This window comes from Cibotium barometz, chromosome 13 (genome assembly GCF_041138505.1).
Source record: "Cibotium barometz isolate CiBa-2024 chromosome 13, ASM4113850v1, whole genome shotgun sequence".
In the NCBI taxonomy this organism is placed as follows: Eukaryota; Viridiplantae; Streptophyta; class Polypodiopsida; order Cyatheales; family Cibotiaceae; genus Cibotium; species Cibotium barometz.
This window is the reverse complement of record NC_141058.1, coordinates 52,463,885-52,535,973: the sequence shown is the minus strand read 5'-3', so window position 1 is coordinate 52,535,973 and position 72,089 is coordinate 52,463,885. Positions and strand designations below refer to the sequence as shown.

The 72,089-nt window shown below is 38.7% G+C and overlaps 6 protein-coding genes across 7 annotated transcripts in view; all 6 read left to right on the top strand.

The window, feature by feature from the left end:
• LOC147632821 (uncharacterized) overlaps window positions 1-95 on the top strand; it is a 12,985-nt gene extending 12,890 nt beyond the window's left edge. The window contains exon 2 of the mRNA XM_086807704.1: window positions 1-95. This exon is cut by the window's left edge and continues 2,356 nt beyond it. The gene's annotated coding sequence lies outside the window, so the exon portion shown is untranslated.
• The window catches only part of LOC147632820 (MACPF domain-containing protein At4g24290-like), a 17,069-nt gene extending 14,698 nt beyond the window's left edge, over window positions 1-2,371 (top strand). Inside the window, exons 3-7 of one of the 2 annotated variants that reach the window (XM_086807703.1) lie at window positions 104-269; window positions 405-488; window positions 704-887; window positions 1,011-1,180; window positions 1,304-2,371. In XM_086807703.1, coding sequence (XP_086663829.1) covers window positions 104-269; window positions 405-488; window positions 704-887; window positions 1,011-1,180; window positions 1,304-2,011 — 1,312 coding nt within the window. In that variant the 3' untranslated portion in view covers window positions 2,012-2,371. Of the gene's footprint in view, window positions 1-103; window positions 270-398; window positions 489-703; window positions 888-1,010; window positions 1,181-1,303 lie in introns of both variants that reach the window. The other variant, XM_086807702.1, reaches the window with a different exon arrangement.
• A 23,278-nt stretch (window positions 2,372-25,649) lies between these two features.
• LOC147632819 (uncharacterized) lies at window positions 25,650-26,293 on the top strand. The gene is made up of 2 exons (XM_086806932.1): window positions 25,650-25,833; window positions 25,933-26,293. Exons 1-2 carry the CDS (start codon window positions 25,776-25,778, stop codon window positions 26,280-26,282), a joined length of 408 nt encoding a protein of 135 aa, XP_086663058.1. The 5' UTR covers window positions 25,650-25,775; the 3' UTR covers window positions 26,283-26,293.
• Window positions 26,294-37,389: 11,096 nt separating this feature from the next.
• LOC147632818 (uncharacterized) lies at window positions 37,390-38,033 on the top strand. Its single transcript, XM_086806931.1, has 2 exons — window positions 37,390-37,573; window positions 37,673-38,033. The coding sequence occupies exons 1-2, from the start codon at window positions 37,516-37,518 to the stop codon at window positions 38,020-38,022; spliced, it is 408 nt and encodes a 135-aa protein (XP_086663057.1). The 5' UTR covers window positions 37,390-37,515; the 3' UTR covers window positions 38,023-38,033.
• Window positions 38,034-49,246: 11,213 nt separating this feature from the next.
• On the top strand, window positions 49,247-49,890 carry LOC147632817 (uncharacterized). Its single transcript, XM_086806930.1, has 2 exons — window positions 49,247-49,430; window positions 49,530-49,890. Exons 1-2 carry the CDS (start codon window positions 49,373-49,375, stop codon window positions 49,877-49,879), a joined length of 408 nt encoding a protein of 135 aa, XP_086663056.1. The 5' UTR covers window positions 49,247-49,372; the 3' UTR covers window positions 49,880-49,890.
• Window positions 49,891-71,018: 21,128 nt separating this feature from the next.
• LOC147632816 (jasmonoyl--L-amino acid synthetase JAR6-like) overlaps window positions 71,019-72,089 on the top strand; it is a 2,786-nt gene continuing 1,715 nt past the window's right edge. Inside the window, exons 1-3 of the mRNA XM_086806929.1 lie at window positions 71,019-71,453; window positions 71,610-71,711; window positions 71,952-72,089. The exon at window positions 71,952-72,089 is cut by the window's right edge and continues 746 nt beyond it. Of these exons, the coding sequence (XP_086663055.1) occupies window positions 71,155-71,453; window positions 71,610-71,711; window positions 71,952-72,089 (539 nt within the window). The 5' untranslated portion in view covers window positions 71,019-71,154. The remainder of the gene's footprint in view (window positions 71,454-71,609; window positions 71,712-71,951) is intronic.

The following is a 72,089-nucleotide window of genomic DNA, read 5'->3' as shown; positions in this document are numbered from 1 at the left end:
TCGATTTTCCCCTTCTTTTGCAACATGTCCACAGTTGATACTAGTGTGTGTAGGCACCTGTGATGCATGCACATTTATAAGAGACTAATTTGCTTTTTGGCAGGTTTATCTCCACATATGGAACACACATTGTAGTGAGAGTTAGTGTGGGAGGACGAGATGTGTTGTATTTGAAAGAGAATGCTTCCTCGATGATGTCATCAGCAGACGTGCATAAACTTCTGAAGGATTTCGGAGATCAGATGTTTGACAAGAAAGGTGGTCAGAAGGCAAGTTTTACTCAAGCCTTTCCTTTGGCCGTCTAATACTGGAAATTTTGTGATTGAGAAACTCTGTATATTACGGCTTTATACTCAGGTTAACCTTATCCAAAAGGGGCTTACACTGTTCTGCTGCAGATGCAGGATGGAAGTTATCTTAGTAGACGTAGCATTGCTCCGGATGAAACGATGCATATTAATGGCACCAAAGTTTTGTATAGCAACAAGGTATCACTCACGACCAGGAATGATTATGTGCAAAGCATTATAAACAGCCCTTACACAGTGGCTATTGTATCACGCTGCCCAGGAGGGGGCAGTGTGAGTTCACGCACACGCACACGCACACGCACACGCACGCACAAACCCGGACATTTACACATGCACACACACGCAGACACACAGATTCAACTCTTAAAAAAAAAGCCTTTTATCTGTGGCAGGATCTAACTATTATCACCAAAAAGCGTGGAGGACTCTTGTCTTCTAAAACACCAAGTGAATGGCAGGCAACAGTAATGTCTACTCCGGATGTCATTATGATGGCTTTTGTGCCAATCACTGCCTTTTTGACTGGGACTCCTGGAAGCGGATTCTTGAACCACGCTTTAAATCTCTACCTCAGATGTAAGCAGTCTACCTGAAAATTGAGTTACCTGTTTTGCTGTTAATCATACATCTGTATAAATTATGCCGTTGTGAAAAGATTTTGCTCCACTCTGTATATAACTACACCTTTCGGTTTTGCAGATAAGCCTCCGATTGATGACATCCAATGTTTTCTTGAGTTTCAAGTCCCTAGGCAGTGGGCGCCCGTGTACAGTGACTTGCCACTTGGACCTTGCCCACAGAGGGCAATCACACTACCGTCTTTGCAGTTCTGTCTGATGGGCCCTAGGCTGTATGTCAATACCGCTCAGGTTGGTGGGGTGAATCACTTCAACTGGTGCTTATTGAACGAAGTTAGGCTTTGAAATGGGGTATAGGAAGACCCCCTCCATTTTCTTGATTTTGCACTGAGCCATCGAGTTGTATTTTCACAGATCTCTGTGGGGAGGAAGCCTGTCACTGGATTACGCCTCTATCTGGAGGGCAGAAAGAACAACAAATTGGCGGTCCATCTCCAGCATCTCTCAAGTGTTCCACGAGTTTTGGAACCTTATTGGAATGCAGAGGTAGTTCATGAACAGTCAAACTGGCATGGCTCCGATAATGTAGACAGCAGTGAGTGGTTTGAGCATGTGCAGTGTAGAAGCTTCTCACACGTGTGCACGGCCCGCGTTAAGTACAATCCAGAGTGGACACGTGGCAAGCCGGGGGTTTATGTTGTCACTGGAGCCCAACTTGAAGTGAAGAGTTATGGCCTTAAGAATGTTCTGCATCTTCATCTCCAGTTTGCAAGGATTCCGGGGTGCACCATTCTCAAATCTCAGTGGTATCAGCCACGTAGTACCACTCTGTCTGAGAAGTCCAAATTCTTTTCGACGCTGAGCACTGCATTTACATCCCAAATGGTCAAGAAAACACTTAAGCCCAGTCCTCTGGTGCTCAATTCGGGTGTTTTTTTGGGCGAACCTCCCATACCTATTCAACAACCTAAGCTTCTAAAATTCGTGGACACAAGGGAGTTGACAAAGGGACCCCAAGATATGCCTGGTCATTGGTTAGTCATTGGTGCACAACTAGATGTGGATGGGGGCAAGATATCTCTGAACGCCAAGTATTCGCTTCTTAACTTCGATCTCAAATGAAATTTCAATTGGGCATTGCCTTGATCAGGCCATCAAAAAAGAATGATGCAATAGTCTCCCTACATGCGGTCATCTTGGGCTCTAGAGAAGAATACCTTTTGAGGTTGCCCTCCTCTCTTTGGCTGCACAAAGTAGGCAAGTAAAGCATAGTGGTGTCATGCTACAGTATGTACACATATATGCTCGTTTACAAGTATTTGTGAGGAGCTACCTCACCTGATTGTACACAGATATGCATATTTACAAGTATTTGTGAGAAGCTTTCCTACCCATTGGTGTAACACACATAGGGTGCATATTAATGCCTCATGCCCTTGTATCCAGGGTTTCTGTTTTAATCAATCACACAGTTTTATAGCATCTAATGGTCTTCCATTTGAAGACTTAACTCTTGACCTGAAATCACACCCCTTATTATATGATTTTTCTTAAATTTATTTACTTGTAAGAAATCTAGGGTTACTTTTGACTTGTGGACCCTCGTGTGGGTGAGTTCATCTTTTTTTCCCACACTCTGGATGTAACATCAAACATTCAAGGTGTAAGGTCTCCATGGACCATGCCCAAGGATCATTTGACCTAGAACCCAAACCCTACTGAGGTTTTATAGACCTGACAATAGAGTCCTCTATACTCACCCCCAAGCTTGAGGTTTGATTGATGCGAGCTTGCTTGGTACCGATGGCCTAGTGTCCCATACGAACCACCCACCTTGCATCTCCATGGCCATGAGGTCTTGCATGCCCCTGGTAGCCCTCCTGTCTACCACATGGATACCTCAATAACTCATAAATACTCCCAAGGTCACTTATATAGCAATAACTTGCCTATTATTGACCCTAGTTTTTTTTAAAAGCTGTCATGTTTTATTTATAAGCTTTTAGCCATTATTAGTCCTAGGCTATTTATTAAGCTCTTTAACCCATCTAGAGACCTCATCTTGCTAGCACCCTTAGTTCACGTGTGAAGCTTGTAGGTTCCCATGCCCTAACCCTAACTTGGGCTACTACACTTCCCTAGTCCTAACCCTAGACTTGTTAGGACGTAGCATACTTCCCTCCTCCTGTTCAATTCATGTCCTCGTGAATGGATAAGGAGACAAACCTATGTAAGTGAATTGCAGGGTTTGAAAATCCTTCCATAGCATCTACTGAAGTCTATTGTCTCTTATCTAGGCCAATGTAAGACACCTTTTGTAGCATCTACTCCAAGTCTATTGCCTCTTATCTAGGCCAATGTAAGACACCTTTTGTAGCATCTACTCCAAGTCTATTGCCTCTTAGCTAGGCCTTGGTAAGACTTCTTTTGTAGACCTTGCTACAAAGATCTGATTGCTTACCAACAATCCAACTCTCATCAAAGAGTTGAATCCTAAAAGGACATTTGGTCTTAAAGTGCAACAAGCTCTAACATAATAACTCTAGCAGAGATCCACAACACAAAACAACTGTAGTAACAAATGCTATCCTACATTATTTGTTGCCAGTTGGTAAACACAAGTCGACTTAATGCACAAACAAGTCCTAGTGCCATATAATATTCCAACCTTTGTCCAATCCTCATCTAAGATAGCACAGAGATTGTGTTTTCACACATAACCAATAGATATGTTTACTTTTAGGGCAAGCATAAAACTCCCCATTAATTTTTGCATATATTTCATGTCCTTGAACATCTTGGGTTACACCCCATTGAACAGGTGGAAAGTCCACACAACTCCAAAGTCTGTGAATCAAAATAACTCCGTGGAGTTCCATCCACCTTGGAGTATCAAACGGTCGAACTGTCGATTGGTCTAGACATTTGGATTACAGAGTCTTTCAATGTTTCCCTATCAAAGGAATTGGTATTTTCGAGGAGACGGTGGCTCTCATTTGGATTTGTGTGTTTTCTTCGTCACTCTAGGTCCTCCACTCCATAGAGTGGCACGATGATCTTCTCCTTCCCCTTGAGTACAACCCCAAGGACGGAATGGGACATGGAGTCAATGTTTGCCGTCATCCAAGGGCAGGCAATCAAGCTCTCTTATCATCTACATGATCTGCGCATCACCGACGTTCTTAGCTCGGATGGAGCTCGGAGGCTGAGGCCAGAGATATCAGGACGAGGAGGTTGTGTCCTTCAATTTGGAGGTGCTGCTCTTTGTGTTCCTTCATATCTCAATAGTAGTACCTCTTCTCCCTCCTACAAATACTTGCATTGCAATAGGTGGAGCCTATATTATGCTTATTCCCGAGCTCGGACAGAGTGGCATCACACGGAGGACAGGATCTGCACGCCCACGTGGCACGTCTTTGTCCTAGGATTGACTGTGATTAATCCCCGTCGAAACCCATGCCCAAGACTCTTGGAGGGTAGTTTCGATAGTTCGCTTCCCACAAAGCTTAGATATGTAGATTTCCTCATGGAACATCCAGGGTTTTGGGGAGCCTCAGTGTTTCCAGAGGCATGGCATCCTTAGAGGAGAGCTTCATAGAGCAGCAGTTGGGAAACCCCATTGATATTCTCTACCTCCAGGAGCATCATCCATCAAAGGGGTGTATCCACGTGAAAGATCCCTGTTCCCCTCCGCGCAACGAATTCAGGGGTGCTAGTAGCGGAAGTAGCACTTCTTGCGCGGGGCATGGTCCCTCACTCGGGGCCTCGCCCAACGGATATCCAGACAAGAGACTAATCCCTCGGTTCTTCCAAAACCAAACCCGAAAAAACTTCCCTCGCCCGGAAAGCATGGGTGATTCCTCTAGGATATTTTTACTCTAACGTAGTCAAGAGCCTTAACTAACTGAACTGATCTGACCGAACCCGTAAGTATCATAGTCAGATCAACGAAAAGACTTGCACTTGGATCATAGAGACCAACGCTTTTTTCTTCATTGAGAGGCACAACCGTTGATTCTTTTCCATAGAACAATTTTTATCCGAGATTTACTTTATCTATCGTACCATAACAGAATTGAGTCTCATTTTAGGGATCCATTAGTCCAGCCTAACCCCATCCAGTTCCGTGGGTTAGCCAACCGCCCAACCACTGTAGTGATGGGATCCATTTAAGAATTTGGTTAGGTTTTGTCCCGGGTACTAGGGAAAAGAGTTCCCAGGCCCCCTAGCCGGATATTCATGCAAACTTAAAACTAGTCACACCACTTACACACCCAATATGAAATTATCTTTTTCACAGATTTAACTGTCTTTAAAACGATCTTTTAATGAAACTATAGTATCATTGATCATAATCTTCCAAAATATCCGGTTGAATCCTAATTTCTAATTTTTTCTTCATCGGTGTACTTATGACATCATTGACAACCAGAACGCTCACCACCTGTCCACTCAGGGGCCTTTTCAATAGTTCTTAGCTCATAGTACCCGGTAATACATTCACTTATAAAAATCAAAATGGAATCTCCGTCGAAGATCAGCAAGATTAACCAACAGATCCATATAAAAGAGCCATGGACTCATCCGTTGAGGACCAGCAAGGTCAGTAAAGCAGATTCATGCCCGAATTCAGAAAACAACTCTTACTCCTTGTTCCAATATCTTCCACGATGTACGTCTCGGTATCTTCGGTGACTCAGAGCCCGAGCACCGTATGGTCAGCACCCTCTAGGATCCTTCGTCGCAGGTCACCTAGCGCTTCACTCATAGGCCGCTTCCTTAGTCCCTTATCCACCGTACACCAGAAGCTCCAACTTTATCAGATAGGTCTCCACGACCTCATTCACAAGACGGTCAAAATGCTTCCCCAGTATTTTTGACATAAAACAGTCATTTAAAAACAGGTCATAAATACAGTTTCTATAACGAACTCTCGTCTTTCCACATTGTTCCACATTAATCCTCATTTATTTCATATGTATTCTCATTCTCATCACATCATATTCATTCACATCACATATCACATCTATCCCAATTTACATCACATCTCTTTCATTCACATCCCGATTCACATGACATCACATCTCATTCATTCACATCCCGATTCACATCACATCACATCTATTCACGTTCATCACATTCATTTACATCACATCCATTTACATCCATCACATCACATTCATTCATATCCATCACATTCATTCATTCATATCCACCACATTTATTCTCATAACCATCCCATCACATGCATTCTATCCACATTATATCACATCGCTTCTATCCACATCATATCTCATTCATACACATCTCATCTCATTCATCCATATCCATCCAATCGTTCACATGTACGACTACTCACATCTATCCATACATTCATATCTATTACTTCACATCCACATATATTCATGTCACATCACATTCTTTCACATACACATCCACATCCATTCTTTCACATACACATCCACATCCATTCTTCACATACATCCATTCTTCACATACATATCCACATCCATTCTTCACATATACATCCACATCCATATCCATTCTTCACATACATATCCACATCCACATCCATTCTTCACATGCACATTCACATCCATTTTCATCACATACACATCCACATCCACATCTATCCATTCATTCATATCTATCTGATTTGCATCACATCTCATCACATCTATTCACATCACATTACATCCATCCATTCATTCACATCTATCTGATTCACATCGCATCTCATCACATCTATTCACATCACATCTCATGCATAAAGGAAATTTTTTATTACAAAAGTGTTATTCTCATTAAATTTTATTTTTATGCATAGAAAGATGCAAAAAGGATTTTTTTTAGTACAAAAGTGTTATTCTTACTAAATTTGATTTTTAAGTATAGAAAGATGCATAAAGGAAATTTTTTTATTATAAAAGTATTATTTTTATAAAAATTAGTTTTTATGCATAAAGAAATTCTTTTTATTTTAAAAGTGTTATTTCTATTAAATTTGATTTTATGCATAAATAGATACATAAAAAGATTTTTTTAATAAAAGAGTCCCACTGAAGTTGATTTTTATGCATAAATTGATGCATAAAGAATTTTTATATCAAAATTAGAATTCTCTTAAATTCTATGTTTAAATTCTATGAGTATTTGATAAATGAATAATTAAATACTCTAAGAGAGAAATTTCTATCATTTTATATTCACACGGATTGTAAAAAGAGAATTCAAATCTATCAAGATTGAAATATTCAGATAAATGATTAATCTATTCCTCATTGGAATTCATAACTAATTTAGAAATCAGTTAAGTGAATATTCAAAGAAAGAAATTCAGTAAAATAGTAACTGAATTATCAAACCTTTTCGAGAAAGATAGATCAAGAAAAATCTTATCCGACTCGAACCTTGAATCAGACTATGACCAAGACCAAACTCTTTTGTCAGTTTTGAGGAAAGAAGGTGTGACCAATTTAGAAAAATACACTCAAAACTCCAGCCAAATCTGAAACTAAGTTTGAGACCCTTCGAATTGATATGTGGATCAAAGTTATAGAATTCGAGGAATTCTGGTATGAAATTCAGAACTCCGATCAAGAAGTTTTGAGGATATTGATTCAAGAAATACTCCTTGTATTCAAAAGAAAATCAATCTGAAAATTTACACTTTTGTAAATTTTTTTTTGTAATAAAAAAATTTCCTTTATACATATTTCTATGCATAAAAATCAATTTTAATGAGAATAACACTTTTGTAATAAAAAAAATTTCTTTATGCATCTTTCTAAGCATAAAAATTCAATTTAATGAGAATAACACTTTTGTAATAAAAAAATTTCTTTATGCATCTTTCTATGCATAAAAATCAAATTTAATTAGAATAACACTTTTGTAATAAAAAAAATCCTTTATGCATCTTTCTATGCATAAAAATCAAATTTAATGAGAATAACACTTTTGTAATAAAAAAAATCCTTTATGTATCTTTCTATGCATAAAATTTAAATTTAATGAGAATACCACTTTTGTAATAAAAAAATTCTTTTATGCATCTTTCTATGCATAAAAATCAAATTTAATGAGAATAACACTTTTGTAATAAAAAAATTCCTTTATGCATAGAAATCAAATTTAATGAGAATAACACTTTTGTAATTAAAAAAATTCCTTTATGCATCTTTCTATGCATAAAAATCAAATTTAATGAGAATAACACTTTTGTAATGAAAAAATTCCTTTATGCATCCTTCCATGCATAGAAATCAAATTTAATGAGAATAACACTTTTGTAATAAAAAAATTTCTTTATGCATCCTTCTATGCATAAAAATCAAATTTAATTAGAATGACACTTTTGTAATAAAAAAAATTCCTCTATGCATCTTTCTATGCATAAAAATCAAATTTAATAATTAATATCAGTGATATCCATGCATATTCATAGGTGAATATGTACATGGAGTAATTAGAATATTTCTTTTAGATGCAAAAATTTAATAATTAATATCAGTGATATCCCTGCATATTCATAGGTGAATATGTACATGGAGTAATTAGAATATTTCTTTTAGATGTAAAAATGGTGGGAATTACTCTTTTGAAATAACATAAAAATAAACTTTCTTTTCCACAAAATTCTGGAAAATTTTACCATAATCTCCTTTATATGGCTGACCATTTCTCATTTTTAATATTCTTTATTTACCTTAAATTAACCCAAATTAGATTTATAGAACTCTTATCTACATAATTTTCTAAATTCAAGAGAGAACAATAAAAAGAGTTTAATTAATCATTTAGTTAATATTTCTAGAATTGAGAAAGGTTGGAATGTAAAGAGGAGAAGGGGGTGGCCTTTAAACAAGTAAGAAAATTAGCTTACATGAAGCTTGTAAGCTCTTCTTTGGCTTGAGGGATTGAGGGTTCTACTCTTGTTTGAAGCAAGAGTGGCCACCAATTCACTTTGGAGAGGATGAGGCCAAAAATAATTAAATTATTAAAAAATTCAATGTAGATGGCTTAGGACGACAGGAGCAGAGTAACAGTGCATAAACACCATTAAGCTTTTACAAAGGGGGAGGCTTCTATTTATAGGAAAAATTGAGCCTCTAATCAAGCAAACAGATTCTAGAAATTTCTAGTTCAGTTTGGTCAATTTTTGACCATTTTTGGGTCAGTTCAGCTTGCTTTTTGGATCTAGTTTTGAAATAGGAGAGAGGAGAGATGAAAATATCTCATTTCATTGATTAAAAATTGGGGGTAATGATGAGAAAAAGGCCCCTACTTCATGAGGGGAGATCCCCACACGAGGTGTCAAAATTTAATTTTTTAATTCTTTTCTTTGGTCCTTAGTCCACTCTTCATCTTATGTGAGCATTTACTCATTTTTGGGGAGTTTTTCTTTTATTCTTCAATTTATCTCCTCCCTACATTTGGATTAATCTTATTTGAACCTTAATTGGACCATAATCTATTTTTTTTTTGAAAATTTGGACCCTTAGGTTAATTTCTTTATACCCATTCTTAATTAATTCCAATTGCACATTGGAAAGTTCTTTTTGAATTTCTGTTTCAGGGAAAATTATTTTAGACACTAGGAGGATTTTTATATCCAAAAATATCTCAATTTTGAATTACCTCCCTCTAGACATTTTCTCTCTCCAAGCCAAAATAGGGTAAAATAGGATCTTTCTTTTATTTTAGAGAGGGGAATAATTATAAGATCAGAAGGGGAGGTTCTTACGCCTCCACACCTCAAAAGCTGGAGGGAAGAATCTTACACCACACGAGAAGATTCTATCGGGCTCACATTTTTTGGTCTCTCTCTTTCGGCCCCTCTGAGACGCAAGGGGAGTTTGCATTGCTATTAGCAAGTAGCTCTTACCGGTAGTAGTTGTCTAATGCATCATTTTGACACAAGTCGGGCTTAGTGGGTGACCATGTCGAGAAAGAAAACCAAGAAAATTGGCAAAGGGGATAGCCAGTTAGTTATTAAGAGTGGTTTGGAAGATGGCACGATCACACATACATCAACCTCTTTGTCAGAAGAGGAACATCTGCTACATTCAGCCACTTAAGCGAGGGAACCAATTGACACTAACCAGTTCCCTAAAAAGCTTACCGAATACCCTAATCCCATTGCGAAAAAGAAAAGGCTCTTGGCAGCCCAAGAATTGGTTAGGGACTGTCAAGCTCAGATAGAAGATGAGCCTCCAACTACATAGAGCCATGCCCTTTGGTCTTCAACATGAGACCAACCGAAGAGGCCTAGGTATATAATAGAGAGCTCCTTGACTACTCACATCTATCCATACATTCATATCTATCACTTCACATCCACATATATTCATGTCACATCACATTCTTTCACAAACACAGCCACATCCATTCTTTGCATACACATCCACATCCAATTTCATCACATACACATCTACATCCATTCTTCACATACACATCTACATCCATTCTTCACATACACATCCACATCCAATTTCATCACATACACATCCACATCCATTCTTCACATACACATTCACATCCATTTTCATCACATACACATCTACATCCATCCATTCATTCACATCTGTCTGATTCACATCACATCTCATCACATCTATTCACATCACAACTCATCACATCTATTCACATCACATCTCATCACATCTATTCACATCACATTACATCCATCCATTCATTCACATCTATCTGATTCGCATCGCATCTCATCACATCTATTCACATCACATCTCATTTCTATGCAAGTTTTTAATTTGATTTTCTTTTGAATACAAAGAGTATTTCTTGAATCAGTATCCCCAAAACTTCTTGATCAGAATTCTGAATTTCATACCAGAATTCCTCGAATTCTATAACCTTGATCCACATATCAATTTGAAGGGTCTCAAACTTAGTTTCAGATTTGGCGGGAGTGTTGAGTGTATTTTACTAAATTGGTCACACCTTCTTTCCTCAAAACTGACGAAAGAGTTTGGTCTTGGTCATAGTCTGATTCATTTTATCTCCTCCCTACATTTGGATTAATCTTATTGGTCCATAGGAACCTTAATTGAACCATAATCCAATTTTTTTGAAAATCTGGACCCTTAGGCTAACGTCCTTTATACCTATTTTTAATTAATTCCAATTGCACATTGGAAAGTTCTTTTTGAATTTCTGTTTCAGGGGAAACCATTTTAGACACTAGGAGGATTTTTATATCCAAAAATATCTCAATTTTGAATTACCTCCCTCTAGACATTTTCTCTCTCCATGCCAAAATAGGGTAAAATAGGACCTTTCTTTTATTTCAGAGAGGGGAATAATTTTAAGATCAGAAGGGGAGGTTCTTACACCTGCACACCTCAAAAGATGGAGGGAGGAATCTTACATTGAGAATGGCACCACTCTGCCATTCATCCTTGAATGTAAGGGAGAACGGCAGTGGTTTCAATCTTCCCTTATGAAGGTGATAGGAGGCCTTGAGAATGGCACCATTGCCATTCTTCCTAGAATGTAAGGGAGATGGTAGTGGTGCTATTCTCCCCATCATAATGATGATTGCAGGCCTTGAGAACGGCATCACTCCCATTCTTTCTTGAATGTAAAGGAGAATGGCAGTGGTGCCATTCTACCCTTCAAGGTGATGAGAGTCCCTTGAGGATGGCACCACTGCCATTCTTCAAAGAATATAATGGAGAATGGAAGTGGTCCCATTGTCCCCTTCAAGGTGATGGGATGGGAGGCCCTAAGAATGGCAGTGGTGCCATTCTCCCCTTCAATCTCAAAATAATGGTATGTCTTGAGAATGACACCACTACCATGCTTCCTTGAATGTAAGGGAGAATGGCAGTGGTGCCATTCCCCCCTTTAAGAAGATGGGAGGCCTTGATAATGGCATGAGTGCCATTATTCCTTGATCGTAAGGGAGAATGGAAATGCTACCATTATCCCCCTCACGGTAATGGATTTGAAGGCCTTGAGAATGCCAGTCATGCCATTCTCCCCTAAGAATGATAGTGGTGCCATTCTCCCCTAAGAATGACAGTGGTGACATTCTCCCCTTCAATCAAATTCATGGAATGCCCTGAGAATGAATCCACTCCCATTTTTCCCCCTTCAAGGTGATGCGACGCCTTGAGAATGGCACCAGTGCCATTCTTTGCTATTAGTGGTGGAATTCTCCCCTTCAAGGTCATGGGATGCCTTCATATAATGACACCAGTGCCATTCTCCCCTTCAAGGTTATGGGAGGCCTTAAGAATGGCAACCACCATTCTCCCCTTCAAGGTTATGGGAGGCCTTAAGAATGGCAACCACCATTGCCATTATTCCTTGAACGCAAGGGATAATGATAGTGGTGCCATTCTACCCTCAAGATGATGTGATTGGAGGCCTTGAGAATAGTTGTGGTGCCATTCTCCCCTTGCAAATGACGGAAGGCCCTGAGAATGGTAGTGGTGCCATTCTCCCTTTGAATCAAGGTGATGGGAGGCCTTAAGAATGGCGTCATTTCCATTCTTCCTGGAATGTAAGGGAGAATTGCAGTGGTGCCATTCGCCCCTTTCAAGGTAATGGGAGGCCTTAAGAATGGAACCACTATCATTCTTCCTTTAATGTAAGGGACATAGGCAGTGGTGCCATTATCCCTATCAAGGTGATGGGATGGAAGGTCTTGAGAATGGCACGGTGCCATTCTCCCCTTGAGAATGGCACCACTTCCATTATTCCTTGAATGCAAGTGAGAATGGCAATGGTGCCATTCCCACCTTCAAGGTGATGGGATGCCTTGTGAATGGCACCACTACCATTCTTCCTTGAATGTAAGGGATTCCATTCTCCCCTTAGAGTGATGGGAGCCCTTCATAATGGCACCACTCCCATTTCTCTTTCAATGTAAGGTGGAATGGTAGTGGTGTTGGAAGTCAAGCTCCAGCTCCACCCTGCGTGTGTCGTCTTTATGTTGTGTGATCATGACAGACACCAGCTAGGTACAACTGGACATGTGTGTTGTACTAAATAAGTCGGTAGAGTTGACTTGACCTAACCACAGTTAGATATTGGTTAGTGTAAACCCTAAGTGTAAGTCTCTTTTCTACTAGTCAGTGTGATGAATAATGAAAAGTAGAAGATGAGCCTGTAGGCTCTTGGTTCTACTCCATTCTCTGTCTATCTCTCCCTCTCTTCCAATATGGTATCAGAGCGCAGTTAGGTGGGCTCTCTGGAGCAGGAGGCACTTAAGAGACAACTCTGAAGACTGAAGAACAAAAGCATCGTTGAAGTGCAAGCTGACTGTCATTGTGTCTTGGAAGGTATGTATTGAATCATAGAGCTTGCCATTGCTCAAGCCTTGTTTGTGGCTTGTCTGGGAGGATACTAAGGCTTCATTGAGCACATTAGAGTGCTTGGTTGTCATCATTTGGAGCAACACGTGCTACTGTGACACCCTGTTTACTTGCGTGGACTGCGCGCCTGGATCTTGCTGAAGCTCCATTGATGGAAAGGACAACACATTGGCTGCATACTAGGTGAGCAAATGCTTGGCTATACCTTGTGGAAAGTGTTTGATGTACGCATCGCCCACAATTGGAGCACCTAATAGGGTTTGTGTGGCCCCTTCCATGCTTTTTACGCGACCACCATTGTGACGTTTGACTGTCCTCATGGCTGCTTTAGCGAACTTGAGATCTAGCTGAAAACCTATGTGTAGGAGTTTTGACACTTGTACTTGCTATCCATGCACTGATTTGTGCCCGTATGGTTATGTTTGGACTGCTACATGTACTAGCAGATGTCTATGAAGGTTTGGGACATGTATGACATGTATACGACTCAGTTTTGGTACTGAATAAGTTGGTGGTCCACTGACAGTTTACAGTTTAGAGACTGCATGTATGTACTCTGAGAGTAAGGTTGCAGGAGATAAAGCTGAAGCAACTACATAGAATATGTATTGACCATTGTACACCTACAGGTGGGACTACTTATTTATGGAGCTGCTGAAGGGCTCAAATACCTTGGTTTTGACAGTGAACTTGTTGCAAAAAAATTGTCATAAACAGTTAAGGACTGCACTTGGTCAGTCATACTTATTGGCTTGCAGGAAGTCAGCAGTCATAGTCTACTGAACCATGGCTAATGCACAGGGCACCGACAATATTACCCAGATCATTGGAGAGAAGTTGGATAACAAGAATTTTGCCTTGTGGAAATTCAGAATGAAAAACTTTTTGGTTGGCAGAGGATATTGGGACCTATGTACAGGTGATGAAGCTGAACCTGAATTGCCTGAACGACCGACACATGATCAGAAAAGAGCTTATAAGCAGTGGACAGAGAGAGCATGCAAAGTGCTACACTGGTTTTCTTTATGTATATTTGATGCTATGGCAATACAGATCACTGGATGTGAGTCCCCAAAGGATGCTTGGGACATACTCATGAAGAACTATGGAAATGTAGCACATGCAAGGAAGATTCAGCTGAAACAGGAGTTCAACATGTCTAGAAGTGGCAGAAGCATGAATTTTTGTTGGAAGCTTGAATTTGGCATCGTTTTGGGCCTCATGTAGAGCTAGTTCAATGTCAAAGGTCATTATCCTCCTAGAGTGCTCTTAAAGGTCATTAACCTCGTAGAGGTCCATGCACTTAGCTCTAGGTCCTTTTGAAGGTCCTTTGCTCTAGGACAATTTCAAGGTCCCTTGAAATTGTATCTTTCTTTAACTCTTCATCATCTAGGTGTCCCTCTTAATCAAGTTCTTTTGGAATAGGGTTCATCCCCATAAAAGAGCTTGGAAGGCACTCTACATCTTAGAACTTCAAGAATATTCTTATCTCTATTTATTTTTTGGTTCTGGAAAATATACATATCTAATATAAAATTTCCTACCATACAGTAAGGAAATATCCATCATACCAATGGACCTATCCACCATGTGAATACATGTCTATTTTGGATTAGTTATCCAACATATATATTAGAGCTGTACGCGCTTATTTTCAACTTGTATGACATACCATTGCAAGTGTTTACCTTACATGTCAAAGAAAACCTTTAATAACAAAGTGAATATAAGACGTATATGTCCATTGAGATCTGTAAACTTGCTATATGGTACAAGTATTTGGCTTGTGCTGGTGTCATAGTAGATAAAACATTTCAAGAATCACAATGCATTTGCTCGTTCTAGGTTTGAAATTTTGATATTTAATTAGAGTCCAGATTTGGTATCATACATTATTACATTCTTGATGTCTTGATGGAGTTTTGTGTGGTGCATGTTTAACCTATGTCGAAATGTGTGCCTAACAACTATGTAACATTAATGTAACATTGGGACTTACATTAGGACCTTGTGAGATCTTGAGAGAAAAGTTAACACTATATGGTGGGAGATCCAGGTACAAGTAGGTAGAGTCTATTGGGAGGCTTTGCATGGTCGTGTGATATGAGCTCCTATGTAGGAGTATAGTTCCCCAAAGTCATATAATTCGATTAGAATGATTATGGTTTTTGGAATCAGGTCTTGCAAATTTATCCAAGATTCTTTCTCTCACAACATCATTGAGCATTATGTAGTATCTTTATTTATGGATTCCGTATTTTTTTTTCTTATGATGAAACAAGGCTTTAGATTTATGAATGTAAATTCCAAAAGGCATTGAAGGTAATGTTATTGGTGTCATTTCAATTCCACTCTCTTAAGTGCGCTACATCTCTAACCTCGCTAAAAAGAGCCTCCGTACCGTATGTCACGTATTATATGATATTTTCTTTAAAGGAAACATGTATGTTAAGTGTTTACACTGACCTGTACATTTCTTTTTATTGTATAATGAAAATACCCAATGGTATGGAGGAGAACACATAAGATAAATTGTATTCACAGCTTCATGCGCCATTTCCAAAGTATTGATATATAGGCCTATTTGTAAAGAAATATAAATTAGGTTTACTTGTAATATATTGTTGTTAGCATATTACAAAAAGAAAACCATTCACATTATCCATGTTTTTTTAGCAATTCAAACAATCTCAAACCGTATTGCTCTTTAGAGTTAATGTGTCTTGCTGGTCTTGCCTTTGTGTTGCATTCTTCAATTTTTTCATCAACATCGAATGCACAAATCTTGAAAAAATATATATTTATATTTTACGTGCTTAAAATAATCGTCACAACCAAATGTGTTAAGATAGTATATTATGGACTTTATTTCCATGGATGTAAGATATCAATAATCACATTATAACTTGTTAAATTCCCATTTTTTACTATGTTGAAATAGTGATCTCTAGGACCACCCAACAGTATTGCTTTACAAGAGATTAGGAAATAGCAAGAAAATATCATACACATGTTCTAAAACATATTTATTTGTAGGAAATTACAATAACTAATCTTATTGCTATAAAAAATCCTATATTTTATGCTACATGCACCAATATAGAGCATCTTCATCCTCTTCTCCTATAAGTGAAGTTGATGTGGAATTTTTATAACTTCATAATTTAAAACATAATCTAAACCACTATCACCTGCACCCCACTAAATATTAATATTAAGTGCATGCAAAGTGCTTAGTACTCTTTACCCATATGTGTTATAGGTATGCCCAAAGAGAAGCCACGGTGAGACAAGGGCAGAATTATGATATAATAGAGGCGAGTGGCATTAATGTGGAGCAATCGGAGAATCACCAAAAACAAAAAAATTATGTGGTAGTTGCCAGGGGGAGGTTAAATGTCATGGTTCACTATCGAGACGAGTCAGTAAGAATGATGTTTCTTCCTAGTCACACTAAAGCACACATAGTTATTTGGCACTGGATTTCACACAGAGGATAGTGAAATTTCTCAAATGGATAATGCTAAGCTTTGACTCCTAAAATAAAACATGTACACCATCATTATTAAAATAGTAAATTGCCTCATATAGATGCTACGCTTTCACTCCTAAAATAAAACAACCATACCATCATTATTAAATAAAATATAAGAAACACGTGCTTTTGTAAGATCAATAATAATCATTCTTATTTACATAAACCCTTATTTATTAAGTGTTCTTATGGTCCATGAAGATGTTATAGGGCGAGCATGTTGGCTCTATCATTATACTATGCTTAGATGACTATGCTAGTAATTGAGTCTCTCACAGAGAAAGGTATTTATGTTATTGATTGACAAAAGTGTTCTATGATAACGGCATAGTTTAATAACTTGCATTGGTCCATAACTGAAATGTGTGTGTGTGTGTGTGTGTGTGAGAGAGAGAGAGAGAGAGAGAGAGAGAGAGAGAGAGAGAGAGAGAGAGAGAGAGAGAGAAGATGAAACCAAAACACATGTTGGCTTCATTATTGAGAAGATGATATAAAAAAATTCAAAGACATACCAATTAGGTGTTGGCATTGTTCTTATACTCTAGGTTATATAATATTTACTAGATAGTTTTTGGAATAAATAATTCATGTTTTGGAGATTCCTTGACATTTATTATTCTTACATTCATAGCTTGTATTTGTTACTTTTCTCACTTTCCCATCATATGCAACTAGTGCGTTGACAAACCCCTAGAACCTCACTAGTGCTGACAAACCCCTAGAACCTCACTAGTGCTCAAATACATAACCGTGCGATAGTTCAAAGCATTATGGGACCTAATAACAAATTGTTCATAGCTACTATTCAATCGAACTCTAGGTACAAATCTAAAATATTGCAACGTGAAAAACTATCAAATTGCAACGTGTTCATAGTTACCATTCAATCAAAATCTAGGTACATATCTAAAATATTGCAACGTGGAAAACTCTCGAAGTTTTCTGTTACTGCACAAAAAGGCTCACAATTTTCAAAACCTTCCTCTGTGTTAAAAAATAAGTTGAAATAGTGATATGTAGGACTACTTATTATTGCTCAAAACCCTCACAATTTTCAAAACCTTCCTTTGCGTTAACAAATAAGGTTAAATAGTGATCTGTAGGACCACCTAAAAGGCTTGCTTTATAGGAGATTAGAAAATATCAAGAAAATAGTGTAGCCATGTTCTAAAACCTATTCATTGGTAGGGTATAACAATAAGTAACCTCATTGATCTACACAATCCATTATTTTATGCTCCATGCACCAATGTTTCTTCTGCTCCTATGAGTGAATGTTAAACCACCAATGTCGATGTTGGCCACCTTACCATCTCAACAGTTTTGGCTCGTCACTCAAAATGTTGAATTTAATTGGAATGTGCTTATGTTGTATCATTTTGTGTGTGTGATCATTCCTTGTCTATTAAACTCACACCACACAATTCTAGGTGGAGAGTACTAGTTGTGGATTAGGATTTTGCACAAGCTAAAGTGGTTGAATGAGCCATAGGACCTAGTTTTTAACCTTGGCTACCCAAAACTGTAATCGCTAGCAGTGAAACATAAAAGGCAAAATATTATGAGTGCTCTTTTCCACTGCAACCTTGCTTATCTCTTATATGTGTTAACATTTTGTGTGCTCCATTGTGTGAGTGAGTAAGAGAGAGAGAGAGAGAGACAGAGAGAGAGAGAGTGAGGACTAGGATTTATTTGGAATGCAGCAGTGGGTGACAGAGTGGAGCTCTCAGGTGCTCCTGCATGGTGACACTACCTACGAGAATCCCAAGCAGCCAATGTTCTTAAGGTGAGTGACACACCCCATTCGTGCATTTGTGTGCTAGGCCATGACTTGTTGCTTTCTGGATTAAGATATTGTGCTTTCGAGTGCAAAAGAGAGAAGCCCACGACATGTGGTTTCACCTTGCACACTTCCCATGGTACTACGGCCACCCATAGGTGGCATCAGTTTCAGGGAATAGCCCAACCACGATCAAGTCAAGGTAAGTGCCTTTGATGAAAAATGAGGACTATGGTTGATCACTGAAGGTAGAAGACAAGTCCACCTTTGATGCCTTGAAAGAGCCTTTGAAAGTGGGATATTCACATGACAAGGAACTCGATGGACAGACGCTCGCCTTATGAACATTGGTTGCTTGGGATTCTCATAGGTAGTGTCACCATGCAGGAGCACCCGAGAGCTCCACTTTGTCACCCACTGCCGCATTCCAAATAAATCCTAGTCCTCTCTCTCTCTCTCTCTCTCTCTCTCTCTCTCTCTCTCTCTCTCTCTCTCTCTCTCTCTCTCTCTCTCTCTCTCTTACTCAATCACACAATGGAGCACACAAAATCTTAACACATACAAGAGATAAGCAAGGATGGAGTGGAAAAGAGCACTCACTGAGATTTTGCCTTTTATGTTTCACTGCTAGGGATTACAGTTTTGGGTAGCCAAGGTTAAAAACTAGGTCCTATGGCTCATTCAACCACTTTAGCTTGTGCAAAAACCTAATCCACAACTAGTACTCTCCACCTAGAACTGTGTGGTGTGAGTTTAATAGACAAGGAACGATCACACACGCAAAATAATACAACATAAGCACATTCCAATTAAATTCAACATTTTGAGTGACGAGCCAAAACTATTGAGATGGTAAGGTGGCCAACATTGACATTGGTGGTTTAACATTCACTCATAGGAGCAGAAGAAACATTGGTGCATGGAGCATAAAATAATGGATTGTGTGGATCAATGAGGTTGTTATACGCTACCAATGAATATGGCTACACTATTTTCTTGATATTTTTTAATCTCTTATAAAGCAAGTCTTTTAGGTGGCCCTACAGATCACTATTTAACCTTATTTGTTAACGCAAAGGAAGGTTTTGAAAATTGTGAGTGTTTTGTGCAATAATAAGTAGTCCTACATATCACTATTTCAACTTATTTTTTAACACAGAGGAAGGTTTTGATTTGATTGAATGGTAACTATGAACACGTTGCAATTTGATAGTTTTTCACGTTGCAATATTTTAGATTTGTACCTAGAGTTCGATTGAATAGTAGCTATGAACAATTTGTTATTAGGTCCCATAATGCTTTGAATTATCGCACGGTTATGTATTTGAGCACTAGTGAGGTTCTAGGGGTTTGTCAACGCGCTAGTTGCATATGATGGGAAAGTGAGAAAAGTAACAAATACAAGCTGTGAATGTAAGAATAATAAATGTCAAGGAATCTCCAAAACATGAATTATTTATTCCAAAAACTATCTAGTAAATATTATATATCATAGATTATAAGAACAATGCCAACACCTAATTGGTATGTCTTTGAATGTTTTTATATCATCTTCTCAATAATGAAGCCAACGTGTATTTTGGTTTCATCCTCTCTCTCTCTCTCTCTCTCTCTCTCTCTCACACACACACACACACACACACACACACACACACACACACACACACACACACACACACACACACACACGCACACGCACACGCACACACACACACATTTCAGCTATGGACCAATGCAAGTTATTAAACCATGCATTTTTGTTGTCGTTATCATAGAACACTTTTGTCAATCAATAACATAAATACCTTTCTCTGTGAGAGACTCAATTACTAGCATAGTCATCTAAGCATAGTATAATGATAGAGCCAACATGCTCGCCCTATAACATCTTCATGGACCATAAGAACACTTAATAAATAAGGGTTTATGTAAATAAGAATGATTATTATTAATCTTACAAAAGCGCGTGTTTCTTATATTTTATTTAATAATGATGGTATGGTTGTTTTATTTTAGGAGTGAAAGCGTAGCATCCATATGAGGCAATTTACTAATTTTTTATATTCTCTTTAATAATGATGGTATGGTTGTTTTATTTTAGGAGTGAAAGCGTAGCATCCATATGAGGCAATTTACTATTTTTTATATTCTCTTTAATAATGATGGTGTACATGTTCTATTTTAGGAGTCAAAGCTTAGCATTATCCATTTGAGAAATTTCACTATCCTCTATGTGAAATCCAGTGCCAAATAACTATGTGTGCTTTAGTGTGACTAGGAAGAAACATCATTCTTACTGACTCGTGTCAATAGTGAACCATGACATTTAACCTTCCCCTGGCAACTACCACATAATTTTTTTATTTTTGGTGATTCTCCGATTGCTCCACATTAATAGCACTTGCCTCCACATTTATTTTTGGTGATTCTCCGATTCTCCGATTGCTCCACATTAATAGCACTTGCCTCTATTATATCATAATTCTGCCCTTGTCTCACCGTGGCTTCTGTTTGGCATACCTATAACACATATGGGTAAAGAGTACTAAGCACTTTGCATGCACTTAATATTAATATTTAGTGGGGTGCAAGTGATAGTGGTTTAGATTATGTTTTATATTATGAAGTTATAAAAATTCCACATCAACTTCACTTATAGGAGAAGAGGATGAAGATGCTCTATATTGGTGCATGTAGCATAAAATATAGGATTTTTATCAACTTCACTTATAGGAGAAGAGGATGAAGATGCTTTATATTGGTGCATGTAGTAAAAAATATAGGATTTTTTATAGCAATAAGATTAGTTATTGTAATGTCCTACAAATAAATATGTTTTAGAACATGTGTATGATATTTTCTTGCTATTTCCTAATCTCTTGTAAAGCAATACTGTTGGGTGGTCCTAGAGATCACTATTTCAACATAGTAAAAAATGGGAATTTAACAAGTTATAATCAGTGATTATTGATATCTTACATCCATGGAAATAAAGTCCATAATATACTATCTTAACACATTTGGTTGTGAAGATTATTTTAAGCACATAAAATATAATTATATGTTTTTTCAAGATTTGTGCATTCGATGTTGATGAAAAAATTGAAGAATGCAACACAAAGGCAAGACCAGCAAGACACATTAACTCTAAAGAGCAAGACACATTATTTCTAAAGAGCAATACGGTTTGAGATTGTTTGAATTGCTAAAAAAACATGGATAATGTGAATGGTTTTCTTTTTGTAATATGCTAACAACAATATATTACAAGTAAACCTAATTTATATTTCTTTACAAATAGGCCTATATATCAATACTTTGGAAATGGCGCATGAAGCTGTGAATACAATTTATCTTATGTGTTCTCCTCCATACCATTGGGTATTTTCATTATACAATAAAAAGAAATGTAAAGGTCAGTGTAAACACTTAACATACATGTTTCCTTTAAAGAAAATATCATATAATACGTGACATATAGTACGGAGGCTCTTTTTAGCCAGGCTAGAGATGTAGCGCACTTAAGAGAGTGGAATTGAAATGACACCAATAACATTACCTTCAATGCCTTTTGGAACTTACATTCATAAATCTAAAGCCTTGTTTCATCATAAGAAAAAAAATACGGAATCCATAAATAAAGATACTACATAATGCTCAATGATGTTGTGAGAGAAAGAATCTTGGATAAATTTGCAATACCTGATTCCAAAAACCATAATCATTCTAATCGAATTATATGACTTTGGGGAACTATACTCCTACATAGGAACTCATATCACACGACCATGCAAAGCCTCCCAATGGACTCTACCTACTTGTACCTGGATCTCCCACCATATAGTGTTAACTTTTCTCTCAAGATCTCACAAGGTCCTAATGTAAGTCCCAATGTTACATTAATGTTACATAGTTGTTAGGCACACATTTCGACATAGGTTAAACATGCACCACACAAAACTCCATCAAGACATCAAGAATGTAATAATGTATGATACCAAATTTGGACTCTAATTAAATATCAAAATTTCAAACCTAGAACGAGCAAATGCGTTGTGATTCTTGAAATGTTTTATCTATGACACCAGCACAAGCCAAATACTTGTACCATATAGCAAGTTTACAGATCTCAGTGGACATATACGTCTTATATTCACTTTGTTATTAAAGGTTTTCTTTGACATGTGAGGCAAACACTTGCAATGGTATGTCATACAAGTTGAAAATAAGCGCGTACAACTCTAAAATATATGTTGGATAACTAATCCAAAATAGACATGTATTCACATGGAGGATAGCTCCATTGGTATGATGGATATTTCCTTACTGTATGGTAGGAAATTTTATATTAGATATGTATATTTTCCAGAACCAAAAAATAAATAGAGATAAGAATCTTGACCTTCTGAGATGTAGAGTGCCTTCCAAGCTCTTTTAGGGATGATCCCTATTCCAAAAGAACTTGATTAAGAGGGACACCTAGATGATGAAGAGTTAAAGAAAGATACAATTTCAAGGGACCTTGAAATTGTCCTAGAGCAAAGGACCTTGAAAGGACCTAGAGCTAAGTGCATGGACCTCTACGAGGTTAATGACCTTTAAGAGCACTCTAGGAGGATAATGACCTTTGACATTGAACTAGCTCTACATGAGGCCCAAAATTATGCCAAATTCAAGCTTCCAACAAAAATTCATGATGAAAGAAAGAAGTGATGTTAACTCTGGGAGGTCTTCAATAACCTAATTTCATGCATCTCACATTACCTTACCACTAATTAAATAAGTAAGCCTCAATCCCAACACAAGAGAGGGTTCACATCCTTAGCTGCTTTTGTCAAATTATTTTTAGGTTATGTATAATCCAACCAAGCCTATGCACATTGGTCCCATACTTGAACTTTATGAAATGATTTTTTTGAACGGCCTATATAATTGCTCATATGCACCCACATCCTGGGTCTTTTTTTGCATCAATGATTTAAGGCCTTATAACTTTTACCTACACCCTACTAATTGTTAGAGTCAAGGGCATATCTACTAATGCTTAGTACACTTTTCCCAAGTGTGTGGTGGCTTTATCAAATAGATGTCATGAGCCTCGCATTGTAATTATGATGGTCATTTATGCAACTCTTGGTGATGCCTCTTGATGTTATGGATATTAGGCAATGAGAATATTTAGTGTCCACACCATCGACGATAAAACCCTGTCATCATGTCGTAAAGATGACAAGAGGGTACTAGCCTTGATGTTGAGCTCCCAATATAATCCATTTTATGATAGCATTGATTTCAACAAGCACTTAGCTGGGAGAAATTTTAGTGTTTCTAAAAAGTAAAATGCACGATATAGTCATGATAATACGACTAAGCCTATGAACTTAGATTCTAGCGCCGTGTTGTAGTAGGCTCATGCATGATGGAATACTTGTACTTTGTGACCTCTTACCAGTATAACAATGACAAGATCAAGAACCAATCAAGATGATTTTTAAAATTTTAAATCTATGAGACCGCTTTGAGCCAAATACTAGTACAACCTAGCAAGTTTGGAGAACTTAGTGGACATCTTATATTTACTCTGATGCTATCTTGATGCTAGGTAGCTAGGGAGAGTTTATTTTCTTATATCCAAGATGATCTCGATAGGGCATTATCTATCTCACGAGCTTCGCATAGGATTACTATTGGTCATCATGTAATAGTTTTGAGTTCAAGGAGTTTTAGGCAAGGGGCATCCTTAGTTATGTCCATCGATGATGCAATGTGAAGATGACAAGGGAGTGGCATTGGCATTGGCCAGCATTCACAATAGCCGTGACAAAACCTGGCAAAGAATAAAGTCTTCACCTTTAAGGTGGCGGCCGCCCGCTCGCAAGGGGCCGAGCCGCCCGAGTTGAGTCGAGTGATGCACCTACCACGGCTAGAAAGAAGTGATGTTAACTCTGGGAGGTCTTCAATAACCTAATTTCATGCATCTCACATTACCTTACCTCTACTAATTAAATAAGTAAGCCTCAATCCCAACACAAGAGAGGGTTCACATCCTTAGCTGCTTTTGTCAAATTATTCCTCATTTGAGCTGCGTTTTAGGTTATGTATAATCCAACCAAGCCTATGCACATTGGTCCCATACTTGAACTTTATGAAATGATTTTCTTGAACAGCCTATATAATCGCTCATATGCACCCACATCCTGGGTCTTTTTTTGCATCAATGATTTAAGGCCTTATAACTTTTACCTACACCCTACTAATTGTTAGAGTCAAGGGCATATCTAATGCTTAGTACACTTTTCCCAAGTGTGTGGTGGCTTTATCAAATAGATGTCATGAGCCTCGCATTGAAATTATGATGGTCATTTATGCAACTCTTGGTGATGCCTCTTGATGTTATGGATATTCGGCAATGAGAATATTTAGTGTCCACACCATCGACGATAAAACCCTGTCATCATGTCGTAAAGATGACAAGAGGGTACTAGCCTTGATGTTGAGCTCCCAATATAATCCATTTTATGATAGCATTGATTTCAACAAGCACTTAGCTGGGAGAAATTTTAGTGCTTCTAAAAAGTAAAATGCACGATATAGTCATGATAATACGACTAAGCCTATGAACTTAGATTCTAGCGCCGTGTTGTAGTAGGCTCATGCATGATGGAATACTTGTACTTTGTGACCTCTTACCAGTATAACAATGACAAGACCAAGAACCAATCAAGATGATTTTTAAAATTTTAAATCTATGAGACCGCTTTGAGCCAAATACTAGTACAACCTAGCAAGTTTGGAGAACTTAGTGGACATCGTATATTTACTCTGATGCTACCTTGATGCTAGGTAGCTAGGGAGAGTTTATTTTCTTATATCCAAGATGATCTCGATAGGGCATTATCTATCTCACGAGCTTCGCATAGGATTACTATTGGTCATCATGTAATAGTTTTGAGTTCAAGGAGTTTTAGGCAAGGGGCATCCTTGGTTATGTCCATCGATGACGCGCTTTGGCATTGGCCAGCATTCACAATAGCCGTGACAAAACCTGGCAAAGAATAAAGTCTTCACCTTTTAAGGCGGCGCCCGCTCGCAAGGGGCCGAAGGTCTCAGTTGAGTCGAGCGATGCACCTACCACGGCTAGCCTATATAAAGGGCGAGCCAGTGAACTACTCTTATACTACAGCCTGCGGGACATCGCATTGCCGAGTATAACAGATTATAGAATCAATGGCTCCTACGAGTTCTAGACGCGTTGCGGTTGCAGTACTGGCGACGCTTCTCTGCTGTAAGTAATCTGCCCTCGTTGCGTTATTTCAATGCCCTAGTTGCGTTATCTCAACTTTTGCGGCCTATGTTGTTTATACTAGCGTCTGTGCATGTGCAGTGACGTACGAGGGGACGATGCTTCCCGGCCAGGCGGCGGCGCAGGTGTCTCAGTGCTCGGTACAGAGCGACATCGTGGTGAGCCAGGAGGACCTGCGCTTCTCGCATCCGCAGAGCGTGGCCACCGTTAGCTTCAACTGCGAGTGTCCTACCAGCGACGTGCTGCTGGCGTGCGGGCCCGAGTGGACGCAGGCGCTGGTGAACGCGGACTCCCTGCGGGTTGTGGGCAACGGCATCTGCGCCTTCGCACCCGGCCAGACCTTCCACAAGGGCGATCACCCCTTCTTCCTCTACGCCCACTCTCCGGCCCTTCCCCTCAAGCCACTCCACGCACAATTCCACTGCGCCTAGGCAGGACTCTTCTTTTTGGTTGGGAAAGCGGGCATGGTTTTTTTTTCTTTTTTGGGGGGGGAATGAAAGAATAAGCCTTTGAATATTGTGAGCATTTTGTGCAGTAATAGAAAAACTTGAGAAAATAAGCCTTTTGAAAATTCTGTGCAGTAATATAAAGTTCTCCACGTTGCAATATACCTGCTTGAATGGTAATTATGAGTACATTCTTATTATGTCCGACGCTCTGAAGTGGTATTGCGCGATTGTCTATTTGAGTGGTAGTGAGGTTCCGGGGGTTGTGTTTGTGAGAGCTAGTTGCATGATGGGAAAGTGAGGAAACGTAACGAAGCAATCATGGAATTGCCTTGCATCATATGACTCTTTGAATGTGAGATTAATAAAGGTCAAGGGACCTTCAAAATATGAATTATTTATGCTTAAACCATCATAATGAGTTCCTTATTCTTAATAATTAAGAAAAATATACATAATAATATAGAGTACAATAACATTGGTTATACTGGCATAGTCATCTAAGCACAATTCAAAGCTTGAATATAATGATAAAGCCCAACCTTCTCTCTCTATAACATCTCCATGGACCATGAGCAAATAGAAAAAGGGTTGATGTAGGTATAAAGACTAATTATTGTGATAAGCTCACAAAAGTGTGTTTTTTCTTAATTTGTTTTTACAGACCCCTTCTTTCTATTAAAAAAGTAAATAAACTATACCCTTTTTATGCACTCACGTGATATATTCATGTATTTTTGAGACTGACCCTCCCCAGATCTAGTGCCAAGGAACTATGTGTGCTTTAGTGTGAGTAGGAAGAAAGAGCAGGCTTATTGACTCTATACTCCTACGAGAGTGCTCATATCACATGACCACCCGAAGCCTCCCAATAGAGTCTACATACGCGTACCTAGATCTCCCACCATAGCGGTAACTTATCTCAAGATCTCACACAAGGTCATAATGTAGATCCCAATGTTACACTTACGTCACATACTTCTTGTGAGCACACACTTCCACACAGATTAAACTTGCGCCACACAAACCTCCATCACGACATCAAAAATGATGCATGATACCAAATCTAAACTCTAATGAAATAACAAAATTCCAAACCTAGAACGTGTAAAGGCAGTGTGATTCGTATAACGTTTTATGTATGACACCACCATAAGCAAAATACATTTACCATCTAGCTTTTATATAGAACTTAGTGCACATATACATCTTATATTCAGATTGCTATTGAAGGTTTTCTTGCAAATGCAAGGGACATCTAGGTATAGGAGTGCTCATTTTCTTATTAAAATGGCACAATTTTCTCTAGAGAGTCCGAGAGACACGGAGGGAGAGAGTGCTTGAGACAGTTCTTACGTGTGTGTTATGCATGTTCAAAAAAGGGTATTCTCTAAAATCACACAAGAACACACTCAAGCCTCAAGAATGAGGAGGCTCATCCACTTCCTCACACACAAGCTCCATATACAGATAGGAAGACAATAAGGAATGTTCAAAGCTATGTGCAAGAACAAGATTGAGTGTTGAGAGAGAGGGAAACAAAGGAAGGAAGGAGCACTAAAAAAGACTGGTGCCTCCTCCAACCGACTGCTCTTGATTATTTTTTATTTCTTAAAAAGTAAGCTAAGGTTCAATAGATTTGAAATTTTTTAATGGTATACAAACCATTCAAATTTTAAATGTGAATACACACGTATATATTGACCATCGATTTTAAAAAGTTATAGACCCGCTAACTAATCTATGACAATTTGCATTGCATTTTACTTTAAAAAGTCATGAAATCATATAATTTGATATCCAAAAAGTTAAAAATATGTCCATGTAAACCATAAAATTATGCAAAAATGCATAAATCTGGGGGTTAACATTCCTCCTCCACTTAAATTGCGAACGTCCTTGTGAGCACTATGAAAAAGAACCTTTCCTTAGAATAAGCACCTTGAACATATTCATAAAGAACTCCACATCTCGAAAATTCCACTTTACTTCACTTCTTTTTATTTCTCACAAACACCAACTCTACTTACTCTTCACGCTTCACACCTCACATCTCAACTTCAACAACTTCAACTTCTTCATCACCAACACCTCATAAAGAATTTATCAATTTGACCTTAAAGGATGAAGGAAAAAGAACCTCCTGAAACACCATCAAAGATGCCCACAATCTTTGGCAGAGAAATAATGAAAACCTCCGCCAATGAAGCTCTCTAAACTATGGCTAATCCATGGTAAAATTTCCATCAAAAGATCAATCCTGAAAGCTCTCCCCCACATATGATATGGCATTAAGAACTCCACCCGGCACATGTTTGTGTGCAATTTTACAATTTTGAAAGGCACAAGAATTTCTTTTGAAAAAAAGAAAATCCTAGACTAGGGTTCAACTTGTAGGTCTTCCTACTAGAAGTACACCCCCCGAGAGAAAAAACTAAAAATTTCATATTATTTCATTCAAATAGAGAATGAAAATTTATTTATATAACAAGAAACTCGTGGTGAATACTTTAGACCAATCACTTTTATCATATGTGACATTATTATCACAACAATTGGAAAACTCATCAAATCCATATGAAAATACATGGCAAATTCCTCAGGACCATCCACTTGGTGCCATGTGGCATACTTATGCATATATAGTTGGCAGATTATTTGTTAGATCATAAAACTAAAAAATACATTTAATAGTACTAGTTTTCAATTTCTCGTAATATGCATATAAGTTATAGACCACACTTACAATGGTATGCCATATTCAAGTTGAAATTATACGCGTGTAGCTCCAAAATAATATGTTGGATAACTAATACAAAATAGACTTTTATTTTTCTATTTGTATGACGGATAGTTCCATTGGTATACCCCTAGTTACAACTCTATATGATGAATCATTTCTAACCATATGATAGGAAAATTCATATTAGATATGTATGTTTACTAGAGAAACAAAAATAAATAGAGACAAAAAAATCTTGACCTTTTGAGATGTAGAGTGCCTTCCAAGGTCTTTTTAGGGTGAACCCTATTCCAAAAGAACCCGATTAACAGGGATAACTAGATGATGAAGAGTTAAAGAAAGAGTCTTCTTCCCATGTGGATTCAAGCTCACTATACTTCCTAATTCCCTCGTTGTCTTAGTACATTGCACTCCCCATTTGGAATGGTACAACATTCTATGTTACCCATGTTGATTCTCATATTTCCCAAGTGTCTATGGTGGCCATCATTTGAATCTGGTAATAATGATCACCTTCTTGAGGGACTGAAGGTAGCATCTTCTCCTCATCATGAGGAAGAAGACACATCGGTCGTTGTTCCATCATCATACCCACTCTTTATGACCAGATGGCTATCCCCTTTATTGATCTTTGTGGCCTTTTTCTTTTTCTAGTGCCTTCTTGCGCGTGCTTGTTTAGGGACTTCCTTAGGGGCTAGAATCCCTACAAGTCCCAGAGTTCCTTGATTTGACGACATAGATGCCTCAAAGGTGGCAATGTGAGCTACAACAACTGTCCTTTGAGTTTGCATTCTGGTAATTGGATTTAGAGGCACCGTGTGGATGAAGGCATCTCGTACACTCAGCACAAGTAATGCTTGTGCTAGGTTTAGTCTCATGTGCCTTCCCCATTATGCTCAACCTCAATGGAAATTAATCCTTGTAAATACAGTATATTCCACACCTTGTGTTTAAAGGAGTTAAGGTGGAAGTAATCGCATGAGTACTAGCCATCCATCACATAGTTAGGTACACAGGGTACATGTATTCTCCCTCCATCACATAGTGACTTAGGATCTGAGAGGGTAGACAACTAATATCAATGAGCTCAAAGTTGGTATTTGTATCGACTTCTCTATTTTCACCTTCTTTTAAGATCTTTTTCAAGGTCAACTGGTGAATAGAGGTAATTCGAGGTAATGGCGCTGCAGTGGTATAATTGGGGGTGGTAAGGGCCTTTCGGGCAACCTAAGGATTCCTCTCAGAGTAACTTCATGGCTTGGTTGAGGTGCATTATGTAGTGCTAGTGGTGGTATGGCTAGTGTCTAGGGTTTGGAGTTAAGGCTTGGGATGGAACTCGTGCTTAAGTGTCTCCTTGGTGGTAGCAAAATTGATAATTTCATGATTAGCCCACCTTTGGCACTAAGCACAATAGAGAGTGGGTCGGGGTCTCAAATGTGGACACTCCGCACACTGGTGTTGTTAGCTCGACAAATTGGTCAGCATACCAGTTCCCTGTTTGGGTAAAGATGGGGTTGCCCAACTTGATCCTGCCAGTAAGAGCTGCTCCACCTGTTGGTCCTGAAGAGGACTCTTTTCCTTTCCCTTCACATTTCATGCTAGTAGTTTTAAAGAATTCCTTAAATGTGCCCTCATGCAATTATCGAGAATGAGTTCTCTTGAAATTGTCCTTAAAATCCATGGCACTCTTGCAACATTGCTCAAAGGAAGCGTGGGCTAGGGCATCCAGGGACTTGTGCACGGGTACATCTCCAAGGCCGTGTCACACTCGCCTTATGAACATTGGTTGCTTGGGATTCTCATAGGTAGTGTCACCATGCAGGAGCACCCGAGAGCTCCACTCTGTCACCCAACTGCCGCATTCCAAATAAATCCTAGTCCTCTCTCTCTCTCTCTCTCTCTCTCTCTCTCTCTCTCTCTTAATCACACAATGGAGCACACAAAATCTTAACACATACAAGAGATAAGCAAGGATGGAGTGGAAAAGAGCACTCACTGAGATTTTGCCTTTTATGTTTCACTGCTAGGGATTACAGTTTTGGGAAGCCAAGGTTAAAAACTAGGTCCTATGGCTCATTCAACCACTTTAGCTTGTGCAAAAACCTAATCCACAACTAGTACTCTCCACCTAGAACTGTGTGGTGTGAGTTTAATAGACAAGGAACGATCACACACGCAAAATAATACAACATAAGCACATTCCAATTAAATTCAACATTTTGAGTGACGAGCCAAAACTATTGAGATGGTAAGGTGGCCAACATCGACATTGGTGGTTTAACATTCACTCATAGGAGCAGAAGAAACATTGGTGCATGGAGCATAAAATAATGGATTGTGTGGATCAATGAGGTTGTTATACGCTACCAATGAATAGGTTTTAGAACATGGCTACACTATTTTCTTGATATTTTCTAATCTCTTATAAAGCAAGTCTTTTAGGTGGCCCTACAGATCACTACTTAACCTTATTTGTTAACGCAAAGGAAGGTTTTGAAAATTGTGAGTGTTTTGTGCAATAATAAGTAGTCCTACATATCACTATTTCAACTTATTTTTTAACACAGAGGAAGGTTTTGATTTGATTGAATGGTAACTATGAACACGTTGCAATTTGATAGTTTTTCACGTTGCAATATTTTAGATTTGTACCTAGAGTTCGATTGAATAGTAGCTATGAACAATTTGTTATTAGGTCCCATAATGCTTTGAATTATCGCACGGTTATGTATTTGAGCACTAGTGAGGTTCTAGGGGTTTGTCAACGCGCTAGTTGCATATGATGGGAAAGTGAGAAAAGTAACAAATACAAGCTGTGAATGTAAGAATAATAAATGTCAAGGAATCTCCAAAACATGAATTATTTATTCCAAAAACTATCTAGTAAATATTATATATCATAGATTATAAGAACAATGCCAACACCTAATTGGTATGTCTTTGAATGTTTTTATATCATCTTCTCAATAATGAAGCCAACGTGTATTTTGGTTTAATCCTCTCTCTCTCTCTCTCTCTCTCACACACACACACACACACACACACACACACACACACACACACACACACACACACACAAACACACACACACACACACACACACGCACACACACACACACACACATTTCAGCTATGGACCAATGCAAGTTATTAAACCATGCATTTTTGTTGTCGTTATCATAGAACACTTTTGTCAATCAATAACATAAATACCTTTCTCTGTGAGAGACTCAATTACTAGCATAGTCATCTAAGCATAGTATAATGATAGAGCCAACATGCTCGCCCTATAACATCTTCATGGACCATAAGAACACTTAATAAATAAGGGTTTATGTAAATAAGAATGATTATTATTAATCTTACAAAAGCATGTGTTTCTTATATTTTATTTAATAATGATGGTATGGTTGTTTTATTTTAGGAGTGAAAGCGTAGCATCCATATGAGGCAATTTACTAATTTTTTATATTCTCTTTAATAATGATGGTATGGTTGTTTTATTTTAGGAGTCAAAGCTTAGCATTATCCATTTGAGAAATTTAACTATCCTCTATGTGAAATCCAGTGCCAAATAACTATGTGTGCTTTAGTGTGACTAGGAAGAAACATCATTCTTACTGACTCGTGTTGATAGTGAACCATGACATTTAACCTCCCCCTGGCAACTACCACATAATTTTTTTATTTTTGGTGATTCTCCGATTGCTCCACATTAATAGCACTTGCCTCTATTATATCATAATTCTGCCCTTGTCTCACCGTGGCTTCTCTTTGGCATACCTATAACACATATGGGTAAAGAGTACTAAGCACTTTGCATGCACTTAATATTAATATTTAGTGGGGTGCAAGTGATAGTGGTTTAGATTATGTTTTATATTATGAAGTTATAAAAATTCCACATCAACTTCACTTATAGGAGAAGAGGATGAAGATGCTCTATATTGGTGCATGTAGCATAAAATATAGGATTTTTATCAACTTCACTTATAGGAGAAGAGGATGAAGATGCTCTATATTGGTGCATGTAGCAAAAAATATAGGATTTTTTATAGCAATAAGATTAGTTATTGTAATGTCCTACAAATAAATATGTTTTAGAACATGTGTATGATATTTTCTTGCTATTTCCTAATCTCTTGTAAAGCAATACTGTTGGGTGGTCCTAGAGATCACTATTTCAACATAGTAAAAAATGGGAATTTAACAAGTTATAATGTGATTATTGATATCTTACATCCATGGAAATAAAGTCCATAATATATTATCTTAACACATTTGGTTGTGAAGATTATTTTAAGCACATAAAATATAATTATATATTTTTTCAAGATTTGTGCATTCGATGTTGATCAAAAAATTGAAGAATGCAACACAAAGGCAAGACCAGCAAGACACATTAACTCTAAAGAGCAAGACACATTATTTCTAAAGAGCAATACGGTTTGAGATTGTTTGAATTGCTAAAAAAACATGGATAATGTGAATGGTTTTCTTTTTGTAATATGCTAACAACAATATATTACAAGTAAACCTAATTTATATTTCTTTACAAATAGGCCTATATATCAATACTTTGGAAATGGCGCATGAAGCTGTGAATACAATTTATCTTATGTGTTCTCCTCCATACCATTGGGTATTTTCATTATACAATAAAAAGAAATGTAAAGGTCAGTGTAAACACTTAACATACATGTTTCCTTTAAAGAAAATATCATATAATACGTGACATACAGTACGGAGGCTCTTTTTAGCCAGGTTAGAGATGTAGCGCACTTAAGAGAGTGGAATTGAAATGACACCAATAACATTACCTTCAATGCCTTTTGGAATTTACATTCATAAATCTAAAGCCTTGTTTCATCATAAGAAAAAAAATACGGAATCCATAAATAAAGATACTACATAATGCTCAATGATGTTGTGAGAGAAAGAATCTTGGATAAATTTGCAAGACCTGATTCCAAAAACCATAATCATTCTAATCGAATTATATGACTTTGGGGAACTATACTCCTACATAGGAACTCATATCACACGACCATGCAAAGCCTCCCAATGGACTCTACCTACTTGTACCTGGATCTCCCACCATATAGTGTTAACTTTTCTCTCAAGATCTCACAAGGTCCTAATGTAAGTCCCAATGTTACATTAATGTTACATAGTTGTTAGGCACACATTTCGACATAGGTTAAACATGCACCACACAAAACTCCATCAAGACATCAAGAATGTAATAATGTATGATACCAAATCTGGACTCTAATTAAATATCAAAATTTCAAACCTAGAACGAGCAAATGCGTTGTGATTCTTGAAATGTTTTATCTATGACACCAGCACAAGCCAAATACTTGTACCATATAGCAAGTTTACAGATCTCAGTGGACATATACGTCTTATATTCACTTTGTTATTAAAGGTTTTCTTTGACATGTGAGGCAAACACTTGCAATGGTATGTCATACAAGTTGAAAATAAGCGCGTACAACTCTAAAATATATGTTGGATAACTAATCCAAAATAGACATGTATTCACATGGAGGATAGCTCCATTGGTATGATGGATATTTCCTTACTGTATGGTAGGAAATTTTATATTAGATATGTATATTTTCCAGAACCAAAAAATAAATAGAGATAAGAATCTTGACCTTCTGAGATGTAGAGTGCCTTCCAAGCTCTTTTAGGGATGAACCCTATTCCAAAAGAACTTGATTAAGAGGGACACCTAGATGATGAAGAGTTAAAGAAAGATACAATTTCAAGGGACCTTGAAATTGTCCTAGAGCAAAGGACCTTGAAAGGACCTAGAGCTAAGTGCATGGACCTCTACGAGGTTAATGACCTCTAGGAGGATAATGACCTTTGACATTGAACTAGCTCTACATGAGGCCCAAAATTATGCCAAATTCAAGCTTCCAACAAAAATTCATGATGAAAGAAAGAAGTGATGTTAACTCTGGGAGGTCTTCAATAACCTAATTTCATGCATCTCACATTACCTTACCACTAATTAAATAAGTAAGCCTCAATCCCAACACAAGAGAGGGTTCACATCCATAGCTGCTTTTGTCAAATTATTTTTAGGTTATGTATAATCCAACCAAGCCTATGCACATTGGTCCCATACTTGAACTTTATGAAATGATTTTTTTGAACGGCCTATATAATCGCTCATATGCACCCACATCCTGGGTCTTTTTTTGCATCAATGATTTAAGGCCTTATAACTTTTACCTACACCCTACTAATTGTTAGAGTCAAGGGCATATCTAATGCTTAGTACACTTTTCCCAAGTGTGTGGTGGCTTTATCAAATAGATGTCATGAGCCTCGCATTGTAATTATGATGGTCATTTATGCAACTCTTGGTGATGCCTCTTGATGTTATGGATATTAGGCAATGAGAATATTTAGTGTCCACACCATCGACGATAAAACCCTATCATCATGTCGTAAAGATGACAAGAGGGTACTAGCCTTGATGTTGAGCTCCCAATATAATCCATTTTATGATAGCATTGATTTCAACAAGCACTTAGCTGGGAGAAATTTTAGTGTTTCTAAAAAGTAAAATGCACGATATAGTCATGATAATACGACTAAGCCTATGAACTTAGATTCTAGCGCCGTGTTGTAGTAGGCTCATGCATGATGGAATACTTGTACTTTGTGACCTCTTACCAGTATAACAATGACAAGACCAAGAACCAATCAAGATGATTTTTAAAATTTTAAATCTATGAGACCGCTTTGAGCCAAATACTAGTACAACCTAGCAAGTTTGGAGAACTTAGTGGACATCTTATATTTACTCTGATGCTATCTTGATGCTAGGTAGCTAGGGAGAGTTTATTTTCTTATATCCAAGATGATCTTGATAGGGCATTATCTATCTCACGAGCTTCGCATAGGATTACTATTGGTCATCATGTAATAGTTTTGAGTTCAAGGAGTTTTAGGCAAGGGGCATCCTTAGTTATGTCCATCGATGATGCAATGTGAAGATGACAAGGGCAGTGGCATTGGCATTGGCCAGCATTCACAATAGCCGTGACAAAACCTAGCAAAGAATAAAGTCTTCACCTTTAAGGTGGCGGCCGCCCGCTCGCAAGGGGCCGAGCCGCCTGAGTTGAGTCGAGCGATGCACCTACCACAGCTAGAAAGAAGTGATGTTAACTCTGGGAGGTCTTCAATAACCTAATTTCATGCATCTCACATTACCTTACCTCTACTAATTAAATAAGTAAGCCTCAATCCCAACACAAGAGAGGGTTCACATCCTTAGCTGCTTTTGCCAAATTATTCCTCATTTGAGCTGCGTTTTAGGTTATGTATAATCCAACCAAGCCTATGCACATTGGTCCCATACTTGAACTTTATGAAATGATTTTTTTGAACGGCCTATATAATCGCTCATATGCACCCACATCTTGGGTCTTTTTTTGCATCAATGATTTAAGGCCTTATAACTTTTACCTACACCCTACTAATTGTTAGAGTCAAGGGCATATCTAATGCTTAGTACACTTTTCCCAAGTGTGTGGTGGCTTTATCAAATAGATGTCATGAGCCTCGCATTGAAATTATGATGGTCATTTATGCAACTCTTGGTGATGCCTCTTGATGTTATGGATATTAGGCAATGAGAATATTTAGTGTCCACACCATCGACGATAAAACCCTGTCATCATGTCGTAAAGATGACAAGAGGGTACTAGCCTTGATGTTGAGCTCCCAATATAATCCATTTTATGATAGCATTGATTTCAACAAGCACTTAGCTGGGAGAAATTTTAGTGCTTCTAAAAAGTAAAATGCACGATATAGTCATGATAATACGACTAAGCCTATGAACTTAGATTCTAGCGCCGTGTTGTAGTAGGCTCATGCATGATGGAATACTTGTACTTTGTGACCTCTTACCAGTATAACAATGACAAGACCAAGAACCAATCAAGATGATTTTTAAAATTTTAAATCTATGAGACCGCTTTGAGCCAAATACTAGTACAACCTAGCAAGTTTGGAGAACTTAGTGGACATCGTATATTTACTCTGATGCTACCTTGATGCTAGGTAGCTAGGGAGAGTTTATTTTCTTATATCCAAGATGATCTCGATAGGGCATTATCTATCTCACGAGCTTCGCATAGGATTACTATTGGTCATCATGTAATAGTTTTGAGTTCAAGGAGTTTTAGGCAAGGGGCATCCTTGGTTATGTCCATCGATGACGCGCTTTGGCATTGGCCAGCATTCACAATAGCCGTGACAAAACCTGGCAAAGAATAAAGTCTTCACCTTTTAAGGCGGCGCCCGCTCGCAAGGGGCCGAAGGTCTCAGTTGAGTCGAGCGATGCACCTACCACGGCTAGCCTATATAAAGGGCGAGCCAGTGAACTACTCTTATACTACAGCCTGCGGGACATCGCATTGCCGAGTATAACAGATTATAGAATCAATGGCTCCTACGAGTTCTAGACGCGTTGCGGTTGCAGTACTGGCGACGCTTCTCTGCTGTAAGTAATCTGCCCTCGTTGCGTTATTTCAATGCCCTAGTTGCGTTATCTCAACTTTTGCGGCCTATGTTGTTTATACTAGCGTCTGTGCATGTGCAGTGACGTACGAGGGGACGATGCTTCCCGGCCAGGCGGCGGCGCAGGTGTCTCAGTGCTCGGTACAGAGCGACATCGTGGTGAGCCAGGAGGACCTGCGCTTCTCGCATCCGCAGAGCGTGGCCACCGTTAGCTTCAACTGCGAGTGTCCTACCAGCGACGTGCTGCTGGCGTGCGGGCCCGAGTGGACGCAGGCGCTGGTGAACGCGGACTCCCTGCGGGTTGTGGGCAACGGCATCTGCGCCTTCGCACCCGGCCAGACCTTCCACAAGGGCGATCACCCCTTCTTCCTCTACGCCCACTCTCCGGCCCTTCCCCTCAAGCCACTCCACGCACAATTCCACTGCGCCTAGGCAGGACTCTTCTTTTTGGTTGGGAAAGCGGGCATGGTTTTTTTTTCTTTTTTGGGGGGGGAATGAAAGAATAAGCCTTTGAATATTGTGAGCATTTTGTGCAGTAATAGAAAAACTTGAGAAAATAAGCCTTTTGAAAATTCTGTGCAGTAATATAAAGTTCTCCACGTTGCAATATACCTGCTTGAATGGTAATTATGAGTACATTCTTATTATGTCCGACGCTCTGAAGTGGTATTGCGCGATTGTCTATTTGAGTGGTAGTGAGGTTCCGGGGGTTGTGTTTGTGAGAGCTAGTTGCATGATGGGAAAGTGAGGAAACGTAACGAAGCAATCATGGAATTGCCTTGCATCATATGACTCTTTGAATGTGAGATTAATAAAGGTCAAGGGACCTTCAAAATATGAATTATTTATGCTTAAACCATCATAATGAGTTCCTTATTCTTAATAATTAAGAAAAATATACATAATAATATAGAGTACAATAACATTGGTTATACTGGCATAGTCATCTAAGCACAATTCAAAGCTTGAATATAATGATAAAGCCCAACCTTCTCTCTCTATAACATCTCCATGGACCATGAGCAAATAGAAAAAGGGTTGATGTAGGTATAAAGACTAATTATTGTGATAAGCTCACAAAAGTGTGTTTTTTCTTAATTTGTTTTTACAGACCCCTTCTTTCTATTAAAAAAGTAAATAAACTATACCCTTTTTATGCACTCACGTGATATATTCATGTATTTTTGAGACTGACCCTCCCCAGATCTAGTGCCAAGGAACTATGTGTGCTTTAGTGTGAGTAGGAAGAAAGAGCAGGCTTATTGACTCTATACTCCTACGAGAGTGCTCATATCACATGACCACCCGAAGCCTCCCAATAGAGTCTACATACGCGTACCTAGATCTCCCACCATAGCGGTAACTTATCTCAAGATCTCACACAAGGTCATAATGTAGATCCCAATGTTACACTTACGTCACATACTTCTTGTGAGCACACACTTCCACACAGATTAAACTTGCGCCACACAAACCTCCATCACGACATCAAAAATGATGCATGATACCAAATCTAAACTCTAATGAAATAACAAAATTCCAAACCTAGAACGTGTAAAGGCAGTGTGATTCGTATAACGTTTTATGTATGACACCACCATAAGCAAAATACATTTACCATCTAGCTTTTATATAGAACTTAGTGCACATATACATCTTATATTCAGATTGCTATTGAAGGTTTTCTTGCAAATGCAAGGGACATCTAGGTATAGGAGTGCTCATTTTCTTATTAAAATGGCACAATTTTCTCTAGAGAGTCCGAGAGACACGGAGGGAGAGAGTGCTTGAGACAGTTCTTACGTGTGTGTTATGCATGTTCAAAAAAGGGTATTCTCTAAAATCACACAAGAACACACTCAAGCCTCAAGAATGAGGAGGCTCATCCACTTCCTCACACACAAGCTCCATATACAGATAGGAAGACAATAAAGAATGTTCAAAGCTATGTGCAAGAACAAGATTGAGTGTTGAGAGAGAGGGAAACAAAGGAAGGAAGGAGCACTAAAAAAGACTGGTGCCTCCTCCAACCGACTGCTCTTGATTATTTTTTATTTCTTAAAAAGTAAGCTAAGGTTCAATAGATTTGAAATTTTTTAATGGTATACAAACCATTCAAATTTTAAATGTGAATACACACGTATATATTGACCATCGATTTTAAAAAGTTATAGACCCGCTAACTAATCTATGACAATTTGCATTGCATTTTACTTTAAAAAGTCATGAAATCATATAATTTGATATCCAAAAAGTTAAAAATATGTCCATGTAAACCATAAAATTATGCAAAAATGCATAAATCTGGGGGTTAACATTCCTCCTCCACTTAAATTGCGAACGTCCTTGTGAGCACTATGAAAAAGAACCTTTCCTTAGAATAAGCACCTTGAACATATTCATAAAGAACTCCACATCTCGAAAATTCCACTTTACTTCACTTCTTTTTATTTCTCACAAACACCAACTCTACTTACTCTTCACGCTTCACACCTCACATCTCAACTTCAACAACTTCAACTTCTTCATCACCAACACCTCATAAAGAATTTATCAATTTGACCTTAAAGGATGAAGGAAAAAGAACCTCCTGAAACACCATCAAAGATGCCCACAATCTTTGGCAGAGAAATAATGAAAACCTCCGCCAATGAAGCTCTCTAAACTATGGCTAATCCATGGTAAAATTTCCATCAAAAGATCAATCCTGAAAGCTCTCCCCCACATATGATATGGCATTAAGAACTCCACCCGGCACATGTTTGTGTGCAATTTTACAATTTTGAAAGGCACAAGAATTTCTTTTGAAAAAAAGAAAATCCTAGACTAGGGTTCAACTTGTAGGTCTTCCTACTAGAAGTACACCCCCCGAGAGAAAAAACTAAAAATTTCATATTATTTCATTCAAATAGAGAATGAAAATTTATTTATATAACAAGAAACTCGTGGTGAATACTTTAGACCAATCACTTTTATCATATGTGACATTATTATCACAACAATTGGAAAACTCATCAAATCCATATGAAAATACATGGCAAATTCCTCAGGACCATCCACTTGGTGCCATGTGGCATACTTATGCATATATAGTTGGCAGATTATTTGTTAGATCATAAAACTAAAAAATACATTTAATAGTACTAGTTTTCAATTTCTCGTAATATGCATATAAGTTATAGACCACACTTACAATGGTATGCCATATTCAAGTTGAAATTATACGCGTGTAGCTCCAAAATAATATGTTGGATAACTAATACAAAATAGACTTTTATTTTTCTATTTGTATGACGGATAGTTCCATTGGTATACCCCTAGTTACAACTCTATATGATGAATCATTTCTAACCATATGATAGGAAAATTCATATTAGATATGTATGTTTACTAGAGAAACAAAAATAAATAGAGACAAAAAAATCTTGACCTTTTGAGATGTAGAGTGCCTTCCAAGGTCTTTTTAGGGTGAACCCTATTCCAAAAGAACCCGATTAACAGGGATAACTAGATGATGAAGAGTTAAAGAAAGAGTCTTCTTCCCATGTGGATTCAAGCTCACTATACTTCCTAATTCCCTCGTTGTCTTAGTACATTGCACTCCCCATTTGGAATGGTACAACATTCTATGTTACCCATGTTGATTCTCATATTTCCCAAGTGTCTATGGTGGCCATCATTTGAATCTGGTAATAATGATCACCTTCTTGAGGGACTGAAGGTAGCATCTTCTCCTCATCATGAGGAAGAAGACACATCGGTCGTTGTTCCATCATCATACCCACTCTTTATGACCAGATGGCTATCCCCTTTATTGATCTTTGTGGCCTTTTTCTTTTTCTAGTGCCTTCTTGCGCGTGCTTGTTTAGGGACTTCCTTAGGGGCTAGAATCCCTACAAGTCCCAGAGTTCCTTGATTTGACGACATAGATGCCTCAAAGGTGGCAATGTGAGCTACAACAACTGTCCTTTGAGTTTGCATTCTGGTAATTGGATTTAGAGGCACCGTGTGGATGAAGGCATCTCGTACACTCAGCACAAGTAATGCTTGTGCTAGGTTTAGTCTCATGTGCCTTCCCCATTATGCTCAACCTCAATGGAAATTAATCCTTGTAAATACAGTATATTCCACACCTTGTGTTTAAAGGAGTTAAGGTGGAAGTAATCGCATGAGTACTAGCCATCCATCACATAGTTAGGTACACAGGGTACATGTATTCTCCCTCCATCACATAGTGACTTAGGATCTGAGAGGGTAGACAACTAATATCAATGAGCTCAAAGTTGGTATTTGTATCGACTTCTCTATTTTCACCTTCTTTTAAGATCTTTTTCAAGGTCAACTGGTGAATAGAGGTAATTCGAGGTAATGGCGCTGCAGTGGTATAATTGGGGGTGGTAAGGGCCTTTCGGGCAACCTAAGGATTCCTCTCAGAGTAACTTCATGGCTTGGTTGAGGTGCATTATGTAGTGCTAGTGGTGGTATGGCTAGTGTCTAGGGTTTGGAGTTAAGGCTTGGGATGGAACTCGTGCTTAAGTGTCTCCTTGGTGGTAGCAAAATTGATAATTTCATGATTAGCCCACCTTTGGCACTAAGCACAATAGAGAGTGGGTCGGGGTCTCAAATGTGGACACTCCGCACACTGGTGTTGTTAGCTCGACAAATTGGTCAGCATACCAGTTCCCTGTTTGGGTAAAGATGGGGTTGCCCAACTTGATCCTGCCAGTAAGAGCTGCTCCACCTGTTGGTCCTGAAGAGGACTCTTTTCCTTTCCCTTCACATTTCATGCTAGTAGTTTTAAAGAATTCCTTAAATGTGCCCTCATGCAATTATCGAGAATGAGTTCTCTTGAAATTGTCCTTAAAATCCATGGCACTCTTGCAACATTGCTCAAAGGAAGCGTGGGCTAGGGCATCCAGGGACTTGTGCACGGGTACATCTCCAAGGCCGTGTCACACTCGCCTTATGAACATTGGTTGCTTGGGATTCTCATAGGTAGTGTCACCATGCAGGAGCACCCGAGAGCTCCACTCTGTCACCCAACTGCCGCATTCCAAATAAATCCTAGTCCTCTCTCTCTCTCTCTCTCTCTCTCTCTCTCTCTCTCTTAATCACACAATGGAGCACACAAAATCTTAACACATACAAGAGATAAGCAAGGATGGAGTGGAAAAGAGCACTCACTGAGATTTTGCCTTTTATGTTTCACTGCTAGGGATTACAATTTTGGGAAGCCAAGGTTAAAAACTAGGTCCTATGGCTCATTCAACCACTTTAGCTTGTGCAAAAACCTAATCCACAACTAGTACTCTCCACCTAGAACTGTGGTGTGAGTTTAATAGACAAGGAACGATCACACACGCAAAATAATACAACATAAGCACATTCCAATTAAATTCAACATTTTGAGTGACGAGCCAAAACTATTGAGATGGTAAGGTGGCCAACATCGACATTGGTGGTTTAACATTCACTCATAGGAGCAGAAGAAACATTGGTGCATGGAGCATAAAATAATGGATTGTGTGGATCAATGAGGTTGTTATACGCTACCAATGAATAGGTTTTAGAACATGGCTACACTATTTTCTTGATATTTTCTAATCTCTTATAAAGCAAGTCTTTTAGGTGGCCCTACAGATCACTACTTAACCTTATTTGTTAACGCAAAGGAAGGTTTTGAAAATTGTGAGTGTTTTGTGCAATAATAAGTAGTCCTACATATCACTATTTCAACTTATTTTTTAACACAGAGGAAGGTTTTGATTTGATTGAATGGTAACTATGAACACGTTGCAATTTGATAGTTTTTCACGTTGCAATATTTTAGATTTGTACCTAGAGTTCGATTGAATAGTAGCTATGAACAATTTGTTATTAGGTCCCATAATGCTTTGAATTATCGCACGGTTATGTATTTGAGCACTAGTGAGGTTCTAGGGGTTTGTCAACGCGCTAGTTGCATATGATGGGAAAGTGAGAAAAGTAACAAATACAAGCTGTGAATGTAAGAATAATAAATGTCAAGGAATCTCCAAAACATGAATTATTTATTCCAAAAACTATCTAGTAAATATTATATATCATAGATTATAAGAACAATGCCAACACCTAATTGGTATGTCTTTGAATGTTTTTATATCATCTTCTCAATAATGAAGCCAACGTGTATTTTGGTTTAATCCTCTCTCTCTCTCTCTCTCTCTCTCTCTCACACACACACACACACACACACACACACACACACACACACACACACACACACACACACACACACACACACACACACACACACACACACAAACACACACACACACACACACACACGCACACACACACACACACATTTCAGCTATGGACCAATGCAAGTTATTAAACCATGCATTTTTGTTGTCGTTATCATAGAACACTTTTGTCAATCAATAACATAAATACCTTTCTCTGTGAGAGACTCAATTACTAGCATAGTCATCTAAGCATAGTATAATGATAGAGCCAACATGCTCGCCCTATAACATCTTCATGGACCATAAGAACACTTAATAAATAAGGGTTTATGTAAATAAGAATGATTATTATTAATCTTACAAAAGCATGTGTTTCTTATATTTTATTTAATAATGATGGTATGGTTGTTTTATTTTAGGAGTGAAAGCGTAGCATCCATATGAGGCAATTTACTAATTTTTTATATTCTCTTTAATAATGATGGTATGGTTGTTTTATTTTAGGAGTGAAAGCGTAGCATCCATATGAGGCAATTTACTATTTTTTATATTCTCTTTAATAATGATGGTGTACATGTTCTATTTTAGGAGTCAAAGCTTAGCATTATCCATTTGAGAAATTTAACTATCCTCTATGTGAAATCCAGTGCCAAATAACTATGTGTGCTTTAGTGTGACTAGGAAGAAACATCATTCTTACTGACTCGTGTTGATAGTGAACCATGACATTTAACCTCCCCCTGGCAACTACCACATAATTTTTTTTATTTTTGGTGATTCTCCGATTGCTCCACATTAATAGCACTTGCCTCTATTATATCATAATTCTGCCCTTGTCTCACCGTGGCTTCTCTTTGGCATACCTATAACACATATGGGTAAAGAGTACTAAGCACTTTGCATGCACTTAATATTAATATTTAGTGGGGTGCAAGTGATAGTGGTTTAGATTATGTTTTATATTATGAAGTTATAAAAATTCCACATCAACTTCACTTATAGGAGAAGAGGATGAAGATGCTCTATATTGGTGCATGTAGCATAAAATATAGGATTTTTATCAACTTCACTTATAGGAGAAGAGGATGAAGATGCTCTATATTGGTGCATGTAGCAAAAAATATAGGATTTTTTATAGCAATAAGATTAGTTATTGTAATGTCCTACAAATAAATATGTTTTAGAACATGTGTATGATATTTTCTTGCTATTTCCTAATCTCTTGTAAAGCAATACTGTTGGGTGGTCCTAGAGATCACTATTTCAACATAGTAAAAAATGGGAATTTAACAAGTTATAATGTGATTATTGATATCTTACATCCATGGAAATAAAGTCCATAATATATTATCTTAACACATTTGGTTGTGAAGATTATTTTAAGCACATAAAATATAATTATATATTTTTTCAAGATTTGTGCATTCGATGTTGATCAAAAAATTGAAGAATGCAACACAAAGGCAAGACCAGCAAGACACATTAACTCTAAAGAGCAAGACACATTATTTCTAAAGAGCAATACGGTTTGAGATTGTTTGAATTGCTAAAAAAACATGGATAATGTGAATGGTTTTCTTTTTGTAATATGCTAACAACAATATATTACAAGTAAACCTAATTTATATTTCTTTACAAATAGGCCTATATATCAATACTTTGGAAATGGCGCATGAAGCTGTGAATACAATTTATCTTATGTGTTCTCCTCCATACCATTGGGTATTTTCATTATACAATAAAAAGAAATGTAAAGGTCAGTGTAAACACTTAACATACATGTTTCCTTTAAAGAAAATATCATATAATACGTGACATACAGTACGGAGGCTCTTTTTAGCCAGGTTAGAGATGTAGCGCACTTAAGAGAGTGGAATTGAAATGACACCAATAACATTACCTTCAATGCCTTTTGGAATTTACATTCATAAATCTAAAGCCTTGTTTCATCATAAGAAAAAAAATACGGAATCCATAAATAAAGATACTACATAATGCTCAATGATGTTGTGAGAGAAAGAATCTTGGATAAATTTGCAAGACCTGATTCCAAAAACCATAATCATTCTAATCGAATTATATGACTTTGGGGAACTATACTCCTACATAGGAACTCATATCACACGACCATGCAAAGCCTCCCAATGGACTCTACCTACTTGTACCTGGATCTCCCACCATATAGTGTTAACTTTTCTCTCAAGATCTCACAAGGTCCTAATGTAAGTCCCAATGTTACATTAATGTTACATAGTTGTTAGGCACACATTTCGACATAGGTTAAACATGCACCACACAAAACTCCATCAAGACATCAAGAATGTAATAATGTATGATACCAAATCTGGACTCTAATTAAATATCAAAATTTCAAACCTAGAACGAGCAAATGCGTTGTGATTCTTGAAATGTTTTATCTATGACACCAGCACAAGCCAAATACTTGTACCATATAGCAAGTTTACAGATCTCAGTGGACATATACGTCTTATATTCACTTTGTTATTAAAGGTTTTCTTTGACATGTGAGGCAAACACTTGCAATGGTATGTCATACAAGTTGAAAATAAGCGCGTACAACTCTAAAATATATGTTGGATAACTAATCCAAAATAGACATGTATTCACATGGAGGATAGCTCCATTGGTATGATGGATATTTCCTTACTGTATGGTAGGAAATTTTATATTAGATATGTATATTTTCCAGAACCAAAAAATAAATAGAGATAAGAATCTTGACCTTCTGAGATGTAGAGTGCCTTCCAAGCTCTTTTAGGGATGAACCCTATTCCAAAAGAACTTGATTAAGAGGGACACCTAGATGATGAAGAGTTAAAGAAAGATACAATTTCAAGGGACCTTGAAATTGTCCTAGAGCAAAGGACCTTGAAAGGACCTAGAGCTAAGTGCATGGACCTCTACGAGGTTAATGACCTCTAGGAGGATAATGACCTTTGACATTGAACTAGCTCTACATGAGGCCCAAAATTATGCCAAATTCAAGCTTCCAACAAAAATTCATGATGAAAGAAAGAAGTGATGTTAACTCTGGGAGGTCTTCAATAACCTAATTTCATGCATCTCACATTACCTTACCACTAATTAAATAAGTAAGCCTCAATCCCAACACAAGAGAGGGTTCACATCCATAGCTGCTTTTGTCAAATTATTTTTAGGTTATGTATAATCCAACCAAGCCTATGCACATTGGTCCCATACTTGAACTTTATGAAATGATTTTTTTGAACGGCCTATATAATCGCTCATATGCACCCACATCCTGGGTCTTTTTTTGCATCAATGATTTAAGGCCTTATAACTTTTACCTACACCCTACTAATTGTTAGAGTCAAGGGCATATCTAATGCTTAGTACACTTTTCCCAAGTGTGTGGTGGCTTTATCAAATAGATGTCATGAGCCTCGCATTGTAATTATGATGGTCATTTATGCAACTCTTGGTGATGCCTCTTGATGTTATGGATATTAGGCAATGAGAATATTTAGTGTCCACACCATCGACGATAAAACCCTATCATCATGTCGTAAAGATGACAAGAGGGTACTAGCCTTGATGTTGAGCTCCCAATATAATCCATTTTATGATAGCATTGATTTCAACAAGCACTTAGCTGGGAGAAATTTTAGTGTTTCTAAAAAGTAAAATGCACGATATAGTCATGATAATACGACTAAGCCTATGAACTTAGATTCTAGCGCCGTGTTGTAGTAGGCTCATGCATGATGGAATACTTGTACTTTGTGACCTCTTACCAGTATAACAATGACAAGACCAAGAACCAATCAAGATGATTTTTAAAATTTTAAATCTATGAGACCGCTTTGAGCCAAATACTAGTACAACCTAGCAAGTTTGCAGAACTTAGTGGACATCTTATATTTACTCTGATGCTATCTTGATGCTAGGTAGCTAGGGAGAGTTTATTTTCTTATATCCAAGATGATCTTGATAGGGCATTATCTATCTCACGAGCTTCGCATAGGATTACTATTGGTCATCATGTAATAGTTTTGAGTTCAAGGAGTTTTAGGCAAGGGGCATCCTTAGTTATGTCCATCGATGATGCAATGTGAAGATGACAAGGGCAGTGGCATTGGCATTGGCCAGCATTCACAATAGCCGTGACAAAACCTAGCAAAGAATAAAGTCTTCACCTTTAAGGTGGCGGCCGCCCGCTCGCAAGGGGCCGAGCCGCCTGAGTTGAGTCGAGCGATGCACCTACCACAGCTAGAAAGAAGTGATGTTAACTCTGGGAGGTCTTCAATAACCTAATTTCATGCATCTCACATTACCTTACCTCTACTAATTAAATAAGTAAGCCTCAATCCCAACACAAGAGAGGGTTCACATCCTTAGCTGCTTTTGCCAAATTATTCCTCATTTGAGCTGCGTTTTAGGTTATGTATAATCCAACCAAGCCTATGCACATTGGTCCCATACTTGAACTTTATGAAATGATTTTTTTGAACGGCCTATATAATCGCTCATATGCACCCACATCTTGGGTCTTTTTTTGCATCAATGATTTAAGGCCTTATAACTTTTACCTACACCCTACTAATTGTTAGAGTCAAGGGCATATCTAATGCTTAGTACACTTTTCCCAAGTGTGTGGTGGCTTTATCAAATAGATGTCATGAGCCTCGCATTGAAATTATGATGGTCATTTATGCAACTCTTGGTGATGCCTCTTGATGTTATGGATATTAGGCAATGAGAATATTTAGTGTCCACACCATCGACGATAAAACCCTGTCATCATGTCGTAAAGATGACAAGAGGGTACTAGCCTTGATGTTGAGCTCCCAATATAATCCATTTTATGATAGCATTGATTTCAACAAGCACTTAGCTGGGAGAAATTTTAGTGCTTCTAAAAAGTAAAATGCACGATATAGTCATGATAATACGACTAAGCCTATGAACTTAGATTCTAGCGCCGTGTTGTAGTAGGCTCATGCATGATGGAATACTTGTACTTTGTGACCTCTTACCAGTATAACAATGACAAGACCAAGAACCAATCAAGATGATTTTTAAAATTTTAAATCTATGAGACCGCTTTGAGCCAAATACTAGTACAACCTAGCAAGTTTGGAGAACTTAGTGGACATCGTATATTTACTCTGATGCTACCTTGATGCTAGGTAGCTAGGGAGAGTTTATTTTCTTATATCCAAGATGATCTCGATAGGGCATTATCTATCTCACGAGCTTCGCATAGGATTACTATTGGTCATCATGTAATAGTTTTGAGTTCAAGGAGTTTTAGGCAAGGGGCATCCTTGGTTATGTCCATCGATGACGCGCTTTGGCATTGGCCAGCATTCACAATAGCCGTGACAAAACCTGGCAAAGAATAAAGTCTTCACCTTTTAAGGCGGCGCCCGCTCGCAAGGGGCCGAAGGTCTCAGTTGAGTCGAGCGATGCACCTACCACGGCTAGCCTATATAAAGGGCGAGCCAGTGAACTACTCTTATACTACAGCCTGCGGGACATCGCATTGCCGAGTATAACAGATTATAGAATCAATGGCTCCTACGAGTTCTAGACGCGTTGCGGTTGCAGTACTGGCGACGCTTCTCTGCTGTAAGTAATCTGCCCTCGTTGCGTTATTTCAATGCCCTAGTTGCGTTATCTCAACTTTTGCGGCCTATGTTGTTTATACTAGCGTCTGTGCATGTGCAGTGACGTACGAGGGGACGATGCTTCCCGGCCAGGCGGCGGCGCAGGTGTCTCAGTGCTCGGTACAGAGCGACATCGTGGTGAGCCAGGAGGACCTGCGCTTCTCGCATCCGCAGAGCGTGGCCACCGTTAGCTTCAACTGCGAGTGTCCTACCAGCGACGTGCTGCTGGCGTGCGGGCCCGAGTGGACGCAGGCGCTGGTGAACGCGGACTCCCTGCGGGTTGTGGGCAACGGCATCTGCGCCTTCGCACCCGGCCAGACCTTCCACAAGGGCGATCACCCCTTCTTCCTCTACGCCCACTCTCCGGCCCTTCCCCTCAAGCCACTCCACGCACAATTCCACTGCGCCTAGGCAGGACTCTTCTTTTTGGTTGGGAAAGCGGGCATGGTTTTTTTTTCTTTTTTGGGGGGGGAATGAAAGAATAAGCCTTTGAATATTGTGAGCATTTTGTGCAGTAATAGAAAAACTTGAGAAAATAAGCCTTTTGAAAATTCTGTGCAGTAATATAAAGTTCTCCACGTTGCAATATACCTGCTTGAATGGTAATTATGAGTACATTCTTATTATGTCCGACGCTCTGAAGTGGTATTGCGCGATTGTCTATTTGAGTGGTAGTGAGGTTCCGGGGGTTGTGTTTGTGAGAGCTAGTTGCATGATGGGAAAGTGAGGAAACGTAACGAAGCAATCATGGAATTGCCTTGCATCATATGACTCTTTGAATGTGAGATTAATAAAGGTCAAGGGACCTTCAAAATATGAATTATTTATGCTTAAACCATCATAATGAGTTCCTTATTCTTAATAATTAAGAAAAATATACATAATAATATAGAGTACAATAACATTGGTTATACTGGCATAGTCATCTAAGCACAATTCAAAGCTTGAATATAATGATAAAGCCCAACCTTCTCTCTCTATAACATCTCCATGGACCATGAGCAAATAGAAAAAGGGTTGATGTAGGTATAAAGACTAATTATTGTGATAAGCTCACAAAAGTGTGTTTTTTCTTAATTTGTTTTTACAGACCCCTTCTTTCTATTAAAAAAGTAAATAAACTATACCCTTTTTATGCACTCACGTGATATATTCATGTATTTTTGAGACTGACCCTCCCCAGATCTAGTGCCAAGGAACTATGTGTGCTTTAGTGTGAGTAGGAAGAAAGAGCAGGCTTATTGACTCTATACTCCTACGAGAGTGCTCATATCACATGACCACCCGAAGCCTCCCAATAGAGTCTACATACGCGTACCTAGATCTCCCACCATAGCGGTAACTTATCTCAAGATCTCACACAAGGTCATAATGTAGATCCCAATGTTACACTTACGTCACATACTTGTTGTGAGCACACACTTCCACACAGATTAAACTTGCGCCACACAAACCTCCATCACGACATCAAAAATGATGCATGATACCAAATCTAAACTCTAATGAAATAACAAAATTCCAAACCTAGAACGTGTAAAGGCAGTGTGATTCGTATAACGTTTTATGTATGACACCACCATAAGCAAAATACATTTACCATCTAGCTTTTATATAGAACTTAGTGCACATATACATCTTATATTCAGATTGCTATTGAAGGTTTTCTTGCAAATGCAAGGGACATCTAGGTATAGGAGTGCTCATTTTCTTATTAAAATGGCACAATTTTCTCTAGAGAGTCCGAGAGACACGGAGGGAGAGAGTGCTTGAGACAGTTCTTACGTGTGTGTTATGCATGTTCTATTCTTGCATTTTCGTGTGAGTGTAAGAGAGTAAGAGACTGAAGCCTACTCATGTGGTGGAGCACTACGGTGAATGCCACATTAGTGGAGTGGACCACAGAATCAAAACAACCAAATAGAAGTAGCATCTTGGAGCTTAGTTGAATGCAGGTGATTGGTAAGACTTGCAATCTCATTCTGGCCTAGGTCGGCGGGTGGGAAATAACATCTTTGGCACCACTATGTGTGAGAAATTGATTGCCTTCTATTTCTAGTTTACTTGCTCTACATGCTTGAGGTTTGGGATTCTCCTATGTTCACATATGAGCATAATGTCACATTTCAGGGTGTGAATGAAAACGTAGATAAGATTCATTTTTTTGTAACCAAAGAAAATATGTTATGTTTTTTGTTATTTTTATTACATTGAAAAGTGCTAGCATGAGTAGAATATGATAGCATTGTCAATTTTATTTATTCAAGTCCTTTTCGATTTCTATGATTTTTGCATTTCTATCCATCTTTTTTCTTATCAAGAAACACAAAAATCTCAGGGGATTAGCTTAAATATATTTAAGTCTATTATGTGGGATAATTAGCAGGGTTTTTTTAACCAAGATTTCGAGAAAAATATATGAAAATCTACTTACATAAGGGGGTATTAAATGGCATTTTGAAAAAACAAAACCCATAAGTTTATAAAGAGAAAAAAGGTCATTTTAAAAATTTCAAAATTCACAAAATAGGGTATTCTCTAAAATCACACAAGAACACACTCAAGCCTCAAGAATCAAGAGGCTCATCCACTTCCTCACACACAAGCTCCATATACAGATAGGAAGACAATAAAGAATGTTCAAAGCTATGTGCAAGAACAAGATTGAGTGTTGAGAGAGAGAGAGACAGAAAGGAAGGAAGGAGCACTAAAAAAGACTGGTGCGTCCTCCAACCAACTCTTCTTGATTATTTTTTATTTCTTAAAAAGTAAGCTAAGGTTCAATAGATTTGAAATTTTTTAATGGTATACAAACCATTCAAATTTTAAATGGAGGAAGAAGATACATCGGTGGTTGTTCCATCATCAGATCCACTCTTTATGACCAGATGGCTATCCCCTTTACTGATCTTTGTGGCCTTTTTCTTTTGCTAGTGCCTTCTTGCACATGCTTGTTTAGGGACTTCCTTAGGGGCTAGAATCCCTACATGTCCCAAAGTTCCCTGATTTGATGACGTAGATGCCTCAAAGGTGGCAATGTGAGCTGCAACTGTCCTTTGACTTTGCATTCTGGTAATTGCATTTAGAGGCACCATGTGGATGAAGGCATCTTGCAGGTAATGCTAGTGCTAGGTTTAGTCCATGTGCCTTCCCCATTATGCTCATCCTCAATGGAAATTAATCCTTGTAAATACGGTATATTCCACACCATGTGCTTAAAGGAGTTAAGGTGGAAGTCATCACATGAGTACTAGCTATCCCTTTCTTGACCGGAGACTCAGCTACCCAATAAGGTCCTGCACAATGATAGCATTGCATAGGTGGTCGTTTGGCCATGTTATTCAAATCTCGTCCCTATAGGGTTGGGGTTGCTAGGTACACAAGGTACATCCTTAGTTATGGGAAAGTGAGGAAAAGTAACGAAGCAATCATGGAATTGCCTTACATCATGTGACTCTCTGAATGTGAGATTAATAAAGGTCAAGGGACCTTCAAAATATGAGTTATTTATTCCTAAACCATCATAATGAGTTCCTTATTCTTAATTAAGAAAATATACATATTAATATAGAGTACAATAACATTGTTATACTGGCACAGTCATCTAGAAGCACAATTCAAAGCTTGAATATAATGATAAAGCCCAACCTTCTTTCTCTATAACATCTCCATGGACCACGAGCAAATAGAAAAAGGAACTTCCTTAGGGACTAGAATCCCTACATGTCCCAAAGTTCCCTGATTTGACGACGTAGATGCCTCAAAGGTGGCAATGTGAGCTGCAACTTTCCTTTGACTTTGCATTCTGGTAACCGCATTTAGAGGCACCGTGTGGATGAAGGCATCTCTTACACTTAGCAAGTAATGCTAGTGCTAGGTTTAGTCTCATGTGCCTTCCCCATTATGCTCATCCTCCTCAATGGAAATTAATCCTTGTAAATACGGTATATGCCACAGCTTGTGCTTAAAGGAGTTAAGGTGGAAGTAATCACATGAGTACTAGCCATCCCTTTCTTGACCGGACACTCAGTTACCCAATAAGGTCCGGCACAATGATAGCATTGCATAGGTGGTCGTTTGGCCATGTTATTCAAGTCTTGTCCCTACTATAAGGTTGGGGTTGCTAGGTACACAGGGTCCATGTATTCTTCCTCCCATCGCATAGTGACTTAGGATCTGAGAGGGTAGACAACTTATATCAATCAGCTCAAAGGTGGTATTTGTATTATCGACTTCTCTCTTTTCACCTTCTTTTAAGATCTTTGTCAACATCAATTGATTTAAGGCCTTATAACTATTACCTACACCCTACTAATTGTTAGATTCAAGGGCATAACTAATGCTTAGTACACTTTTCCCAAGTGTGTGGTGGCTATATCAAATAGATGTCATAATGTCACAATGTATCTCATGAGCCTCGCATTGAAATTATGATGGTCATTTATGCAACTCTTGGTGATGTGTGTTGATGTTATGTGATATTAGGCAATCAGAATATTTAGTGTCCACCATCGACGATAAAACACTGCCATCATGTTGTAAAGATGACAAGGGTACTAGCCTTGATGTTGAGCTCCTAATCCATTTTATGATAGCATTGATTTCAACAGCGGCCGAATTTGAGATCATCGGCAGTATAAAGGAAAAGAATAAGAGAGCGGGTTTGGCTTGTATGGAATTGATTCATGTATAAACTTATTTTATAAATCTTATCTTTGGCATTATTGTACTGTGGAAAAAGGCTGTTTTAACAAACCTTAATTAAGGAGCATGTTTATTTATGTCAAATAGTGTGGTAGAATTAATTAGAAAACAAAATTGACGCGTGAGTAGGGTGTAAAGTGGGAGGATGGAATACCCCGATGGCACCATCCTACGGACGGGTGGACCCGATTAGTCGGGTAGCTTTCCAACAGATTAAGTGAAAGCCCTATGCTAGATAAATAGGTTCTCGAGAAATTCTATTCTAGAAGACTAAGCCAACGGTTGTGCCTTGCATGGATGAGGAAAAAAGTGTTCTCTAGAAATCAAGACTAGTAGTTGCCCAATTTATGATCAATTACCCTATATGGGTGATTTGATTTTTAGAAGATCATGCTCCCCTTGCGGTGTCGTGACGTGGATGGTGTCGCTGGGAAAGTGCAAGACTTCCAGCTGTGAGAGTAGGTTCCAAATTTAACAAGGAAACTCACACACAAAATTTTCCCCAAGGAGCATAGGACATATCCATTTCTAATGACATATACATGTGTCAATTCACTTCAATACATCCTTGAATTCATCCTGATGGTTGCACAAAATTGTGTACCAAGTGCTTGTCCTTTTCCAAGCATAGATTCATTGGCTCCTTTTTCCAAATCCTTCAAGCCAATCACATGTAGGCATAGCATAACCTTCAAATAATTCCAACATACATGTAACCATTTTCATTCCATACATCCAGTATCTCCAATCCCATCCTCTCATGATGTTCTTTATCACCTGAAAACCTGCCTATAAATTCCAACAACTCACAAGTACAAGACGATATATGGCATAACTATAACATGCTCACATCATTTTTTAAGAAATTCCATAGCTTGCTTTTCAGATCCACTAGGGTAGAAACAATTCAAATTTACCAAAAGCCTTGCTGCATTTTCTGATATTTTGATCCCATGAATTTTGATGCATTAGTACCACAACTCCTCACACCAAGTCGTTCTTGATTTACAAAAAAACCTTTATGGTTTATGGACCTAACGATTTTTCAAATCGTGGGTATGTAGAGTGGAGAAATTAAATAAGTAAATCAACACTTATCTGAGGCGAAGGCGGATTCCACATGTTTTTTTTTTGTAAAATTCCAAACGGCGCTTCGCTGCAGGCCGTGAGAAGCAGAAAATATATATTTATTAAAAACCCTATCACTAGATAGCACACGATTTACTCATCATTTCTAACTCCTACAAGCGCTGAACAGTAGCCGTCACTTAGGATTTTTAGCCTCTGGTCAAACACGAACTGGTTCTCTCCATTTCTCTGCAGATTTTCTTCTGATAAGCGCCTCTCTCCACACTCTGGTTTTTTCTCCTTTTTCCCGCAAGGGAATCGGCGCCCCACACCTTTTGCAGCTATCTTCACGCATTTTCCTTCTTCCAAAATACTCATGCGCCACCTTTCCATTTCTAATACTTTCGATTATTTATCCTTTTAATGCCACGCAAGCTGCCCCTTAATACCCCTTATTATAGTCTTCATTCAATAAGGTGTGTGATGCTCCTAACCTTGGCATTAAGGCAAGCTTCCCAATACAAAGTAGATCATCCAATTGTATCTCCCGCATTCGATAAAGACTTCGGCACTCTAATGCCCCATTGAATTTCCATTGCTCTTGATGCCTCCATAGTTTATAATGTCATCATATCGACCATGTGATTTATAGAATTCCCCAATTGTTCACTCAAATATATCTCCATGTCTTCATAAATGCATTCCCTTGTGCATTGGCATGCCCTCATGTTTGCATTCTCATAAGAGGTATTCACTAATTTGACCCATCGATACCATAAAGAAGCTACTACACATTATGCACATGGGAAGCCATTAAACATCATTAACTTATCCCTTTGGCGAGCCACTCATACCATCATATATAACTGGATGTTTCTAACTTACCCATGAGCTCTGAGTAACAGCAGAACCATCGCCCACCACACTCATATACAAAAACTCCTAGATCTGGCTCAGCCTCAGCTCGTCTTATTGAACCTCATTTACAATATGAACATATGTACATGGCATCATATAATGACTCGTCATGGCACTTAACCCCATGCATCTAGATTTGCATTTGATGGCCTCACATGCATGGTTTCACACCATAGACGTGCCATGGCACGACATCCACCCCCTCTAAACCTGCACATCCTCTGGTATGTGCCAAATCATCATCAAGATCCACATATAACTGGATGTCGTCTTCATCTTCTACATTACCAGGAAGATCATCCTCTTCCTCTTCAACCATATCCATACTACCACTGTCAAGCCTCCCATCCTGAGTCTCCTGTGAATCAAAAGGATCACTATCATGCCTTCTTTTAAATATCTTGATTCTTTTGCCTGCCACAAGATTCTTTATCTCTGTTCCATCAAGCTCACACAGAGTATACGTGGCATTTCCATGCACATGCTTGACAATGTAAGGGCCAAACCATCTTTTTGTAAATTTTCTTTGAACAGTGAATTGGTTGTCAAGGCTACTATCATACATTAGAACCCAATCACCTTCTTCAATGGGTTTTGGCCGGAGTCTGTGTCTTCTATCAAATCTTTCTTTATTTTTCAACCTTGCATCTTTCAAGCGGGCTTTAGCAAGCTCTACATCTTCTGGCCTTCTCTCCAGTTGCCTTATTCGCAATGCAAGGAGGTCTTCCCTGCTCAATCCTTCCATCCAGGGCAAAACATTCCAAGTTGGAACTACTTCTTCAACTGGCATTACTGGCTTCTGACCATACATTAATTCTGCAGGCATGTATCCTGTCACTGAGCTATGAGTTGTACGGTCAGCCCACAAGGCATATGGTAGCAGCCTTGGCCACTCTCGCATTCTTTCTCTGCATGCCTTAGCCAAAGCTTTAATGATTGGAGGATGCCCTCGCTCACTTTTACCATTGCCCTCAGGATTGTAAGCACATGTTAGGGACAGTCTGATGCCAATTCTAGAGAAGAATTCCTTTGCTTCTTCAACATCTAGCTCACCCCTATCAGCTGTTATTTTCCCAACACAACCATACCGACAAATCACATCTTCCAAGAGAAATTTGCATACTGTTTCCGTACTCTTTGTTCTAAGAGCACGCCCTTCTACCTGATTTGTCAAATCTTCTCTTGCAAGTGCTATGTACCGCATCTGCCGAATTCCAAAAGGCATTGTAACTAGATCCACTACCCATTTGTAGTGCATGGCAGGTGGGTAGGTTGGTTGCAAGCCATCACGATGCCGCACATTTGAGTACATTTGGCATACCATGCATGTTTCCACATATTGGGAAATATCCTTGTACATTCCTTTCCACCAATATTTTTCCTTTATTTTAGTAAAGGTGGCCCACACACTTCGATGTCCAGCCCAGAGACTCTCATGGAATTCTTTCACAAGCTTCCCTTGAGTCTCTTTATCACATATGACTCTCTGTGGCATAGCATTCCTCTGCTTAGGATGCTTCCAGAGGTACCCATCCTTTAGGAAATAACCATATGCTTTTCTGCGGATCCTCTTGAATTCTGAGTCAGACCAATTTTCCTGCCTTGTCAGAGTACTCAAATATTGACCAATAAGCAACCAATCTCCTTCATATATTTCCTCAATAAAAGACTCAAGTGCATTTGATAGGCAAATATGGTCCCCTTTTGCATATGCTGTAGTATAGAACTTTGTACCCACATCATCAATGTCACTAATCATCTCTTTTTCATCTTCATACCTGGCTCTTGATAGCATATCTGCAACTGGATTATCTTTTTCTGCAATATGCTCAAACTCAAGATTTAGTGACTTGATATAGGCAATCCACCTAAGCATAGCAATATCTGGAGTGGTACAGCTTGCTATCATCCCAAGAAGTGGCAAGCAATCTGTTTCCACAAGTACAGATGCCCCAATAAGATATTCTTTTTCACATTTTAGAGTAGTGACTATTCCCCATAACTCTCTCTTGATCTGTGGATACTTTCGTTGTCGAAAGCTTAATACCTTTGCTCCAAATCTGATTACATACCTGTGATCATCCTCATCATCTTGCCCTACTGCCCATCCTATCCCAGTAGGACTAGTATCAATTGTAACAATCACAGGCCTGCCACATTCATGATCTGCCTTTCTCAGAGTAGGTGATGATTGGAGCAAACATTTCAGCTTCCGCATAGCTTTAATATGTACTGCACTCCACAGAAATTTTTGATTTTTCCTCAAAAGTTGATAAAGAGGATCTGCCGCATGTGCATAATGTGGGATCCAAATAACATAAAAGACACATGCTCCAAGAAATCTCCTCAGCTCTGTAACATTAATGCATGTCTCTTTCATTCTTTGTATTGCATTTATCTTGGCTGGACAAGGTCGGCGTCCACTAGTACTACAAAGATGTCCCACTATTAGCACTTCACCAACTCCAAACACTGATTTCAGCCCAGATAAAGTAAGATTCACTTCTTCAAGCCTGGATAGAATCATATCACAATCCTTTATATGATTTGCCATAAACTTGCGGCACCCCTTTGAATCCAAATCCCCATCTTTGTCTTTCTCATCACAGCCCTTTATTGGCACATCATCCAAAAATGGCATAGTTTTTTGTGGTATGAAGTCTCGTAAAACTTTATTCATTCCATTCATCATATGTGCCACTGAGTTGGTGGCTCCCTGTGGTAAGGTACACATCCTTACTAATCCCAAAGGAGTTCTCATTGTGGTCAAGTCCCTGCTTTGTATATCCAGCTGGAACTGATCATATCCCGAATACAGATCACCCATAGAGTATATAGCTTTCCCTGCAAATGCTTCTGCAAACTCATCCACAATCGGACCTGCTCCCACATTCCTGATTGTGACTTTGTTTACAGGTTGCATGTCTTGAATAAAGCGCAATGTCCCATTTTTCTTTGGCACAGTAAACCATCTGTTGGAATATGGGACACATGATGGCTCCAAGATTCCCATCCTGATCTTTTCTTTTAGTAATTCCATCAGCTTTGGCAAGAGAGCCTTTGGTACTGGAATTGGCCGCAGGTTCCAGGGCACATGTGGAACAGTAAAGATCACCATTGGCGCTGTTACACTTGGATCAACACAGCCTATCTCATGCGGCTGAAAAGCAAAGGCTTTCCCATGTTTTACAAGCATCTCCTCAAAGCATTCCCTTTCAACTGGCAACAGAAAACCCTTCTCACCAATCTTTAGCTCTTTTAGAGTTTCTTGAGTAAACTTATGCCCAATTTTCTTCGGATCTCTAAGATTTGGTTGCATAGAAGCTTCATCTATCTTCTCCTTGCTTCCTGGTGTGGCAAAGGCAAGGCAACTGGTTTCACCTTCTTTGCAACTGTTTTGTACTTTGTATCAACATGAGCATCCATCTCGCAATTCATGTTTTTACAGTCCACCCCCTCAAATTCCTGGATTATATCATACATCTCCACAGATGACACCTCTATTATCTCATTTCCACCCTGTAAGCATGCTCTTCCCATATCAAAAAGCACATCCATAGTATCTACAAATGACACCTCATCAAGCAGCCCTGAAATAAACTCATTCTTCTCCAAAAGACCACACTGCTCAAAACTTTTTTGTTCATTTTGTACATGTCTTTGCATGCCACGCTTCAAATCCTTGCTTTTTACAAAAACCAGTGACCCATAGCTAGAGAATCCCTGAAAATTTGCTGAAAAGTTATTTACATAGATTGAGTCCTGCGAGAACTCATTTCCCCTTGTACCATTGGAATCCCGCTTTACAATGGCACCTGGCCAAAATCCCTCATCTCCCTGTAATTCATGAATTCTCTATTTATCTTTGGGAGTGACTGTGCTCGAAGAGACTCACGATTCCTTTCATGGTTAATGCAAACTGTCAAGAACTGAACAGCTTTCTTGCCATCCTTACTCCTTATTCTTGCATATGCCGAGCCATCGTCCAAAACTTTTGTTTCCATCCTCACAGCTGTAATGTAGGGTTGCCCAAGGATGAGGGGATACGATGACATCTCCTGAACAAAGAAGTTCTGATCATCTTTCACATCCCCTATAGTTACCCTTACATTTGGACATGCTGCATAAAGCTCTCCAGATGAGTTATTAGCTGCTTTAATCATCCACCCATGATCTACATCCATTGGCCACTTACATTTGTTGTAGAGATTTTTAGCCATAAGATTTATTTCAGACCCATGATCAATTAGAGCGACATATGGCTCTTCCAAATCACCTATCTTGACAAGGGTTTCAGTAGTTGCTCTTGCCCAATGGCTCCTGGAGTAATGACTCTTTGTAAGAACTTCTTTTTCATCATCCTCTTCCACAAAGCGCACTTGTCGTGCCCCATCAGCAGAGTGATTACATTCTACCACATTTTCTTTCTCTTCCTTTTGCTGTACCTGTACTCCATGAGTCTTGGAAGTGCTTGCCTCCCCTTGCGATGGAATAGATTCAATTATGGACTGCCTTTTTCTTCGTATAATATCAATTATCTCATCATGAAATTCTTTCTTTGCAATCCCCAAGACTTCCCCTAGTGTAAATTCCACCCTACTGTTTAGAATCCTCTCTTCAAGCACCTTTTTGAGATCTGTTGCAGCTTCAATATCAGATTGAAGCTTGTAGAGTGGACTTTTCCCTTTACCCTTCTCCTTCTCATGCTTCATTTTTGCTGGCACTTCTTCCATTGATACTTCCTGTGGAGGTCTGCTATGCGGTGGAGGCATATGTGATGGCCCAGGATCCTTCTTTTCACTTCCACGTGTAACTCTTTTTGATGGCCCTCCTTCCTCATTTTCCCTTTTACGCTTCTCCTCTACCTGTGCCTCATTATTTTGGCATTTAGCAATGTAGGCATGAACAGATAAAGAATCCACAGGCTCCTCCCAGCCAGTCTCAAGACGTATACAATCACCTGCCTCATGCAAAGCTTGCTTAGACACCTTCTTTGACGCAATTAATTCCATTGTTGATGGCCAAAAATCCTCATTCTCATAATCTTCATCATTCTCAAATCCCTGCTTTGATTGACCAACCTTTAATCCATAGGTTGCTGCCTCAACCATAGAAATGGCATGACTAGCAGCCATATCCTCAACCAGCTTTTTCATCCCTCCTTTCCCAAAGTTTGTACTCAATGGAAGACCAGTCTCTGTAAGATGGATTTTCCCATCTTTGAAAAACACAAGTTGATTTTTAAGAGCTTCTTTATAGCTAGCACAATCTTTCTTTGCATGTTCTGGGTCATCACACCATATGCATCTGTATGTAAACCCTTCTTTGCTTTGAGGCCTTTGCATAGATGCCTGCCCTAATGGTAGCCCCTTTTCTTCAATCCTGGACATCTTCAATTTTAGGTCACGCATACCCTTAATAAGCTCATCCATCGGCCCTTCTACCTTTGGGATTGTAGCAGCTGGTTTTGGTAGACTCTCAGGGGTAACAGCAGTTATGGGGGTTGCAGAGCTCATCACCATTTTATCCCTCCTTCGCTGCCGCTTTGCTAACATGGTGACCGCATCCTCAACATCATTCCAATCACTCTTTAATCCCTGCTCTGTATCCTTATCCTCAAGGAGGATTTCCAATTTCTCTTGAAGATCTTTCCCAGCTGCTTGTAAGAAGAGCTCTGTTTTTTCTCTGTCCAAAGTTGTGCGCTCTATCCTTGACAGCTGGGCATAGCGCTTCTCAAACTCTCTTAGCAATTCTGTGGCAGAAATTCCCATTTTAGGTTTTGTGACCCATTCCAAGAAAGTTCGTTTGGTCACTCGCTCAGAATCCTCCATGAAATATTCGTCCTTTAAAGCAAGCTTGAACTCCTCCCAATTTCTGCCACCATGTGCTGTCTGCAATCCTCTTATGCGCTCTCTTATTTCAGGAACACATACCAGCTCAAAACTTCGAACCATATCCTCCTCAATCACCGTGTTTAGCTCCATTTCCTTTATGTAATTGCGCAGGTACTTTGTGATATCCTTCCCATCAAATTGATCCACCTTTTTCACAATTGATTGTAATGCTTTGGTCGTGGAAATCCTTGAATCTCTGCATGGTCAAGGTGTCGCGATGAATAGGAAATTTTCTCCAAGTTAAGACTTAGTGGACTATCTTAAGTGTTTCCCCTATTTTGGAAGGGAGGAACCTTACAATTGGTATCAGAGCCGATCTTAGCTCCTAGGACTTGCCATTTAAGGACTTTTTTACAATGTTTGTTTTACCTAACATAATGCTAATTAATAAAAACATCTTACTAAAAACAAGTTGAATTGATGTTTGAATGATTGTAGGAAGAAGATGCCTACTTGAAGTTTCTAGTTTTCCAATGCATCTTCGAGAGTGCGTCACTCCTCAAATTTTGAGTTCCGTGACACCATGGTGCAGATACTAGAGAAGATGTCCCTCCCCCATTTCTCTCGTATCAAAAGAGGATGGGGTAGAGATTTCTGGCATCGTGGGCCGAGATATTTCTTCATCCGAGCGGATCGAATTGGGAACCCTACTACCGACCTAAAGCGGATTCCTTGGATTGAAAAGTTGAAGATGATCCATTTATTTTGGTTCGTCTACTCCCAGGGCCGACACCTCTGTGACTATAGATGGGATTTGCTTACCTCAAGATCGCTCGGTGTGTGATGGAGATCTTACCTGCTCTGACAGAGTCGATGTGTTGGGACCTACCCCAATCCAGAGTCTACCACCCTTACCATCAGTTTTTCGAGTCTTAGAAACTACAGCAGAACCCCCATACTTCACCTATGTGGACCGCTCTACCCTTATGTCATAGTCAAGCTTAGGAATTTTCCTTGATGGCAAATAAGACTAATTATATTAGTCGCAGATCTTTGTAATAAAACTCATCCTTGTAAATATTTGAAAATAAAATTATTTCAATGTTTTACTCTCCAAAATTAGCGTTGTGCAAGTATGAATCTTGTAATCTTAAAATTATTTTTACAATGATGGCCAGGATGGTCAGCCTCCACTTCCCAATGCGCTTTACACTCATATCTAGGAGAAGAAGCTTCTGCTCAAGCAAATGCAACCTCCCTCCTTTAAAGGAGAAGGTTCAAAGATTAAGAAGGATACTAAAGTCTGGATTGAAGCGATGGATGATTATTTTTAGTAGCAAATCAGTCTATGCTTGCACGGTTTTGCCTCATCGGAGATGCTAAACTCTAGTGAAAACAGTGGAGCCGGGTGACAAGGGAGTCACCGAGCATTCTCAAACGTGGGAATACATCAAGTAGGACGTGAAGGAAAGATATCTTCCCCCATCCCATGAATCCATAAAGATGAATGAGTTTTTAAGTCTTAGGTAGTGCAACTTAACTCTTGAGGACTACTATTCCAAATTTATCACTCTTCGGAAGTATGCCCCAACTATGACTACTTCCCAGCAAGTGACTCGTTTCTGCCAAGGGTTAAATGAACCCTTAGATTCCCACCTTGAAGCAACGAGGCCAAGCACATTACAGGAAGCTCTCATTAATACGAGAAAAGCCCCTTGTGAAAGAAATGAGGACTGACAAACCTAAGCCTCAAAAGAGATCTTACCCTGAGGCAAATCCTAAAAATCAACCCTACAAGAAACCCTAACAGAATTTCCCCTACTACAATAGAGGGCTGCAAAGCAACTCTTTTGTCCCCCGCTCGTATGCTGCTTCTTCCAGAGAAGGCCCTCTGTGTTTTGAATGCAATGAGCAGGGACACTTTAGGGCCAACTGTCCCAAGATGGCAACATCATTTCCCCAAGGTGGTAGAGGAAATCAAGGCCGTGGAACCCCTATCCACCAAGGTGTAAGAGGCGGTGGTGGGTAGAGGCCGCCTCGGGGGGGTCACTATATGTAAAATATCCCTATCGCGTGCGTTCAAGGCCTATATTTTAAATCCCTTATTTGTGAATTTTTTAATCTATATAATATCCCCTTTTTTTATGAATCTGTAAATTTTTTTTGAAAAAAATTTAAATCATACCCTTATGTAAATATATTTCTGTAAGTTTCATAAATTAAAATTATGCTTCTGTTGAACGCACGTGATATTCACATTTTTTTGTGAGTGACCCCTCCGAGGAGGCCGCGGAGGAGCAGTTGCTAGGACCGCCTGTATTATAAGTGAAGAACCGACCTTGGAAATGGCTGAAGAAGAGCGCGCTACCGTCCATGCGGCAGTAGAACACCAAGGTCCGAATAAACAATTTGGTGATGAATAGGAATTTTTCTTCAAGTTAAGACTTAGTGGACTATCTTAAATGTTTCCCCTATTTTGGAAGGGGGGAACCTTACAATTTTATGCTCAATCTTGTTAATTTGGTTCAATTCTATTGTTTAGATCTTGTTGTACATGAGTTTTGATTTTTTTTTCATTGAGGTCTTGTGTTAGAATTCCATCAATGTTATTTTTTTTTCATTGAGGTCTTGTGTTAGAATTCCAGCAATGTTATTTTTTTTCATTGAGGTCTTGTGTTAGAATTCCATCAATGTTATTGTTGGGGATTATGCTAAATGTCCAGCCAAAGGGTCTGGAACCATCTCCTTTGTGGAAGCTACAGGAGAAGAAAAGAAGCTATCTGATGTGGTCTATGTGTCTCAAATAAAGAGAAACCTGCTCTTATTTGCTCCAATAATAGATTGTGGCCTTGAAGTACACTTCAAGAAAACAAAAGCAAAGATTCTAGATGTTGACAAGAAGACAATTGGCAAAGCTGTGAGGAATAACAATTTGTAAAAGCTGAGTCCTCTTAAAATTGTTGCAAACAAGGGCACAAGCAAACTTTGGCATGAGCGATTTGGTCACATAGGATTTGCTATGCTAAAGGAGATACAAAAAATGGGGATGGTTGAAAATTTACCTGCTTTTGCAAAATTGTAGGAGCCATGTGAAGCTTTAATGATGGGCAATCAACAACGGAAGACATTTCCACAAGAGAGCAGCAATCAAGTAAAGCCTCTTCTAGAGCTGGTACATGCTGATCTTTGTGGTAAGATGTCTACTATTGCATTGGGAGGATCTTCTTACTTTATGCTGTTTCGATTCCCCTGAAAGACATCGCAATGTTATTAGGTAATGAACCACACATAACATACCGTGTACATGAATCCATGCGCTGTGCACATCGACTCGCTATATAGTAATAATACATAAAGCAAGATTATAATAATTGTCCCAGTATGACATGGGATACTCATGTTAGTGAGAGCTTGCCACACAACAAGTTGGTGTAATCAAGATTAAGTCGTCATCTTAGAAATTAGAGAGGAGAGATTAATAATCTTCAAATAGTCAAAGCTTTTGAGAAGCACCCAAATGTGCATATCTGAGAGTGTAGAGAGGAGATGTTAATAATCTCCATGCAGTCTCGAAGCTTTTGAGAAAACATGTAATGTATATAAAAACCTTGTCGTGGGTGTGGCAACACTATGCTGAGGCATCTTATAAATATATAGATACACATACATATATATGGCAGTGCGTGTTCGTGTGTTTTGAAAGTGTTGAAGGCATCTCATAAATATATGGTGGTGTCTGTCCCTTGTATTGAAGATTATATTAACACAAGAGGTAACGAGTAGCAAAAGCATAAAGCAAGAGAATTATTCTTCATTAGTTGATGGTCCTTACGTAGGCAACAAAATAACATAAAAGGGAGCATTGAAATAGTAACTCTATTTGACTTTTACTCGAGGTAAATGTAACTCTAGATCCAACCCTCGAACCTTTGCACAGTCTAATGTTGATGGTTGATTATTTGTTATTTCTAATATCATTTTAGATGGTAAAACCGACATCACATGTCTCACTATGCAATGGCATACTCGTGTTAGTACAAGCCTGCCACACAGCAAGTTGGTATCATCAACTTGTAAATTAGAGAAGAGAGATTAATAATCTTCGAATAGTCAAAGCATTCGAGAAGCACTCGAATGTGCATATCTAAGAGCATAGAGATGAGAGGTTAATAATCTTCGAGCAGTCTCGAAGATTTAGAGAAAGGATGCAATGTGTGTAAAAACCTCATCTCGTCGGGGGAAGCACTCTGCCGAGGCATCTTATAAATATATAGATACACGTAGTACATACCTACTTACATATATATGGTGGTGTGTGTCCGTGTGTTTGGAAGTAGTGCTGAAGGTGTCTTCTTATAAATCTATGGTGGTGTGTTCCCTTTTACTTCTAATTCCCATTAAAGACATAGGGGTTGTGTGTGTCCCTTGTACTTATGATTCCCCTGAAAGACATAGCAATGTTATTATGTAATGAACCACACATAACAATCCATGCGCTGTGCACATCGACTCGCTATATAGTAATAATACATAAAGCGAGAATATAATAATTGTATCTAGTACTCTTGAATGTAAGATCATGTTTTTGATGACGATATAACCAACAACAACATACACCACACCCACTATGGCATGTGTAGTAACATATTTTCAGACACCACACCCAAGTGGTATGACGAGAAGATAAAAGTTGAAGAGATTACGAAGTTGAAAATTGGCAGCCTTAATGGTAGCGATGTTTTAATATGCTTGTTTAATTTAAACACTATGTTTTAATATGTTTGTTGGTGTTAGATCTAAAGTGCAATGTCATAGTAGTTGAAGAACCACCTAAGGAGGTTACACATGATGAACCTATTGAACCTATTGAGGAGCCTCATGAACCTGCTAAGGTTATAGTCTTTGAGGAGCTATCATCGGATGACCCTGAATGGATAACTATTGTACCCAATTATATCAAGATCAAGAAGCAGGTTGTCCTAGACCTGAATAGATTGATCGTGAAGCGGTTTTGTAGACCATACAGTCCATAGCCTCCGGCATCACCACAAATCTTGATTAAGAGACTCAATAATCGACTGTGGTGCTTTCTTCAAGAAGATGTGGAACATATTCTCTCGGATGTTAGGCAACTGGAAGATATTAGGATTTGAAGTAGTTGTGCATATCACAACATTAAGCTTATCTTCCAATCACGTTGGCCAAAAGTGTGGAACATGGGGCACTATTACTTCAGGGCCATCTATTGTGACAAGGAATGTGAAAGTGGAGAAGTTTTGGAGAAATCGCACAAGATCCAAAGGATATGTCTGATAAGCCTATTGTTTTTAAGAACTTTTCCATAGTTTGGCAACAATTCCCTGAATATGCCTCATCAAGGACATTGTTGGTAGATGATTACTGCTACAAAAATCTGTCGATTTAGTGGGACAATTGTATATGTCCACCTTCCTTTGATCCACACGATGAGAAAGAAGACCCATATTATCTTACAAAAACATTTTTCCATGGCTGTGTGGATGGGAAGTAAATCATGATTACCTCAATTATACTAGAAAATTTCCTATCAACAATTTCGGAGGACAATCTTTCAAGACTAGTTTTTGATTTCTACACAAAAGTTGGAGATGGAAGCGAAAGATGAGTGGCAACGTATACTTATTTGATATTAAAGAAGATCTTTTTTACACTGTGTATTCAATACATAATATTTTGGTGTACCACTGAAATCTATATGTGATTGGGGTAACCTCTACGTTTGAGTCTATGCTTCATCATACACCACATGTAATCTCTCTACGCATCATCATACACTACATGGTTTTTGACATAGAAGAATCTTCTTAGTAGTAGCAGTTGTTTTAGAGGTAGTGTACCACTTTTCTACTACTGAAAATTAGTAAACTACCACTGAAATCTGTATGTGATTGGTGTAACCTCTAAGTTCTAGTCTATGCTTCATCATACAGCACATGTAACCTCTCTATGCATCATCATACACTATGGTTTTTGGCATAGAAGCATCTTCTTGCTAGCACTTGTTTTAGAGGTAGTATACCACTTTTCTACCACTCAAAAGTGATAAACTACCACAAAAATGGTACACATAAGAAGCATCATCATTCACTGCATGGTCTTAACTTGGAAGCATATTCTTACTAGCACTTGTTTTAGAGGTAGTATACCACTTTTCTACCACTGAAAAGTGGTATAGTTAAGAATCATCATCAAATTTCACTACATGGTTTCAATTTGGAAGCATCTTCTTACTAGCACTTTTTTTTAAGGTGTATGAACACTTGTTAGTGGTAGTACACCACTTTTCAACCACTAAGAAGTCGTGTACTACCACTCGAATGTGCCTTATGTAGGCAACAAAATAACATAAAAGGGAGCATTGAAATAGTAACTCTATTTAACTTTTACTCAGAGGTAAATGTAACTCTAGATCCAACCTTTGAACCTTTACACAGTCTAATGCTGATGGATGATTATTTGTTATTTCTAATATCATTTTAGATGGTAAAACCGACATCACATGTCCCACTATGACATGGCATACTCATGTTAGTGCCAGCCTACCACACAATAAGTTGGTATCGTCAACTTGAAATTAGAGAGGGATTAATAACCTTCGAATAGTCAAAGCATTCGAGAAGCACTCAAATGTGCATATCTGAGAGCGTAGAAAGGAGAGGTTAATAATCTTCGAGTAGTCTCAAAGATTTAGAGAAAGGATGTGTGTAAAAACCTCGTCGCTGGGAAAAGCACTCTGCCGAGTTATCTTATAAATATATAGATACACATAGTACATACCTACTTACATATATATGGTGGTGCGTGTCCGTGTGTTTGGAAGTAGTGCTAAAGGCGTGTTATAAATCTATGGTGGTGTGTGTCCCTTTTACTTCTAATTCCCATTAAAGACATAGGGGTTGTGTGTGTCCCTTGTACTTCCGATTCCCCTAAAAGACATCGCAAGGTTATTAGGTAATGAACCACACATAACATACCGTGTACATGAATACATGCATTGTGCACATCGACTCGCTATATAGTAATAATACATAAAGCGAGAATATAATAATTATCCCAATATGACATGGGATACTCATGTTAGTGAGAGCCTGCCACACAACAAGTTGGTGTAATCAAGATTGAGTCATCATCTTAGAAATTAGAGAGGAGAGATTAATAATCTTTAAATAGTCAAAGCTTTTGAGAAGCACCTGAATGTGCATATCTGAGAGTGTAGAGAGGAGATGTTAATAATCTTCATGCAGTCTCGAAGCTTTTGAGAAAACATGTAATGTATGTAAAAACCTTGCCGTGGGTGGCAACACTGTGCCGAGGCATCTTATAAATATATAGATACACATACCTATATATGGCAGTGCGTGTCCATGTGTTTTGAAGTAGTGTTGAAGGCATCTCATAAATATATGGTGGTGTCTGTCCCTTGTATTGAAGATTATATTAACACAAGAGGTAATGAGTAGCAAAAGCATAAAGCAAGAGAATTATTCTTCATTAGTTGATGGTCCTTATGTAGGCAACAAAATAACATAAAAGGGAGCATTGAAGTAGTAACTCTATTTGAATTTTACTCGAGGTAAATGTAACTCTAGATCCAACCCTCAAACCTTTGCACAGTCTAATGTTGATGGATGATTATTTGTTATTTCTAATATCATTTTAGATGGTAAAACCGACATCACATGTCCCACTATGCAATGGCATACTCGTGTTAGTGCCAACCTGCCACACAACAAGTTGGTATCATAAACTTGTAAATTAGAGAGGAGAGATTAATAATCTTCGAATAGTCAAAGCATTCGAGAAGCACTCGAATGTGCATATCTAAAAGCATAGAGGTGAGAGGTTAATAATCTTCGAGCAGTCTCGAAGATTTAGAGAAAGGATGCAATGTGTGTAAAAACCTCGTCGCTAGGGGAAGTGCTCTGTCGAGGCATCTTATAAATATATAGATACACGACGTAGTACATACCTACTTACATATATATGGTGGTGCATGTCCGTGTGTTTGGAAGTAGTGCTGAAGGCGTCTTCTTATAAATCTATGGTGGTGTGTTCCCTTTTACTTCTAATTCCCATTAAAGACATAGGGGTTGTGTGTGTCCCTTGTACTTATGATTGCCCTGAAAGACATAGCAATGTTATTAGGTAATGAACCACACATAAAATACCGAATCCATGCGCTGTGCACATCGACTTGCTATATAGTAATAATACATAAAGCGAGATAGTACTCTTGAATGTAAGACCATGTTTTTGATGACGATATAACCAACAACAACAGACACCACACCCACTATGGCATGGGATAGTAACATGAGTGAGGCCACCACGCAACAAGGTAACGTGATCAAGATCGAGTCATCACCTTCGTCGAAATGAGCGAAGAGATGACAATCGCGCGTTACAAGTGCAGTAAGGAGAGGAATTTGAGAGTCCCTAGGTGATGGGTTCAATTCTTCTCCCTGTGCAAGCGATGGTAGTGTGTGTGTGTGAGTAGTGTACTTTCAAATTTTCAGCCAAGCCCAAAACTAATATCATAATAATAGTAGCGAACAGAAAAGAAAAAAGCGCATAGGGCAGTTAGGTCGGTGGGGTCTTCAAGGTAGGTGGTGCCAGGTGGAGGGCAAAAAGGGATGACGTTGCTGATGAGAAAATATAACTCGGTACTTGTTCAGACGACGGCCTCCTCCACGAATGGTAGTTCACCTCCTCCACGAATGGTGTGTGTAGGCAGTTCACAAAAAGCGCAATATGTGGGCCGCCGCCATCCGCATGTTCAACGTAGAGAAACACACAGGAAAATACACGTGGTCCCTTCTCGCAGATGCCACTTGGCACCTTTAGGAATCCTGGGATCCTTCATACGGAGAAATATGTGGTCGGTGTTGTTGAAGGCCTGAATGAAGAAAACTAGAAGAATAAATAAAGTCCAACATTTCCCGTGTTGGCTTATTATATAACACAGGGCCTTGTAAAAGCAGCAGCAAGGGAATTCCAACCATCGCATGTGAAACACTCGCACACACACATACACACACACACACACACAAAATTAGCCACCCCACAATCCCCGTTACCCTCCAACCACAATCAATTAGCCCCACTACTACGTACTCGATCACTACAATGCCTGGCCTTCCCTTGCCTCATATTGGCTTTGAGCCCACTATCGTCAGATTCGAGAAAATCACCGCGAATGCAGCTCAAGTTCAAGAATCAGTGCTCAATTCTATACTGGAAGAGAACGCTTCTTGCGAGTATCTCCGTAATTTCCGATTGCCCAACGGACACATTGATCCCCTCACTTTCAGAAGGTGTGTGCCTATGGTCACTCACGCTGACTTGAAGCCTTACATACAGAGGATCGTGGATGGTGAAATCTCCTCCATTCTTACGGCGTCTCCCATCGATGCCATCTGCTTAAGGTTTATCTGAGTATAGCTTGACATTCCATTCAAAATCTAATCTTATCGATCGTATTGCTCTGTAATTCACTCATATGATCAGTAAAAAAACATACCAAAGTGAATTTATATCTACCATGTATTAATGAGATTCAGCTACTGCACTGATCTGTTCAGCTCCGGAACTACTGATGCACGAGAGAAATACCTTCCTTACCACGAAGGCTTGAAGGCAGGTACCTTGGAGGTGGCTAGCATTGCTGCTGCATTCCGAGATCGGTGAGTTGAGACTTGCAATATTAAAGTAGCTTACCTGTAGATCGTATATATAATTGCTTGTTCGACTCATGATACCTCTTGCATATAGCGCGTGTGTATGATCAGTTTCTGCTGTTTTTCTTTCTCTTCCTTCCTGTGGATACCTAGTCTACACTGTTGCTTTGATGTGCTCGACAATCCTCCAATTTTTTATTTATTTTTTAATAATTCATTGTGGCTAATTACACAATCCATATGCAGCGTGTATCCAACCGCGCCAGGAGCTCGAATACTGGAGTTCCTATTTTGTGGGAAATTCTCCACTACAAAAGGAGGATTAAAGGCTGGGACTGCAACAACGCACATGATTAGGAGTGATGCCTTTAAATTGAGGCAAAA

Bases quoted from the DNA above. Each gene is read 5' to 3' on its own strand.
- LOC147632819 (XM_086806932.1), top strand. From the start codon at position 25,776: ATGGCTCCTACGAGTTCTAGACGCGTTGCGGTTGCAGTACTGGCGACG. The intron at 25,834-25,932 runs GTAAGTAATCTG...GTGCATGTGCAG, and splicing joins ACTGGCGACGCTTCTCTGCT to TGACGTACGAGGGGACGATG.
- LOC147632817 (XM_086806930.1), top strand. From the start codon at position 49,373: ATGGCTCCTACGAGTTCTAGACGCGTTGCGGTTGCAGTACTGGCGACG. The intron at 49,431-49,529 runs GTAAGTAATCTG...GTGCATGTGCAG, and splicing joins ACTGGCGACGCTTCTCTGCT to TGACGTACGAGGGGACGATG.
- LOC147632818 (XM_086806931.1), top strand. From the start codon at position 37,516: ATGGCTCCTACGAGTTCTAGACGCGTTGCGGTTGCAGTACTGGCGACG. The intron at 37,574-37,672 runs GTAAGTAATCTG...GTGCATGTGCAG, and splicing joins ACTGGCGACGCTTCTCTGCT to TGACGTACGAGGGGACGATG.